The 72,089-nt window shown below is 35.7% G+C and overlaps 2 protein-coding genes across 2 annotated transcripts; one reads left to right on the forward strand and one right to left on the reverse strand.

Moving 5' to 3' along the window:
• Positions 1-10,462: 10,462 nt before the first annotated feature.
• Positions 10,463-21,580, reverse strand: ca7 (carbonic anhydrase VII). The gene is made up of 7 exons (XM_051113804.1): positions 21,411-21,580; positions 18,481-18,678; positions 16,246-16,364; positions 16,029-16,124; positions 13,185-13,247; positions 12,356-12,511; positions 10,463-11,543 (listed from the first exon to the last, which is right to left on the reverse strand). The coding sequence occupies exons 1-7, from the start codon at positions 21,445-21,447 to the stop codon at positions 11,421-11,423; spliced, it is 792 nt and encodes a 263-aa protein (XP_050969761.1). The 5' UTR covers positions 21,448-21,580; the 3' UTR covers positions 10,463-11,420.
• Positions 21,581-25,237: 3,657 nt separating this feature from the next.
• Positions 25,238-37,394, forward strand: nae1 (nedd8 activating enzyme E1 subunit 1). The gene is made up of 20 exons (XM_051116082.1): positions 25,238-25,342; positions 25,709-25,812; positions 25,912-25,972; positions 26,086-26,116; positions 26,201-26,272; positions 27,447-27,526; positions 27,980-28,089; positions 28,262-28,371; positions 28,493-28,555; positions 28,660-28,723; positions 28,827-28,918; positions 29,007-29,066; positions 29,464-29,597; positions 31,781-31,856; positions 31,947-31,986; positions 32,508-32,594; positions 32,760-32,852; positions 33,134-33,248; positions 33,424-33,473; positions 37,113-37,394. The coding sequence occupies exons 1-20, from the start codon at positions 25,293-25,295 to the stop codon at positions 37,220-37,222; spliced, it is 1,602 nt and encodes a 533-aa protein (XP_050972039.1). The 5' UTR covers positions 25,238-25,292; the 3' UTR covers positions 37,223-37,394.
• The last annotated feature ends 34,695 nt before the right edge of the window (positions 37,395-72,089 follow it).

Genomic DNA, 72,089 nt, shown 5'->3' on the forward strand with positions numbered 1-72,089 from the left:
CCATATAGTAGACTTAAATGGTGCCCGCGAGTGTGAACTTCCAAAATGCAGTTTAAATGCAGCATCAAAGGGCCTTAAACAATCCCAGCCAAGGAAGAAGGGTCTTATCTAACAAGCATTTTCTAAAAAATTTATATACCAATTTATATACTTTTTAACCTCAAATGCTCATCTTGTCTAGCTCTCTGTGAACTCTGTGTATTCTGGTTTAATACAGTTGGGTATGTCAAAAAAACTCCCATCTCATTTTCTCCTCGAACTTTGATCATTTGATCATCTTTGCACATTCACTTTGTAAACACTGGGTCGGTACTTCTGCAGCGATGTAGGGCAATTTTGAAGTTGGAGGAGAAAATGAGAAGGGAGTTTTTCGACATACCTTAACTGTATTGAACTGGAATACACAGAGTTCACGCAGAGCTAGACAAGACGATGTTCAAAAGTATATAAATCGTTTCACTAGATAAGACCCTTCTTTCTTGGCTGGGATCATTTAGAGCCCTTTAGAAGCTGCATTTAAACTGCATTTTGGAAGTTCAAACTCACGGGCACCATTAAAGTCCACTATATGGAGATAATTCCTGAAATGTTTTCCTCAAAAAACATAATTTCTTTACGACTGAAGAAAGAAAGACATGAACATCTTGGATGACAAGGGGGTGAGTAAATTATCTGTAAAAAAAAAAATTCTGTAAGTGAACTTCTCCTTTAATCACCCAAACCACTTTATCTAAATTTCTGTACCTAATAGGATAGTTCATTTAAAAATAAAAATTCTGTGATCGTTTACTCAGCCACACATTGTTCCAAACCTGTATAAGTTTCTCCTGTACACAAAATAAGTTATTCGGAAGATGTGTTGGTAACCAAACAGTTGCTGGTAGCTATTGACTTCCATAGTTTGGAGAAGAAAAAATACTATGGAAGTCAATGGCTACCAGAAACTTTTTTGTAGTTCTAACTGAATCCTTGTCTGATGTCCAGTGGGTTGTGTGCGATATTAGCAGGTAAAGTATGCATGGATCTACATTTTGAATTGCCACCAGACCATTTGGGTATTTTTGGGATACTCATTTCAAGATACTACAATTTGGAACACACTAATTCTAATTCTAAACATGATTTAGGACAGACCTCTTACAGTTTACATTTGCTTTTTGTTGTTGTTTTAACTTTTAAAAGTTTTAAAGGGATAGTTTACACAAAAATTAAAATTCTGTCATTAATTACTCACTTTCATGTCGTCCCAAACCTGTAAGACCTTTGTTCATCTTCAGAACACAAATTAAGATATTTTTGATGAAATCTGAAAGCTTTCTCACCCTGTATAGACAACAACACAACATCTCATTCAGTGTCCAGAAAGATAATAAGGACATTGATAAAATAGTCTATGTGACATCAGTGGTTCAAATTTAATGTTATGAAGCTACGAGAATATTTTTTGTGTGCAAAGAAAACCAAAGTAACGACTTTATTCAACAATTTCTTCTCTTCCGTTGTGGTATTTGTGAAAGCATGTCGAAGACTTACACAGAAGAGAAGAGATTGTTGAATAAAGTCAGTATTTTTGAATCATAAAGAACATAAAGAAAAAAAACATAAAGAAAAGCAAATATCTTCAACGAATACATGAGGTGAGGAGCCCACACAGAGATGGAAGGGAACGGTTTTAAAATTTCCAGCATCAGACCCAACGCAGGTGACACTCCTCAATGATGTGGTGACGTCACTCACAACCTCTGACCTACACAAAAGAAAAAAACTATGAAGAAACCAAACCACAAATGTAACCCACTATGGGTTTATAACAAGGGGAAAAAAAGAAAGACAAACCAAAAAAACAAACAAAATGTCTTCCTTATTTTTTTACAGAAGAGAAGCAGTAAATGATGACATTATTTTCATTTTGGGGTGAACTATCTCTTTGTATCTTACTTAGATTGACTGATTGACTATTACAGCTGAATAAAGCATTTGGCCCTCTAAATAGCTGTAAATTTAAAAAAAAAAAAAAAAAAAAAAAAACTGCTATATAATTAAATGTCAGTGTATGGTTGTCTGATGGTGTATTCTTAGCCTGTGAAATAAACAGGATCAGGAGCGTGAGGCCGCATCTACAACACCATATCTCTTATTGAACGACTAACAAGGAGCAGTAGCGTTGGTTTGCGATTGTATCTAGAGTCTGCTTTGCTTTCCCTCAGGGGATATTGGTTATTTCTCAGATTGATATTATTGATATCCATGCTACCAAAAATATCAGCTTGCTGCTATTTTTATGACATCCAGATGTAGTTTACATTACATGCCACATTGATTGCAGCCACACATTTTGTGCTTGCTCAGGTAACCTCGATCTGTACACAATGGCACAGACGCTATTCTGGGAATTCTATTTCTGCAAATATGTTAAATATATACTAGACATCCAGCCTCATTCATTGTTAATGAAGCTGCAAACAGAAACATTTCCATGAATCAGACTGCTCAAATGACAGATAACAGACAACTGAGATATGGCTCCACCTGGGATCACTTAGCAACCAAAAGCGTGACATCATCACTTCATGTAAAGACTGAGATACTATGATGTCATCAAGAAATGAATGACCTTGGAGAAAGGAAGTGTGAAGTTATAAATAGGGACTGTATAATATTCAGGTTTGTTGTTATTTTTATTAGTGCAAATATATAATAGAATATAGTTCATTAATATAACATGTTTTGACAGTTTAAAATAATTTATTGTCTAGGGTGCCTAGAGAAATTAAGTACACTGAAGGCTGCTTATAGCGCTTGGCTAAAACCTCTTCACTTTGTATATGCTGCCATCTGCTGGGTAATGAAAAATGTTGTGTACACTATAAAAATGATTTTGAAATGAATTGAAAACTGTAATGTTTAACATGAAAATTCTATTTTAGTCTATCTACTTAAAATTAATGATCATTTCAATGTGTTACTTGTTTTTTTTGTTTGTTTTTTTTTTTTTTTTTGCATTTGTGAAATTTAATAGCAAGTCTGACAAAAGACTGAATCCTGCACTGAAAAAAAAAAAAAAAAAAAAAAAAAAAAATAATAATAACATTTTGACTGAAATTTCTAGTACATTTGACAAATAATTACAAAAAACATCAAGTAACCCACTCCAATAATCTTTGTTTTATTTATAACTTCAAAAATGATTCATTACAGTACTGATATCCTTCAGGAAAATAAGTATTAAGCAAAATGTAAGTGTTTTTACACCTTTAAGGTAAAATAATTATTAAAAAGCGCAGAACACAAGTAATGTAGTCTTTAGTACAGTTGTAGTTTTGCGTGGTTTATATGTAGTTTTTTTTTAAATAATATTATATTATTTCAATGAATCTATGTTGCAAAACATAACTAAAAGTAAACTTAATTACATACAGTGCAAGTAAAAATAAATTAGAACAATGCCTGCTGGAAGCTGACCCGATTTAAACTCTCCTCGACGCCCACACTGTCCAAGGCGCGCCTCGCCGCTCCTCGCCGGAGCTCGCCAACGACTGGCATTGAAAATTAATGACTTCCGGCCACTTTGACTCTCTCGCCGTCGGCGGTGTGAACGCACGGTAACATCGTGTCTACATCGGATGCGAGACTTGCATGCAAACAAGCGCTGAAAGCAAAATGGATGAACAGCTAGTAGCCTACTGTGTGTCACAATTTCCGGAGCTACAGAATACAAGGTTTTTAGAAACAGTTTTCCTCTTCTAGCCTCCTCCACTACTTAGTTGAAATAAAGCTCTGTTGTTATCGAAAATGCGATATTATGAATACACAATGAAAACCGTTATAACAGTTTGTAATGTGGTGAACGGCAAAGTAAATATGCAGCTGCAAAATAAGCATGTATTGTACGGTCCATGCGGAGTTGTTTTATCTTAAGACAACGCATGGTAGGAACAATCTCAGACAGATTTACATTCAAAACAGTAGTTTTAAAAACTACTTTGCTCTGGCCAGCGTAAATCCCGTTGTATCTGAAGGGCTACGCTGAACCCCGTGGCCAGCGCAGCTGATGCCGCCTTCGGTGTGAAAGCCGCTATAAGCGACCTTGCGTCATTTGAACTTTGTGTGAGGACGTAACAGATAGAACGAGGCTTCAGTTTACTATCGGGGATTTGTCGTGTCGCATCCATTGTACACAGCATCACTGATGGGTTCCATCCACCTTATCCACAAGTTTCCTACGCCCCATGAGGCCTTGTGTCAAAAGTGGGAGCGTCTTCCGGTTCGTAGTAAACAAGCGGGACGTGACACTCAGTCATTCAACAGTTGACAGTAATGTTGGGCAAATAAAGCCAGGTGAAACACTGACATTTTCTGACTATTTTGGGAAAAGATTCAAAGCTTAGAGTGTGTGGAAAACAGCGGGATCTGGTGGTTAGTAAAAAATAAAGCAGCCAAAAGCCTCCCAGCAGGCACTGGACGTCTATATAACGGTTGACGTTGGACATGATGTCGGACAGACGTTGCATTTTGGTTGAGAATGAAAATCGTGTTGACGTCAGTATTTGATGTCAATTTGACGCTGACTTAATGTTGGATTTTGGTTACACAACCTAAAAACAACAAAATATCAACGTCAGCTGACATTGGTATTGGACATCAATTTAACGTTGACATTAAACGTTGAATTTACATTGAATTTTGGTCAGCCGATGTCGCAACCGAAATTTAACCAAATATCAGCGTCTTATGACGTTGTGTGCCTGCTGGGCTGTGAAAGAAACACCGTCGGACGAAACATTTACCACAGATCGACTCATGTTACCTGCACAAATATAAGTCTGTAAGTGTGTGTTTGCAACTTTACAAAGTAAACAAAGATCTGAAAAAAACAATGAAGAAATGTGTGAATAACACTGCTGCTGCCTCACCGGAAGTTGTTCCAATGTTTTGTTTTGGGTTTACAGTAGTGCCCCTTGGAAGGTGGATTCTCCCTAAAAGTCTTCAACGCGGAAGAAAGCCTACACTGTGAAAAATAAAAAACACAATTTGTTGAGTCAGCTTAAAATAATTTGTTACCCTGCTGCCTTAAAATTTTAAGTTTAGTCAACTAAAATAAGTTTAGTCAACTTGAAATGTTAAGTTATACTAAGTAACAACTTAGATATTTGAGTTTGCTAAACCGATGGGTAAGTAACCCAGCTGACTTAAAATTTTAAGTTGATTCAACTCAAATATCTAAGTTGTCACTTAGTATAATTTAACATTTCAAGTTGAATAAACTTTTTTTTGAGTTGACTGAACTTAAAATTTTAAGGCAGCCAGGTTACAAATTATTTTAAGTTGACTCAACAAATTGTTTTTTACAGTGTATGCGGGAGACTTCCGGTTCAACAAGAAAAATAACAGCGTGCAGTAAACAGTAAAAATGTTTGCACTACAAACCACTGTATTTATAATTAAGATAATACATTAAAATAATAAGGTAAGATACACCAATTTGTAATGTAATTAAGCAACACAACAAGCTGTTTTGTACAGCTAAAAATAGCTGGATGTGGATGAGACTGGAAGCCAGACCCATAAAATTTAGAAATGGCCGCATGCTCTTTCTGCTAATTCTGAATATGCTGTATATGTGACATTATTTTAGCATCATTTATAACATCACAACCACTTTTCCATTTCCCTCTTTGTTTAAAAAGTTCTGGTACAGTTACAGAAACTTGTTACATAAGTGAAATATTGTTTCCTAAAACTCATGTCACGTGGCATTTACAACTCTACGTGTCTAAAGAGTTGTGTCTGGAACTGAGTGTCCATAAGCATACATGTGCCAGCTGAGTGACTGCCCTTAAATGCAGTCGAATTGCTTTCTCCAGGTATTACCTGGACCAGACCTCCTTGACACACTGTCTTTAAAAAACATCTCATTCAAGGAAAGACCTTGAGCAAATGTCAAGACCAACTAATTGCAGCATAAGACAGCATGTTCCAGACTTTATTATTGCTCATGTGTGCTATGCGTATCACGGAAGCACACGGCTGGGCAAACAGTGAGCACCCCTCAGTCCTCCTTATTATCCTTTCTTTCCCTGTGTAATGAGCCTTAGCCTGATTACCTGATGGAACAAGTCTGTGCTATTGAATATTCCACACTAAGACACTTAGACTGCTCGCTGCAGGAAAATAGTGACTCACAGATCGACAAGGTTAAACATTCTCCAGCCTCTGTCAATTCTAAAGGCTGCAAACAGGCTGATTCGTGAGATGAAAAACTGCATTGTTGCAGAAAAGCGTGTTAAGCACACGTGCTAGAGTTTTGTTTTTTTTTTTTTTTCCTAAAAGTTTGAGTGCTTATCGGGTAGTATTGTATAAATGTATGTAGTTTAAAGACAACTGAGAATGTACTGATATAAGATCACTTTCAGGTGCATCATGACTTCATGACAACTGAATGATTAAGCCAAATTAACTTTGAGGACAGAATAGTTGCTCTGCAAGTTTACTGTATGTGATGTTATGCTTGAAAAATGTTGTCATGCATGAAAAACAAATTATGAATTTTTAAACAAAAGTGTAACTTGCCAGCTGTTTGACTTGGCACCTTGGAAAACTCAAATAATGTCACCTCCTCTTCCTACAATGACAATTCACACACACAAAATGTGATAGTTTTAGTTAAATGAAATGTTATCAATCAAGAGTAGATAGGAAAATTAATGTTTATTTTTTCATTACAAAGTGTGTGATAATACAACCTTTTTTATGATTTTTTATGAATTTATGTGACTGACTACATAGTCATGTAATATATGTTTGTGTGTGTGCAAAACAGAACACATTAAATATTTTAAATAGAAAACATTTATAATTAATGCTGATTTATTATATATCTTTATTTCATTTGCAGTGGCGCAACTGTAGAGTTTGGAATATTATTGCCACAGATAAATCACGCTTGAAGAGGTAGGCTAATGAATTCTTAATGTTGAATTCATCAAATTCATGATTTGTCTTCAGAGTACTAGCACATGTGAATATAAAGAAACAACAGCCTGCCATTACAGATTATTTTACAGCTGCAGTACATGCAACTTTGTATGTGGTTTAATTTAAGGTCCACATGTCTCCATGTATTGGTGCAGTAGGATGAAAATTCAAATTACCCAGCTATTTCAACCCAAAGATTTTTGTTACATATTAGATTAGTTAATCTATAAACTACAAATGGAAGTTATTGTTGATGCATTTATCACCATTTGAGGGCGCCAGAGAGGTTCAGTACCCCCTTTTAAATTAAATTCCTAATACAAGACAACTGTCTGATTAAAAGAAATGAATGGATATTAAGTAGGAATAATATTATTGTGTTGTAAGATTTATTTATTTATTTATTTATTAACAGTGATCATGAAATACTTGGGATTTACTGTGTGCTTCATGCAAGGTTAGGTACTGTGTAAATCAGGGGTGCCTAAACTCCAAACACCGACACCGGCCCTCCAGGGTTGAATTTGGACACCTCTAGTGTAAATGAATACAAAAAAAAAAAAAGATTAATACAAACATGCAGAATGTCTAAATTGATTTTTGAAGCAAGCACCAGGACTAAAATGTCAAGAAGGGTGACAGTATGTGTTGGCAGGTTTGTGGTAATGCAGAAATATGGAGCATATGAGGGAAAAATCACTCTTGTGGAGAAAGAATCAAAATACTTGTAACTTTATCTGACTGCTTCCAGTGAAGGCATCTGCTTTGCTGCAATGGAAAAAAAAAAAAAAAAAACACTTCGACACTTAAATTACACTTGTATATCACCGCATTACAAAACATAAAGGTTATGATTTTATGATCACTGATGATTTTATGATCACACTTAATCATAACTTTTATTAATCATTAACAAACATTATATAAAGCTTAACAGATTATTAGTTAATATATATTCACATAGCTAGAAATATGAGATAACATGCTTGTTAATGTTTACCCCATGCAGGATTCCCACGGGTCTTTGAAAGTTTGTGAATCTTAAAAAAATTTCAAGGCCCTAGAAAGTTTTTAAAAATAAACATAGATACAGGTCCCTGAAAGTGCTTGAATTGTTTTTGTGCAAGAAGTTTTCTGGAAAAAATTTCATATTATTCCCTCCGGTTCACTAATGGGTTATTTTGCCAACATTTCGTGGCCTATTCATACTAGCTTGCTTTATTTATGTTAATTTACGCGCATTTACATGTTACATTAACTTAGCGTTACATGAGCCTAAGCTCTTTTCAATAAAATCCATCCAAAAGTTAATAGATCATTTTAGGATACAGCATAGGATGTACCAAATATTCTTCAGTTTTATGCAAAACAGAAATACAAATAGAATATCAGATCTGTCATATAGCCAAAAAAAAAAAAAAAAAGCTTTTGTTTTTTGTGTAGTTGTGTTTGACACATGAAAACTATAGGTAACATGATGGGTAACAAGGTAACATGATGTAATATTGCTCTTACTTGAAATGTGTCTTTGAATTTCAGGTTATTTGACCTGGAAAGTCCTTGAATTTGAAGTTAACCAAGGTGTGGGAACCCTGTACATGTAATGTACTTAATAAACATTATCTAATGCTTAAAAAAACGTTATTTCATGTAAATTGAAATGATTACAAATGTCATTAAACTTTAAAATCATATGATCATGCACTTAAAAAAAAAAAAAAAATTCTGCAAATGATTTTGACAGATGGTTTACAATGATTAAAAGCTTTTTAATAAATCATTAACAAACATTATATCAGGGGTGGCGAACGTCGGCCCTGGAGAGCCGCAGCCCTGCATAGTTGTTTTAATTAGGGTTGGAGCTAAACTGCAGAACTGCGGCTCTCCAGGACCAGAGTTCTCCACCCCTGCATTACATAATGCTTAACTGATCATTAGTTTATGCTTGCAAATGTCATTAAACTTTCAGTTCATGCAGTCATGCACTTTTCAAAAATCTTCTAATGACTTTAACAGAAATTATACAATGATTAGCCTACAAGTTTCTTTTGTTAATGTACTTTTGAATGCCTGACTAGCATACCTACACTGTAAAAAACAATTTGTTGATTCAACTTTGAATTGAATTTGTTACCCAGCTGCCTTAAAATTTTAAGTTAATAATAATAAGTTGTACTAAGTGACAACTTAGATATTTGAGTTGATTCAACTTAAAAGTTTTAAGGTAGCTGAGTAACAAGACCAGCTTTTAAGTTTAACAAACTAAATTGTTTGTTTAGTCAATTCTATATATCTAAGGTTTCACATATTTTCAATTTGACAAAATTTTAAGTTCAGTCAACTTAAATAAGTTTAAAGTCTTGCAGGATAACAAATTATTTTAAGTTGACTCAACAAATTGTTTTGTTGTTGTTGTTGTTATTGTTTACAGTGTAATGCTCTTTTTGTTACATTTACAAATGTTGTGTAAACTAATCATTAGTACTTTTATGAGCAGTCATCTCAAAATGGCAAAATTTGCCCGAATGACCTGAATTCAGCCTTATACATTTTTAGTCATTTATTAATTATCAGTTCCTCTAGTTGAGACTATTTGACATTAGTAAATGTTTACTAATCATTTAGTATCTTTATGGGCATTGGACTTTTATCTGTTATAACAAGGTTTGTGTAAAGGGTGGTTTTATTGCCTCAACACTTATTTTAGTATGTTAGAGAGTATCATTAAACAATATATTTCTTGAAACATACATCAATAGTAAAAAATAAATCAAAAATAAATTTTCCCCAAAAATACCTTATCATAACTATATAGTCTAGCCAGATTGAACAGTGTTCCCTTGAAGTACTCCAACTGCTCCCTATACACTGTTGATCCCTTAACCAATGCTTAAACTTACCCCTACTATTAAACCTGTCCCTAACCTACCCATATCACATTCCAATAGCAGCAAAAGTGTTGTGCATTAATAAAAACTTTAAGTAATTGTACAACATCTGTTAAAATCATTTGTAGATTTTCAAGGAATTGATACGATTCATTTTATACAAATTAAAAGTTTAAGGATTTTTGTAAGCATTTTAATTTACATTAAATAATTCCCTGTTAACTGTTAGATACTGTTTAATAGGTTTATTGGTAAACATTAACAAGCACATTATCATGCTTTTAGCTATGTGAAAATAAGATCTGATAAGCATTATATAATGTTTGTTAATGATTAAATAATGAATACTATTATGAAGTTTTACTTCTGATGTTTGTTTGAAATATGTGCTATAAAGAAAATGTGAATTTTAAGTACACTATGTCCAAATGCTGCACTGTTTTTTAAGCAAGAAATAAAAATCAAGCATGTCCATTCATATGAACATTTAATTTGTGTCAGAAATATTGCTGTTTAAAGTACTTCTTTTTAGAAGTTGCTGGCATTTTAATGCACAAATATAGTGACAAATAATATCAAATAACAATGTCAGTAACAAGGACACATAGATTATTAAAATAATTTTATTTTATACATATTTAACATAAAAACTGCCAGCCACACAGAAAAAAAAATCCTTGCCATTTCAGCTGGATGTTGTCCAGGAGTCCAGTCTTAATACAGCACTGACCTGTTAGACATCTTCCGTAACTCTCCTACAGCCATGCCAGAGATTCCATTAGGAATTACATTAATAATAGGAACTTTTTTTTTTTATGTGCGCAGTGTAATCCATCAGTCATTTCAACCTTCAGAGATCACCCTCCTATTACTGTAAAAGCAGTTATAAGGCTTCACTGACAGCACAGGAACATTCACTACAGTGACCGCAACGCAGTGTTGATAAAAGTTTCTGAAAAGACTTCCCTCATGGAGTCACAATAATAATAATCAGGTAACCAGAAATGCTATCTACTTAAATTAGTGAGATTTCCATTTATTCATGCAACTTTTAGTGTTAATGGAGTGCCATCCTAACACCACCTAGTCTATGTTTCTGATCCTTGTTATATACACCTTAAATAACCCTACAATGTCCTATATCAAAAGCTAGCAAAAGCCAGGTGGCGACTAGTGGGTTAATTTTCAGGATCCTGGATTACTGACCCTTTCCTATAGCAGTGAGAAAGCAGACGACAGTGAGCTTATCAAACGCCACTAGCTTGGATTCTTTGGAAGCACAAATATCTCAGCCACCTGCAACAAGGATCTGTTTGCACAAGCCTGATCAAGGTAGATGAGAAGGGATCTAAAAATGTACAGCCTCGGATTCAAAGAGCTCAGTGTCAAAGTCAAACTGTGTCGGCCAAAACCTTTAAGCAACAGACAGAGAGTGACACTATTCTGAACAAACCCCACACCATTATTATTCACAATTCAAGCTCAGAGGTGATTCTAGAGCAGTCTTGAAATATACTTGATCACAATTAGTGGTCTAGGCAGTCCAAGGCAACCCAGCTACTTAAAAGAGGCCCGGACTTTCCTGCCTTTCAGCGGCTGTGGTGGTCGGTAGTTGTTCTCCATGCGCTTTCGTTCATCTTCCTCCTCTCCGTTAAACAGCAGCGTCCGAAACTTTCCCATCTAAGTCCAAAAAGCAAGAAAAACAGATGTAAGACAGAACCTGGCAGTGTGACAAGCTGCACTGCAAAAGAAATCAACTTTGGTACCAAGTCTTATGTAACAGGCTTGGTTCTCCATGCTGTGAATCTCCTGAGCTTTTTCCACTTATAGCTCATCAATCATTTTAATAAGCTGTACAAGATCAAAGTCTTGTGGCCTCATGCCAGACACACTAGGCCGGTGTCACAACTACGCCGCCAACATGCCAAACTGCTCCTACTTTAATTCAATTTCCTAGTGCAAAGTCTGAGGGACTAGACAAGAGCTGGAGACCAAATCCACAGTGGTCTTTTAGATGCACATAGACTTATGTATCTGAAATGCAAATCTAGAAATATGACACTTGAAAGCAAAGGAAAAAAGTCAAAAGTTTGGCATCAGTAAGAATTTAAAAAAAAAAAAAGCTACATTTTTCAAAAAATGCCGTAAAAAAAAACAAGTAATATTAAATAAACACACAAATATATAATTACTTATTTATGCAAAATAAGTTACAGAAACCTGACATGCAATCGTGTCAGCAGGTGAGATCATTTCTGACCAGATTCACTGTCACCACTGGCATCCTGGGATGCTGTGGATTGTCCCTAATTTACATCACTACCAATGATTTTGATTCAGCGGGAGTGCTTCCCACATCCATCTCCCTCCACAACCATTCATTTTTCATAAACCGACATCTGTCAGTAGACCAGATGATGATCATGACAAACACTAGCAATACAGTTCATAAATAAGGTTAATAAATTTAGCAAATCACAAAAGTAACCCACCTGCTTCTCAGACACATAAATGGGTTCTTTCAGCACAATCCATGTGACGCTCTCATGCAGTGGAGGGGTGGTGAGAGAGCCTGGGTACGTCCAGTACTCCAGACTGTTCGGCAGGAGGCACTTTGGGTTAAAGCCCTTAAAATCAACAGCATTTCCCTATATTTCAAAAAAAAAAAAAAAAAAAAAAAAAAAAAGCAGCATAAAGTTATTGTACTGTAATGCAGAGCTTAAGGCAATAAAGATGCTACAAACATGGCTGTAACCATAATATACCGAAGACGACACATGCACAATATTTTGATTAGTGGATGACTAATAAGGGTTTTGCAATGGACAATTAATTTAGTCTATAACTAAACTTTTTTGAGTTGACAATTAATTTAGTTTATATAATACTGGATCCAACTAACATGTCAAGCAAATAGGAAAAATTAAGAAAATTACTAAAATTAAAGAAGCGTATGTAAGGTTAAAAAAAACCCGAATAATTCAGTAAAGTCAAATACTCTACAAAACCACTAATCTGTGGTAGTGTCGCAGACATTCTGGGTAAAAAAACAAACAAACAAAAAAAACAAATTAAGTGTTCATTTGAATCCTAAAAACCTGATTAACATATTTCAAGACAAATATTTCCAAATCAAATCACATGCAAAGAGGCATCTGGGTGTTTCCAAATTCAATCAGATGCAAAAAAGGGGATTAAAGAGACATCCGTTTGTCAAGCTACCTCAACACATCCATTGATTTAATGCATTCATTCATGCATTCTCTCAAAAATACTTGTATTTTCCCCCCTTTCATAAATTTACTACATAAACACACACACCTTGAACTTAACCATATACAAGGCATCTGTTATCTGATGAAGAGCTCTGTGATCATCACCTATCTGAAACAAAAAACAGAAAAAAATGATATATATATATATATAAAATATGAGGTCAACAGTTTACATCTGCAAAATGTAAATTATTTTAGCAAAATAAGAGGGATCATGCATGTTATTGTTTATTTAGTACTGACCTGAATAAGATATTTCACATAAAATCTTTACATATAGTCCAGAAGAGAAAATAATAGTTGAATTTATAAAAATGACCCTGTTCAAAAGTTTACATATACTTGATTCTTAATACTGTGTTGTTACCTGAATGATCCACAGATGTGTTTTTTTTTAGTGATTGTTGTTTATGAGTCCCTTGTTTGTCCTGAACCCACAGATTCTTTGGTTTTCAACATTTTTGTGTATTTGAACCCTTTCCAACAATGACTGTATAATTTTGAGATCCATCTTTTCACACTGAGGACAACTGAGGGACTCATATGCAACCATTACAGAAGGTTCAAACATTCACTGATGCTCCAGAAGGAAAACTTATTCATTAAGAGCCAGTGGTGTAAACAACTGAACAGAATGAAGATACATTTTTGTACATTTGTACATGTACATTTTTCTTATTTTGCCTAAATATATATATATATATTTTTTTTCCCCCATTTAGTACTGCCTTCCAGAAGCTACAGGAGATACTTACATGTTTCCCAGAAGGCAAAATAAGTTAAATTTACCCTGTTTACACCCCTGGCTCTTAATGCATTATTTTTCCTTCTGGAGCATTAGTGAGCGTTTGAACCTTCTGTAACAGTTGCATGTGAGTCTGTTTAACTGTTCAGGACAAGCAAGGGACTCATGAACAACTATACAACTAAACAAAAAAAAAAAAAAAAATGCAGCTGTGGATCATTCAGGTGACAACACAGTATTAAGAATCAAGCATACAGTATGTAAACTTTTGAACCCGGTCAATTTTATAAATTCAACTATTATTTTCTCTTGTGGACTACAGTATATGTAAACATTTTTTTAATGTGAAATATCTTATTCAGCTCAGCACTAAAAAAAAAAAAAATAACATGCCTTTTATTTTGGTAAAATAATTAACTTTCTGCAGACCTCAACTGTATACATACATACAGTCATGTAAAAAAAAAGTTAGGACAGCCTATTGAATTCTATGGTTTTCCGTATCAGGACATCATTAAAAAAAAAAAAAAAAAAACTGGTCCTTGGCTGGTCTTAAAATTTCAAAAATAAAACCTCAGATGAACAACAACACATGACAAATTGCACTGTGTCATTATTTACTGAACAAAAATAAAGCCAAAATGGAAAAGCCATGTGTGACCAAGTTAGGACACCCTTACTGTTAACACTGGAATTAAGAGGGTAAATAACAGTCAGGCACTGCTAATCAAATACCTTTGATTAACCGATCATCAGCAAGTCTGAGCGCCTCTATAAAAGCATACGCTTTGGTAGTTTGCTGGTCTGGAGCCTTCAGGTGTGTGTTAACACAATGCCAAGGAGGTAAGACATCAGCAATCATCTTAGAGAAGCAATTGTTGCTGCCATCTTTCTGAGAAGAGTAATACAGCCATGTCCAAACAATTTGAAGTTTATTCACAAGTGGAAGACATGTGTAAAGCTCAGAGAAATGGCAGGCAACCCAAGAACTACACCTCAGACTCTACAGGCCTCAGTTAACATGTTAAATGATAAAGTTCATGACAATACCATTAGAAAAATAAGGGACAAAAATGGCATGTTTGGAAGGCTTGGCTGAAGAAAGCCTCTTCTATCTAAAAAAAAAAAAAAAAAGAAGAAAAAAAAAAACATTGCAGCACAGTTTAGGTCTGCAAAGTTGCATCTGAACAAAACACAAGTCTTCTACAATAATGTCCTTTGAACAGACGAGAGCAAAGTGGAGATGTCTGGCCATAATGCACAGCGCCAAGTTTGGTGAAAACCTAAAGAGCATATCAGCACAAACACCTCATACCAAAAGACAAGCATGCTGGAAGAGGGCTAATAATTTGGGCTTGTTTTGTAGCCACAGGACCTGGGCACCTCACAGCCATTGAGTTAGCCATGAACTCCTCTGTATATCAAAGTATTCTAGAGTCTCCAAGTCCAGAGCTCATCCTGACTCAAATGCTGTGGTGAGAGCTGTGCATAAGTAAATGCCCACAAACCTCAATAAACTGGAGCAACGATAAACAGAAGAGTGGTCCAAATTCCTCTACATTTAGTGGATCTACAGGCAGAAGAATTATAGGGTATCCTAACTTTGTGACACATGGCTTTTCCATCTTGGCTTTATTTTTGTTAAATAAATAATGACACAGTGTGATATGTCAAGTTCTGATGTTTATCTGAGGATTTATTTTCCAAATTTTAAGACCTGCCAAGGACAAGATATTTTTTTTATTATGTCCTGATACAGAAAACAATGGAATTCAATAGGGTGTCCTAACTTTTTTCAAATGACTGTATATATATTTTTATCCTACTATTATATTGAATATTATTATTTTCTTATCTTCTAAATTGAATAATGTAAGTGATTCTAAAAATCACATGATCTTGAACTAGGAATAGTTCACTAAAAAAAGAAACATTTGCTGAAAATGTATTCACCCTCAGGCCATTCTAAACGAATCAGTTTCTTAGTCAGTACAGAGCAAGTGATGCAATGCTAATTTTTTTTTTTTTTTTCGAATCTCTTCCAATGAAGAAACAATTCACATTTTGGCCTGATGGTGAGTAAATTTTCAGAAAATTTTATTTTGGATAAAGTACTCTTTTAAATGAGTTCACACTGAGACTAACGTCCAGAAAGATGCCAAGCACAGCCAGGCCATCAGGTGCTGCTGCTGCCTCACTAAAGGACTTGTACTTTACGGCATTCCAATGAACCAGATGAAGCTGGAGAGAGACAAGAGTTCAGGCCAGAATAATGTGATAATGAAGACTGTGTAAACAAACATAATACACTGTATAGGCTACACAGAACAGACAGAGAGTCCCTGTTCTTCTGCCCACTCACCTCAGAAGCGTAGGTTTTCCCACCAACCGTATGCTCAGAGCCACTGCAACCCTTGCATCCCCAGTGGAAGTGAAACTGTTTAAGTCGGTACATGTTTTCCAGAGGACCTCCCCGGATCACTGCCAAAAAGAAAGACCAGTTTAAGGGGTCATTCACACTGAATATATTTTTCCATTTAAGGTCTAGAGAAGCAAGGTTCAGAGCACAAAGTAAAAATAAATAAATAAATAATTGTATGATATGATAATACTGGAGCCAAGAGTCTGTCTCCAACCTCTCCTCATTCTGTACCGCACATTTTCTTGCTTACTGCCTAGATTTATTTTCACAAACAGGGATGTTTCATAAGGGAAACTTTTAAAACTCCCAACATTTTTACAATGACAACTTAGAATTCATCTGCTTCCCAGATGCTATTTCCTATTACACAAAATATATTGTTTTTCAACATAATAACATGTCTGCAGTGTGTGTACACAACCACCCTACTATGGTAAAAATCCATCCACTGTATTATTTTTTTACCTAAAAATCAGAAACAGTGTCTCAAAATGAGCCATTCAGGAATATACTCCAAAGTGACATCACATTGGAACAAGTCCCGCTCATGGCTTGCAATGGATCTGCCCTATTAGCTTAGCTCCTCCCCCGAGTGAGCTGTACTCAGTCCAAATGAGTTACATTTTACGTTTTCTGGGTTGGTAGATACACCGGAACCCGATTATTCAACTTAAACACAGAAATAGTACAATTTTCATTATATGTCTCTGTTAATACATGCATCTAGTACACAAATGTGATTTCTTTCTATGCTTAGAATTTTCTATTTTGGCTATTTGACATAATCTGGTGTCTGTTTGACAGTTTAAGCACAACAAGATGCAAAAAAGAACTTCTGTCCATCTGACAGCAAGCTTTTTGTGTGTGCTTCAGATGTGTGCCCTTTACCCTATATCAGAAATTAAAATATGATATGGCTTTAAACGCATGCAAATAATAAACTTCCATGATGAAAAACTGCAATGTCAAGTGAGAGTGACAACAGCTCAGTTGCATTAGCTCATTAAAGATACATGCACAAAAACAGGGGGCGTAATAGGTCTGCTTTAAGAGGGCTCAGAAACCACAAATTCTCTTCCCTTTTGATGACTGCAGAATGAACAGTTACTATTTTTGAAGTGAGCAATTTCACAGAACAGTCATTACATTCCAGAGCTCAGGTGGTAAGGTAAGATGAGAACTGAAATGACAGGGTCATTTGAGCAGATAAAGCAGATTTTTTCCATTCCTTCTTATTGCTGTTATTTTAAAGGAGAAGTCCACTTCCAAAACAACAATTTACAAATAATTTACTCACCCCCTTGTCATCCAAGATGTTCATGTCTTTCTATCTTCAGTCGTAAAGAAATTATGGTTTTTGAGGAAAGATTTAGTTTTTTTTCAGGATTTTTCTTCACATAATGGACTTCAATTGTGCCCCCAATTTTGAACTTCCAAAATGTAGTTTAAATGCAGCTTCAAAGGGCTCTAAACGATCCCAGCCGAGGAAGAAGGGTCTTATCTAGCGAAACGATCAGTCATTTTTTAAAAAAAATAAAAATTTGTGTACTTTTAAGCACAAAAGCTCGTGTAGCACAGGTTCTGGCATGCACGTTCACGACGTACTATTGAATCGAAAGGTCACGCGGAATGTAGGTGGAACCACAGACCCAGTGTTTACAAAGCGAACGTGCAAAGACTAAGTAAGTGCAAGTAAGTCAAACACTGTTTACAAACAAAAACGTATAACATGTCGGACGATTCTGAAGTTGTAGGAGAAAATAAGGAGGAGTTTTTCGCCTTATCCTACGTTTTTTAGCCAGAGTACACAGATGTGATTCGTAGTAGTGATGGGGAGTTCGGATCATTTTACCGACTCAGACCTTTGAGTCTCGTTCAGCAAAATGAACGAATCTTTTTGAGTCACTTCGTTAATTTTAGCAAAATCAGGGTCACGTGACAACCCCAAAAGATGAACAAATGACTCGAAAAACCCGAGTCACATTAAAGAGTAAAGATTTGTTCAAAATGAAGAACGAAGAGCGAGTTGTTTTGGAAGTGGACTTCTCCTTTATTACTATTTATATACCATTACAGTTTTTGCCTGCTCAAAGTTGCTTCTTCAAACATCAGGGAATTAATAACCAACCATAATAGTAGCATTTTAAAGTAGTAATAACGTTACGTCTGTGATACCTGATCTATCATCTGAGTCAATGAACTCCACTACCACAGAATGGCCATTGTTTGATATGTTGACAGAGGTGCAGTTGTTGTAGGACAGCGAGATGGGAGACAGCCTGGCATCAAATACAGCTTCTGCAGGGACTATATCAATAGGTGATTGGCGGTTACCGTCGGCAATGGGATAGTCTTTATACCATTCCAATGGACCTAGAAAAATATTCAACAACCAACCAGACATTAATGAACATAATCACAGCCAATCTATTTTAAGTTCATTATAAGGATACAACCATGTAACGTACTGTAAAGCAACTCATGCATCTACTTACATTAGATATTGTTTTGTGTGTGTTTGTGTACGTCACTCCCTTATCTTATTATGAAATGAATGGCTTTTCAGTTTGATTAGCTAACTTTTAACTTGTTTGTTACATTTTATACATTCTGTACATTAGTGTTTATAAATTGCAGTGGATCATATTAAGCCTGATTAAATTATTTTAATATATGTTGAGAATTTAATTATGCCTTAAGAAAGGTAACACACGGTTGACACTTTTATAGCTTAATTTAACATTACAAGTCTTGCGTGAAATTGAAAATGTAAACAAAAGAGAAGTAATAAAACAAAAGCGTGTTAACCCCTTGAAAAGATTATGTTATTGTGGCAATTTTTGGATTTATGGAATATGTAACTTTGAAAGGAGGTAAATGTATAGCCTGTGCACACAACTTTATGTATCATTAATAAAATCTAAAAACAGTATCAACTATTTTGTTGTTGTTTTTGAAGGAGGGGTGGTTAATGTACACTATTTATACATATTAACCCTACAATTCAGTCTCAGCTATTTACTGTTAAACATTTTTATGCATTTGAGTTACACACATTTTGTAGTGTGAGTGTGCCCTAACAACATTTCTATGTCTTCCAATGTTCGTCTCTGTGAACTGTAGCAGGATGCCAGTCTTCACATCACATACAGCCTGGTAACAATAAGCAGCAACTATCCCTTTAAAAGATAACTGGGCTAATCTCGCATTAACAGTCGACTGGGCAACCAGATATGCTGCACTAAATCTAATGACAGATGACTGGACATATTACTGAATGATTGAGAACTACCACAAAAACTGACCCGATTATATAATATATAACTGATTATATATGATAATGAGTGGTGATAACGAAGCTTGTTACCGATTTGTCTGAGCAATTTGGATTCATCACTCATCAAACGGATCTTGATATTTAAATCAGGTTTCTTCATTTGGTGTGAAGTGCAGAACTGCAGAGCCACACGTCACAGCATGACAGGCCAGCAGTCTTACACCAGATGTTAGGGTGAAGATCACAGCATCATTATGGTTAGGTTTAGTGCTGGTATGGTGGAGCATATCATTGTAGTGAAGTCAGGGTTAGTAGTTGGGGCGGGTATCATATAGTCAGCTCCACCCTAACTTCTGGTCTCAAACTGCTGGCCTGGATCTGCTGTCCTGAAACTATATGGCACTGTAGTTCTGTCATCTGACAAACTGATGTCATCAGGAATGCCATTCCTAAGAGGAAATAATTTTTTCAGATTTTTGATTAAATAATAGTAAATATAATGAAGACAAACACATTGTTTTGGTGCATTAACATGCACAGGTTAATTATTCACCACAAGATATGTGACCCTGGACCACAAAACCAGTCTTATGTTGCACGGGTATATTGTAGCAATAGCCAAAAATACATGGGATGGGTCAAATTTATCAATTTTTCTCTTATGCCAAAAGTAAAGATCATGTTCCATGAAGATATTTAGTAAATTTCCCACCGTAAATATATCAAAACTTAATTTTTGATTAGTAATATGCATTGCTATGAACTTAATTTGGACAACTTTGAAGGTGATTTTCTCAGTATTTTTATTTTTTTGCACCCTCAGATTACAGATTTTCAAACAGTTGTATCTTAGCCAAATATGGTCATTTCCTAACAAACCATACATCAATGGAAAGCTTATTTATTCAGATTTCGGGTGATGTATGAATCTCAATTTTGAGAAATTTACACTTATGACAGGTTTTGTGGTCCAGGGGTCACATATAATGTGTACCAACAAATAGATCGATTTTTGCTTTCATGCTGACATTGTTGGATGGATTTTAAAATAAGTGTTTGCTAAAATGCATAAATGTAAATTGACTTTGGCTGGCTGTCAATGTTTTTATTTTAAATAAGCTTGGGGGAAAAAAAGGTCTGAAAAGTGATTCCAACAGTATCTTCCCTTGATGTTACTGTCTTTGCTCTTATTTCTCATTTAAACGTCTACAAAAAAAAAAAAAAAAAAAAAAAAAAAAAAAAAATGTGCATGGCTTCTCAGTAATAAAACTTATGCATTCATATTTATTCACAGCGGAGTAGCGACTTTTGTGATCTGATAACCCTGCAAATGCACTTCTCACAAGGCCACACGTTCAACATTTATTTAAATATTTGATTTAATATTAATCATAATAATAATAATAATAATAATAATAATAATAATAATAATAATAATAATAATAACAACAACAATAATAACAACAACAACAACAACAACAACAACAACAACAACAACAACAACAACAATTTGTTAAAATTATTAAAGTAGTGATTTGTAGTTTAAATGATAGTCTGTCCTGCAGGTAAATATTAGGTCAACATTTTACCCGGATAATTGGTAGACTAGTAAAAGTCGTGCAAACCATAATTGACGTAATATTAATCTTGAAAAGATTTTCCAGCATTTCAGAAATAAAAGCTATTGTTACTAGCGGAAAACGCAGCAGTTGCCGCTGGGCAGTGGTCAAACTCGATTTACAAAACGACTTTTGGGAATTGAAGATGCCTTCTTGTAAACTCAGAGATTTGGCTTCGGATGGCAATTAAATGACCGCAATTAACTTACCGTTGTCCTCCCCATATCCCCAGTCATGGCCAGTCATAGCTCCCTCTTCTTTGAACAACGGATTAGATGGTGGAAAGAGTGCAGAAACGTGCCGTCTGCGAGTGTGCTGAATGGTGCAGTGGAGAGCTGTGTGTGGATCGAGTCTAATAACAGAGGTAACAGGTGAATGAAGAGCGCTGTGATTGATTGACAGATGAGCTTATCCGTTCAGGCCCCGCCTCCTCTAAAGCCGATTGCACTGCCCGCGCCGTGTGTTGAGGAATTCCGTCTTGATTTGTTAAATATTTGAATACTTTGAATTAGTAGCATATAATTGAACTGCCGACTGCTAATGAATCATTTCATCTGAGATTTGAATTGGAAAACATCGAGGGCGAATACTATTTAAAAGTGAGCATCACTGTGCCCTACTTATAGCCTACTTGAGCACTCGAAAGGGAGCACATAATTACCACCGTCATGTGATTGTGGACATTTAGCAATGACACTTCATTTTGAGTCTGAATGTTACCTTGATGATATTCAGAATGCAGAATAATACTTAGCTATAAAACTTTTGCTTCAAATAACATAGACTTTGTATGTTTAATTAAAAGTATTTCACATTGTGTAGGCTACTTAGTGTGGTGTTTGGTAAAAACAAGCAAACAAGACAGTATATTATAATTGTATAATTATTATATTTGTTGGGTTTAAATAACCACTGCAGGAACACAACTAACTGTTGTGTAAAACAAATACAGTAAAATACAGTGTCTCACTTGGTGTTTCACTAAACCTTTGGGCAAACTGAGCTTTCATTAGGTCGATATCATAAAACTTCAAATACCTAATAAGTATTTTTCTTGACAAATACTTAAGTTTTATAGAGTTTTTAATAACTTATTGATGCTGAAAAAGGAATAAAATGAGAGAAAGAGCAGTCATATTTAGGATTGTCTTTCTGTCATAATTGTAAAACAAAATCTCTGATGAATAGACATTATGGATAGTAATTTGTGAGAATTTGCATTGAAATTAACATTTGACTATTATAAATGATTATTATAACTAAACTTCAAATGATTAATCATGATTAATCACATCCAAAATAAAAGTTTGTGTTTAACATGTGTTTGTGCTGTGTATGTTTATATCTATAAATGTACACACATGCATGTATAGCCTATATTTAAGAAATACATGTAATATATATTTATACATAATATAAATCTTATAGAAATATGAATACATATATATGTGTAAATATTTCTTAAATATGTGACCATGGATCACAAAACCAGTCATAAGGGTCATTTTTTCAAAACTGAGATTTATGCATCATATGAAAGCTGAAATAAATATAAGCTTTCCATTGATGTGTGGTTTGTTAGGATAGGACAATATTTGGCCGAGATACAACTATTTAAAAATCTGTAATCTGAGGGTGCACAAAAATCAAAATATTGAGAAAACTGCCTTTAAAGTTCTTCAAATAATGTTCTTAACAATGTATATGACTAACCAAAAATTACATTTTCATACATTTACAGTAGGAATTTTACAAAATATCTTCATGGAACATGATCTTTACTTAATTTCCTAATGATTTTTGCCATAAAAGAAAAATCAATCATTTTGACCCATACAATGTATTTTTGGCTATTGCTATATACCCCAGCGACTTAAGACTGGTTTTGTGATCCAGGGTCACATATATACATGTACGTTTGTGTATTTATATATGCATATAAATATACACAGCACACGCACATATGTTATGTGAACACAAATTTTTATTTTGGATGCGATTAATCGCGATTCATTAATTTGACAGCCCTTCTAGTTATATTTTTAAAACATTAATTAAGAACAAAATGTGTTGTTTATAGGTTTTCTGGTACATAAGCACTAGGTTCACATAAATTAAAAGCAATTGCCCTAACAGACAATTACCTCACAAATTACTCTACCTGTGAATTATTAACATTATGTGGTTCAGGGTGAATGCCTACCCATTCTAACGTCTGATCACCTTCTACTTGAACCTGTTGCATTGTTTAAAAATGAAGGTGCCTGGCACCAAACCTGTACAATGTGGGGCAAATGATCCTGGAAGAATGGGTCAAAAGTAACAAATAAACAGTGTGTATAATTCTAATATTTCTGTGTATCCCTACATACATTCTTCATAGGGTTGCGGGAAAGCTGGAGTCTATCCCAAATATTTATATTTGTAATATACAGTATGTAAATTACAATATCAATACCAATACCCTTTTATTATATTATTATTTACTATATATCTATGTGTGTGTGTGTTTGTGTGTACTGGTATTCACTACATTATGGGGGCCAAATGACCTGACAAATATAGTAATACCAGTAAATTTTGACTTTGTGAGGATTTTGTGGTCCCCATGATAAAACAAGTCTATAAATCATATAGAATAAAGTGTTTTGAAATATAAAAATGCAGAAAGTTTTCTGGGAAGGGTAGGTTTAGGGTAAAGGGATAGAAAATAAAGTGGTAAAGGGATAGAAAATAAAGTTTGTGTAGAAAAACCATTATGTCTTATTGAATGTCCCCATAAAGATAGAAATACCAGTGTGTGTGTGAGAGAGAGAGAGCGCTTTTAAAGTTATATGTACAACTACAACTATTGACACCTAATTGGCATGAAACTGATGATTACATCAAGATATTTTTTCCACATTCAAATAACAGATTCTAGAGAGAGAGATGAGGACATATGTCCAAAAACGTAAGTTAACTGCATGTGAAAACAGCTGTGACAGCAATAAAAAATTTAACGCCAGCAAAAAGTGCACTATGATGAGACATTTACGCTTTGCTCTAACAGCATGCTAGTGTGACTTCAAAACAACGACTTGAAAATGATGCAATAAAAATAATGTGTTTGAGTCAGAGCTACTGTCTGGGGCGCTTACCTCAACTCTTATAACTGTAATTTTCGAAATTAATAACACCACTGAAAAGTTCACTTCACATGCCACGTCAGAGATGAAGTACAGTTGTAGAGTTGTCAAAACAAGAATAACACTCCAATGCAACAAGAAATATCATAAATAGGAAGTAGCAGAACATTCACTGAAGTTGGAGATGTTGTATACTGTACTACTGTTGCAACATATGTTTGGGATTTGTAAGGATGTGTAAGGATTTATTTGTGACAGCACTATTATATTTGATGTATTTGGCAGATGCTTTTATCCAAAGCGACTTGCATTGCACTGAAGGTCAACAATTTATTTGTTCATGCATTTACTGGGAACTATAGAGAAAAAATAAAAACATAGGAAGCTGTTAAAATAAAGTTCAGACAGTTCATTTATTCACTTCTTTTCTATTTGTGGTTCTCGGGGTGAAAAGTTCCTTGACTGACATTAGATGACAGCTCGAGATTCTCAGCAAGAGCAGCAGTAGTCAAAGGACAAACAGGACAGTATTTTTGTTGTTGTTGTTGTTGTTGTTGTATTGTGGTAATTAGTGTAAACTGACTTATTTTTTGACACATATAGACCACTCTCTAAACCAGACATTCATCAGTGATTGGAATGAAGACAAATCTAAGCCTCATTTTAAACACACTGATACTTTGAATAAGCATCTGCGCTCCTTTTAGTAATGAATCCGTAGTGATGAACAAATACAATTCTTGTGAAAAAAGAAGAAAAGGAAAAACTTGCGTTAGAAGTTATCAAGATGGACAAATATTAAAAAAGCTACCATGTCACTGAAGCGGCGCAATGGCTCCACCTCTTGGTCAAACAGAAGAAAAGCTAATTCTTCGTGTATCGAATCTGCGAATGTCAATCTCTAAATAGTGAAACAGCAGCGTGCCGGTAGGATCAAGCCGTCACAGATAGAGACAGAGGACCATGACAGACCACAAAACGAGCAAAGAGCAGAAGTATGATCGACAGCTCAGGTACATATCGGTCGGCTTTTAAACAACAGAATAATGCAGTGTACATGCACAGTGTTTCTCCTTTAGCATTAGTTTTTTTTTAAGCTTTCCTAATGCATTAACGCTGACATAAACAGAGGCCCATCGGTCATAGCAAGAGCTTTAACCATTTCAGAGTTACATTAGATTGATCATCATCCTTTAATTCAATACACTACAGCAACATAATCAGTATAAACTCCTATCTAGCTTGTTAACAACCCAGCTGATCAGAAACTATTGATGTATTAATCTGCTTGAATGTTGTCTGCCTGTCTGTCTTAGATTATGTTATTATAGCTGTACTTATACACTGGTCATTTACTGGTTGTTACATGTTTGTATCAGGTTGTGGGGAGATCATGGACAAGAAGCACTTGAAAATGCCCATGTGTGTCTCATCAACGCCACCTCAACCGGCACTGAAATACTCAAAAACCTTGTGCTGCCAGGTATCAGTATTTCTCACTGTGCCCCTCAAATCATAACAGTGAGATGTGAAATCGTATATATTATTGTGTTAACATGATACTCCCTGCTCTGCTTTTTAGGTATTGGAGCCTTTACCATAGTTGATGGGCACAAAGTATCAGGAGAGGATGTTGGAAACAAGTAAAGTCATTGGCCTGCCAATCATTGTCTTGTTTTCGTAATAATCTTAAAGAGATTTTTGGTTTAAGAAATATGCATAAATATAACTGGTCATGCTTTGATCTTTTCTGCAGCTTTTTTCTTACCAGCAGCAGTATTGGGAAGGTAAGCACAGAGTTGTGTGTCACAACAGCTGTCTCTGAACCTGAAGTGACGAATATGCTGAATGATGTTGTGCTTATTTTGCAGAATAGGGCTCAGGCTGCTACTGAACTGCTGCAGGAGCTCAATAGTGATGTTTCTGGAAACTTTGTAGAAGAGGTCAGTGTTAATGTAATCAGAACATATTGTTGTTTTATTTTTAGTATACACATGGCTGTACAAAACCAGTCAAGGTTTTGGACACGTTTGCTCAAAACTATGAAACTGATGAATAGGAATTATGCAGTGACTGTTTAGCCTTTTGCTAAGATTATGACTTAAAATTAAAATGTAATATTAAAGAAAAAGTCATACACTACCTTTTAAAAAGGTAAGATGTTTAATTAATTCTTTAATTAAAGTATTTACAGTATTAAAAACAGTATTACAGTATATGTGACCCCCGGACCAAAAAACCAGTCAACATCTGAAAGCTGAAATAAGCTTTCCACTGATGCATGGTTTGTTAGAATAGGACAATATTTGGCCGAGATACAACTATTTGAAAATCTGGAATCTGAGGGTGCAAAAAAATCAAAATATTGAAAAAATCGCCATTAAAGTTGTCCAAATGAAGTTTCTAGCAATGCATTTTACTAATCACAAATGAAGTTTTGATATATTTATGGTAGGAAATTTACAAAATATCTTCATGGAACATAATCTTTACTTAATATCCTAATGATTTCTGGCATAAAAAAAAAAAAAAACGGTAATTTTGACCCACACAATGTATTGTTGGCTATTTCTACAAATGTACCCGTGCTACTTATGACTGGTTTTGTGATCCAGGGTGACATATAAAGTATTACAGTATTAAGTCACTTAATTGCAAAAATTGTTAAGTGACATTAAAGACAGCGCACCTGTGATAACATTGATCGTAATAGGAAATGTTTCTTGAGCCCCAAATCAGCATATTAGAATAATTTCTGAAAGATCATGTAACAATGAAGACTGAAGTTATAGCTACCTAAAGTACAATTATTAAAATTTGAACAATATTTCATGTTTACTGATTTTACTGTATTTTTGATCAAATAAATGCTGCCTTAGTTGTCATAAGAAACTTCTCTCAAATGCATTAAAACTCAAACGTTTGAACGGTAATGTGCGTAAGTGCAATATTTATTAGCATATCTAATAACAAGCATTTAATAATAAGCCTTTATGTCTAAAGGTATTTAGGATCATAAGCCACATACATTTAGTCAAATGCATTCATACTTTTATAGGGTAGTATGTCCTTTCATCTACGTTTATCTGTTTTTTTGTTTTATTTTTTGACATTCAGACTCCTGATAAGCTTTTGGACAACGACCCAGAGTTTTTTCACAGATTCAGTCTGGTAATTGGCGTCCAGCTTCCAGAAAGGTATTACTGCTATAATACAAATCTGAATATATTGTTCCTTTATTATTTTCATGGGTTTCTTTTAAATGCATTACCAAACAGACATGATAAAGGGATAGTTCACCCAAAAATGAAAATACTGTCATTAATTACTCACCCTTATGTTGCTCCAAACCTGTAAGACCTTAGTTCATCTTCGGAACACAAATTAAGATATTTTTGATGAAATCCGAGAACGCAGCTGACACGTTCAAGGCCCAGAAAGGTAGTAAGGACATCGTTAAAATAGTCCATGTGACATCAGTGGTTCAACTGTTAATTTTATGAAGCTATGAGAATGCTTTTTGTGCAATAGGTGCTTTTTTGTGCTTGGGTGAACTATCCCCATAAATAAAAGAGACAGGCTACTATTTGATGGGTTTTACATGCTGGTTCCTCAGATCAGCTTATGTCATGGTGTCTTTATTTTGACAGCACATGTTTGAGGCTGGGCTGTGTGTTATGGGAGGCCGGTGTGCCGTTCCTTGTATGTCGAACATATGGACTCATTGGTTACATGAGGCTGATTGTAAAAGAGCACACAGGTAGTACTAATGATTTCCTGAAGCAAAGAATTTTTATTTATTAGATTTTTTTTTTTTTTGTTGTTGTTGTTGTTTTTTTTTTTTTTTTACAGCGGGACGGTTGACTTGTAATCCAATAAGTTTTCTGGTATGTCATTTTGCACAACATTTATGTCTGTGTCTTTACCAACAGTGGTTGAATCTCATCCAGATAATGCTTTAGAGGACCTGAGACTAGACCAGCCATTCACAGAGCTCAAACACCACGTTGAGTCTTATGACCTAGACAACATGGAGAAGAAGGTCAGACAAAATGTTGATCACCAGTGCCATTTTTATTGTATGTGACTGACTTGCGTGTATTTAGTGTTGACGTTTAAATCATTGCATTTTAAAACTTTGTATGTATTTTGTTTTATTTTAGGATCACAGCCATACGCCATGGATCATTGTAGTTGCCAAATACTTGGAAAAGTGGTATAGTGAGGTAATTTTTGACATATTCTTATGAGCTTTTTAAATATGAGACCTCCTAAATGTCCTAATTTACCTGTTACTAGACCTTCTCAATGTATATCTTGTCTGATCCAGCACAACTCTCAGTTACCGAAGAATTATAAGGAGAAGGAAGCTTTCAGACAACTCATCAGAGAAGGTAACGTAATTCATCAGGGGTTTGCCATGTTGTTCCTTATGATCATTTTTGGCAGCTCATGTGTCTTTCGTTGTGGGCTTTCCTTAATTTTGTATTTTTTCAGGAATCTTTAAGAATGAGAATGGAACACCTGAAGATGAAGAGAATTTTGAGGAGGCAATCAAGAATGTGAACACAGCTCTGAACCCCACCAAGGTAGAGCTCCTCACATTTGAAAAGCTGTAGTTATAGTTTGTGTTTCTTGCATATGAGTTGTATTGAATTTTGTCACACTGTAACGTAGGTCTCCAGTGCAACGGAGGACATTTTTAATGCTGAGCAGTGTGAAGACATTACCTCACAGGTTAGTAGAAATATGCAAAACTGCTTCTAAGCCATCTTTCCACTGTCTCTAAGATTCACATACAATTGCTGTATTTTGCTCCTACTGGCAATTGGAATTTTCAAAATGGTCATGATTGGCCAGTTGAATCCCTCCATTTATTCACCACTAGGAGCTTTAAATATTTAAACGCATTCAGAGTGTAAATTGTATCTGAAAATTATACACATATATTCAGAACTTCTGTACTATTTTCATCTGGCGAAATGTATGGCTTCCAGTTTGCCATTTGTAAGAGATAATAAAATCTTTTTGCATGATTTTATACAATGACAATTAACCAACATGTGAAATACATTTGATATTTTAAAAAACTCACTTGCCATAGAGAATATATCTTTAATTTGTCTTATTGTAGAGCCCGTCCTTCTGGGTGATGGCACATGGGGTGCGGGACTTTGTTCGGAACGAGGGGAACGGAAAACTACCTGTGCGAGGAACCATCCCAGACATGATTGCCGATTCAGACAAATTCATCAAGTTACAAAATGTGTATGTATTCAGCTTTCAAATCACAAAGAGTCACCCGCATGTCATCAAAGATGTTCATGTCTTTCTTTCTTCAGCCAAACGGAAGTCAAGGTTTTTGATGAAAACATTCCAGGATTTTTCTCCATATAGTGGATTTCAATGGGAGCAAACAGTTAAAGGTCCCAACTGCAGTTTCAATGCAGCTTCAAAGGGCTATACACGATCCCAGCTGAGAAATAAGGGTCTTATCTAGCGAAGCGTTTGGTCATTTTGTGAAAAGAAAAAAATGTACATACTTTTTAACCACAAATGCTCACCTTGCATTAGCTCATTTTTCTGCATTACTCCATGTCCTAACTACACGCGACACAACAAGATTCCAACGACAAGCAATTTGGCTGTCCACACCAGATGCAAAGCGACAGCACGATGTGACAGAATCACTGAAATATCACAGCCATTCAGAAGTGAAGAATTTATAATCTAATTCATAATCTAATTAGATTAATCTACATTAATCTAAATATCACCCCGCAGCCCAAGACTGGTCGCCCACTGAAGCTATGCAGGGCTGAGCCTGGTCAGTATCTGGATGGGAGACCTCCTGGGAAAACTAGGTTGCTGTTGGAAGAGGTGTTAGTGAGGCCAGCAGGGGGTGCTCACCCTGTGGTCTATGTGGGTCCTAATGCCACAGTATAGTAATGGGGGACATGAGACGTTAAACCGAGGTCCTGACTCTCTGTGGTCATTAAAAATCCAATGACACTTCTCGTAAAGAGCAGGGGCATATCCACGGTGTCCTGGCCAAATTCCCTCCTCTGACCCTTGTCAATCATGGCCTCCTAATAATCCCTATTCATTGAATTGGCTCTGTCACTCTCTCTTCTGTCCACCTGTAGCTGGTGTGTGGTGAGCGCACTGGCACCGTTGTCCTTTGGCTGCCGTCGCATCATCCAAGTGGATGCTGCACGTTGGTGGTGGTTGAGGAGCGATCCCCCCCATATGATTGTAAAGCGCTTTGGGTGTATGGCAATACACAATGAAGGCATTATATGAATGCGCTCATTCATTCATTCATAAATATTAAGCCTTTTAACATTATTAAAACTACATACTGAGTCACTGATACCATCTTTGTCATGAAAAACACGTTGGTTTGCATTGAGTTTGCAGTTTTAACGTATATGTTTGCTTAAATTTATTTTCAAGATCTGAGGTAAATTATCTATTATTGATTGCAGTATGGCTATAAATGTCACACAATTTAATATACAAACTCACATTCGACACTTTGAAGATTGAATAAAGCACATAATCAGTACCTGAGATTATCAGTGTCATAGTTTGAATGTTGTTGTCCCAGCCGTGACATTGCAGAAATAGAAACCATTTCTAAAATAGAAATTTTGCATGTCGCTGTTGTGGCTATTTAGGACAAAAACTCCAATTAACATGGAAAGGATACCTTTTATCGTGTGTCGTGTCATGTGTAGTTAGGACATGGTGTTACATAGTCATGTTGAGAAGGTCAGGTATGATGTAGGTGGAAGTACCGACCCAGTGTTGACAAAGGGAACGTGCAAAGAAAGTCAAATACCCTTTATGAAAAAAGGTAAAACGATGCCTGACGGTTTTGAAATTGGAGGAGAGTTACTCTACCTTTTTGAGCCAAAGTACTTTGACGAAGAGTTAACTGCACGTGACATTTCCAAGGTGATTACGTAATGCATGAAATCGTAGACATGTATTATAGAGCTAGTGCAAGACAAGGTTTAAGGTATATGTATACATATATATATATATAAATTTTTTTTTTTTTTTTTTAAGAAAATGACAGATCATTTTGCTAGATAAGACCCTTATTCCTCAGGCTGGGATTGTGTAGAACCTTTTGAAGTTGTAGTGAAACTGCAGTTTGAACCTTCAGCTTGCTGATCCCCATTGAAGTCCACTATATGGAGAAAAATCCTGGAATGTTTTCCTCAAAAACCTTAACTTCTTGTTGACTGAAGAAAAAAAGAAATGAACACCTTGGACTGTATGAGGATGAGTAAATTATCAAGAGATTTTAAGTCTGGAATCATGATCAACAGCTGAGGAACATTACATACTCTGTCTAGAGAGTATGTACTTACAATCTTTTGCTTTTGATTGGTTCCTTTTGACTGTGTTTTGGTAAAATGGCATCTGTTTTTCAATTTTAGCTACAGAGACAAAGCTATGAAGGATGCAACAGTTGTGTCCAAACATGTTGAAGCGCTTCTACAATCAGTGGGAAAGGTATTTCCAAAATCAACATACACTTCTGTAATAACTGCAGTTTATCACTTTTATTTGCACATTAACATTAATGATCTGTTTATTCCAAAGCCTCCAGAAAGCATCTCTGAACAGGAAATCAAACTCTTCTGTGAGTACAACACACACATTCCCATAGTCTGCTCTCAGATCAGAGTATTTTCTGTTTTTGTGATTCCATCAGTATGTTTGCATTCATTCATGGATTCAGAATTTCCATCTACCATTGATTTGATTCATGGATTTCTGTAGCAAGATCTCATTTAATTTTACCAACTGCTATGCTGCGGGTTCTTGGCTTCAAGACATTGTAGTCGTATGATCTGGTCACCTGATTTAAGGAACAGTAATGTGTGAATTATTTGCTTGAGTTTCTCATTTCTCTCCCCAAATTTTCACTCATGTTTGTGTTCTTGTCCAATTGCATGTAGCCATTTTAAAATTTCTTTTCACTTCTAATTTCTATCCACCTTTTTCTTTAATGCGGAAGAGTGAGCGGAAGGTTGAGCCATTCATGGTTCTAGCAGTTACTTAAAAATTCTCATCTTTGGGAATTTTAACAGATGGCTTTCTAAACAAATGATTAACCTCCTGGTGTCATACCTATGTTGTATTGTGATTTGTGTCCCACAGGTAAAAACGCAGCTTTCCTCAGAGTGGTACGCTGCAGGTCTCTGGCAGAGGAATACAGTGTGGACACTTTCAATAAAGATGAAATCAGTATGTGTTCTGTACATTTCTCTGTCTGCATGTGGTTTATCCCAGTTTATAAATGTTATGGCCACTGTACAGGATTGTTTAGATGGATTTACTAACATTGTTCATGTGTACATCCATGCTTGGGTGTGGTTGTGCGTGTTTAAGCAGTTGTTTCTGTCTCCACAGCATCCTGTATGGACAGCACAGACAGTGAGATGGTTCTGTACCTCATGCTCCGCTCAGTCGATCGCTTCTATCAGCAACACTCCCGTTACCCAGGTCAGAAGAGTTATCAAAATTTTTAACTATAAACTCAAAAACAAATTCACCCAAAAATGAAAATTCTGTCATTAATTATTCACCTTCAAGTTCCAAACCCATAAGGCCTTCATACATCTTTAGAAAACAAATTAAGATATTTCTGATGAAATCCAAGAGCTTTCTGACCCTGCATAGACAGCAACAATTTAAAAAAAATCTTAAAATGGACATCAGACATTTAAACGCTAGTGTATATGAGCTGTCACTCTGATATTATAGTGTATGACTGTTTTTCTCAGGTGTGTACAATTACCAGGTGGAGGAAGACATTAACAAACTCAAGCTGTGTGTAAACAGCCTTCTACAGGAGTACAGTCTGAACGTCAACGTGAAAGATGACTACATCCATGAGTTGTAAGTTTAAGCTCACAGTTAAGCCTGTTTGCTTTGGAGCCGTGCAAGCTAAATATTTATACTAAAAATGGTTTTGTAATATTGATAATAAAGAAGCACACGTTCTCCAGTTCATCTGGTCCCTCTGTTTATACTCAGACGGTAACAGTGTAAATGTTATTTTCATATCTTCCAGCTGCCGTTATGGAGCTGCCGAGCCACACACGGTCGCAGCTTTTCTGGGAGGTGAGTATTTATGTACTTCTTCAGGAGACTGCAAACACACACCTTGCCATGCATTCATAATGTGACATCCTCTACGATACGGATTTTGTACTGTAAAGGCAAATCATATTGTAAACGCAAATATGATTTCTCTCATTTAGACGTCTTTAGTGCATGCATTATTATATGCATTTTCAAAAACTGTACAATTGCACTTAACCACATTAAAATTGGTGAATCGGATCAATGGAACCACATTCGGAGGTGGTCAGGAATGGCTTCTGACCACATGCAATGGAGATGTAAATGCTAATGCATCCGTGTACAGCTGCTTAAGTGATGCGCTACAAATAATCATTATCTGTCAGTCAAATAGTGGGTTAAAAAGTTTCTGTCAGGCTGTATTTCCATCGACCATTGATTTGATTCATGGATTTCTGTAGCAAGATCTCATTTAATTTTACCAACTGCTATGCTGCGGGTTATTGGCTTCAAGACATTGTGGTCATATGATCTGGTCACCTGATTTAATGAACAGTAATGTGTGAATTATTTGCTTGAATTTCTCATTTCTCTCCTCAAATTTTCACTCATGTTTCTGTTCTTTTCCAATTGCATGTAGCCATTTTAAAACTTCTTTTCACTTCTAATTTCTATGCACCTTTTTCTTTAATGCGGAAGGATGAGCGGAAGGTTGAGCCTATGGGTGAGACTTCCTGTTCATTTTCCGCTATAGGAAAATGACGAGAAGAATAACAACATACAGTAAACAGTAAAACTGTTTGCACTACAAAGCAGTGTGCTCATAATTAAGATAATACATTAAAACTAATATGGTAGGACACATCAATTTGCAATATCAAGCAGCAAAACGAGCTGTTTTGTATAGCTAAAAATAGCTGGACGTGGATGAGACCGGAAGCCGGAACCATAAAATGTACAAATGGCTGCGCCTGCTCTTACGGGAAGAAAAAGATGGATATAGCAACTTTAGTAGGGTTAGTAAAAAAAAAAAAATCATGGGTTAAAATTAGGTCAACCAAACATTAGGGTTAATTACTGAGAATGTTTTGTTACCGCAAACTTTAAAGTGATAGTTCACCCAAAATTGAAAATTCTGTCTTTACTCACCATCATGTCGTTCCAAACCTGACGTTCATCTTTAGAACACAAATTAAAATATTTTTGATGAAGTTTGAGAGCTTTCTGACCATGCATAATCAGCAACACAACTGACATGTTCGTCGTTCAGCTGTAATTTTATGAAGCTATGAGAATACTTTCTGTGTACGAAGAAAACAAAATACCAATTTTAATCAACAATCTCTTCTTCTCCGTGTCAGTCTTTAATGTGCGATAACAAGAGTGTTATGACACACGCGTAATGTGCGGTGCTGCTGACGCAGGAGTCGTCGTTCTGACGTAGAACCCGAAAGCACTGTGCCTTGAATGCAAAGACTGACACGGAAGTGTAGAAATTGTTGAACAAAGTTGTTACTTTTTCCTTTGTGCACAAAAAAAGTATTCTTGTAGCTTCATAAAATTACGGTTGAACCACAGATGTCACATGGAACAAGTTGCATTTCTGTCTATGCAGGGTCAAAAAGGATTTCATCAAAAATATAATTTGTGTTCTGAAGATGAATGCAGGTCTTACGGGTTTGGAACGACATGAGGATGAGTAAACAATGACAGAATTTTCATTCTTGGGTGAACTATCCCTATAAATGTATTATGTAAGTGTTTCCGCTGCCATCTTTATCCAGTAGCATAAGAGTCTTACTGCATATCCAAAAACTGGGGCTGCCTCCTAATAGTCGACTAACTGTTAGTTACGAGAAGAGGCTTGGTCAACAAAAATTGTATTAGTCGCTTAGTCGCACAAAAAAAAATCCTCAGGAAGTGGCAAAGTCAGGCAGTCCGTAACATACAGATCATTAACGGCTGGTCTGTGTGGTAATACAGTACATCGGGCAGGACATCCAAACGCTCACCTATCATTCATCAACCTCAACTGTGGCTTTTCATCTGGAATATGTAAGTAGTAGCAACTTCACATGGTCGCTCAATCTAATGTTAACTTAGAGGAATGTGCACTATTGAAGTGTGGAAGCTGAACAGTAGTGCACTCACTGCATAACAGATGGATGCGGTCACTTCCTCTTAAAGGAGAAGTCCAGTTCCAGAACAACAATTTACAAATAATGTACTCACCCCCTTGTCATCCAAGATGTTCATGTCTTCTTTTTTTCAGTCGTAAAGACAGTATGTTTTTTGAGGAAAACGTTTCAGCATTTTTCCCCATATAATGGACTGATATGGTGCCCCGAGTTTAAACTTCCAAAATGCAGTTTAAATGCGGCTTCAGACGATCCCAATGCGGTTGTAAATGATCCCAGCCGAGAGAGAAGGGTCTTATCTAGCAAAACAATCTGTTATTTTAATAAAAATAATAAAATTTATATACTTTTTAATGCCAAATGCTCGTCTTGTCTTACTCTGGACTGTTTTTGTTCCAGTTCATGACAGTTAGAGTATGTCGAAAAACTCCTATCTCATGTTCTCCCTCAACTTCAAAATCGTCCTGTATCGCTGTTTTACCTTTTTTGTGAAGAGTGTTTGATCTTCTTTGGATGTTCACTTTGCAAAGACTGGGTCGGTACTTCTGCAGTGATGTAGGATGATTTTGAAATAATATTTGAAGTTGAGGGAGAATTTATTTGATATACCCTAACTGTCTTGAGCCAAAATACAGAGTTCAATGACTGTAAGGCAAGATGAGCGTTTGAGAATAAAATATATAATATTTTTTTATGTAAATAACCGATCATTTCGCTAGATAAGACCCTTATTTCTTGGCTGGGATCATTTCAAGCTGCATTTAAACTGCATTTTGGAAGTTCAAAATCGGGGCACCATATCAGTTCATTATGTGGAGAAAAATGCTGAAATGTTTTCCTCAAAAAACATAATTTCTTTACGACTGAAGAAAGAGACATGAACATCGTGGATGACAAGGGGGTGAGTAAATGATTTGTAAATTGTTGTTCTGGAAGTGGACTTCTTTAAAATACTAAAATTTTTGTTCATACAGATAAAAAAAATTTGCGTGCACTCCGAATGACAACGAAACATTACGCTTTTGTAAAATAATGAAAGCAAACAGAATGCACTTTCTGACGTCTTGGTCTCTGTAAACTTGAGCACAAATCTTCAAAAAACCATGTATGCTAGTCTTAACAGAAATATACAGAGAGTGAAATGTTTACTTTTAAATGAACCATTCATCTCTTAAGCCGAAAACAAAGAAAGCACTAGTTTATCAATAAATGATTAAAATGTTAAAAAATCTTGCTGTTTTTCCCTGCAACATTCATAATCATTACATCTGTCGTTGTGCTGTGGCAAGCTCGTTTGCATGTGTTTGAGCGCTTATTAGGCTATGTAGAAAATTAAAGGCCCATTATTATGATTTATATGGTTTAATAATAAACGTGCGACTAGTAGTTGACTAATGCATAAAATAAACGACTACTAGTCGGCCAGAAAAATCTGGGCGAGAGCAGCCCAGTCGAGGGTAGCCCTACCAAAATCCATCCAGATGTGAACAACATGGTTATTTCAGTTATAAAGGAGCCCATTGTCTGTCTTTTGTTGCAGGATCAGCAGCTCAAGAAGCCATCAAAATCATCACGCACCAGTTTGTACCTTTCAACAACACGTTCCTCTATAATGCCATGTCACAGACCTCTGCTACTTTTCAGCTTTAGAGCAATCGTCCCTTCCAATCGTGTTTCCTCATTCCTGTATCAAAGTGTTTTCCTCAAACTGGCTCTCAAGTTTGTTTATACTTACACTGATCAATGGTGTTGCTTTTTGACAAGACCAGAACTGATGCTGCATACTGAATAAACAGTGTATCTCCAAAGTATGTGATTTGTGTGCTGTTTTCACAACAGTTTGAATGTACATGGTCTGTACTGTCAGTTTTGATCAATTTAATGCATTCTTGCTTAATAAAAGCAAGCATTTCTTTTTTCATCTTTCTTACTCCCAAGTGTATCACATTATATATATTAAGCGGCTTAACAGTTTTCAACATTGTTAATAATTAAAAGCACCAAATCAGCATATTAGAAGGAGTTCTAAAAGATCATGCGACACTGAAGATCGGAGCAATGGCTTTTTTATTACGTTTTTTTATTACATTTTTATTTTATTTTAAAAATCATTTAAAAATAAAGAAACAAACAACAAAAAGTCTAAACCAGCAGTTTAGCTGTCAGACAGTTTTATATTTGTTCAGCCTACATTATCTGATATAAACGTGTGACATTTTCACATGGTGTCTGGAGAACTACTGTTTATACATGTCATATAATTTTTCTAAATATGTCCCAGTTGTATTGCGGTGAGCTGCTGCTGTTTGTTTGAGTAGATTACAGAGTTATTTCCTGTTGTAGGGTGGAGTGTTTTGTTTCTCTGGTCGGGCTAAAAGCAGACGGCTCTCTGTGGTTTGCAGAGAATGGCTAGGTTTTCCTCATAGGGAGTCTAGACAGAGGAAGGATGAAATCAGTGGCACGTAAACGTATATTTTTACTCGTTCCCAAGCCTCCAAGAATCTAAAACTTCCCGAATGACCTACTTCACCCACAAGAATGTTTAGGAAAAGTTATAGAAAACTCCTGTCAGTGTGTTTTAAAGCCCAAATCCAGTGGAGGGCACCCTACTCCTTCTGTTTGACAACGTTCTGACCCACGTTTCTCCTTTTTTGCACATTCCACTGTAGACTGAATAATTCATAACTGGAGGCTCTCCTTAAATTAATCTGTTGAGCTGGACAATGTTAATAAGAAGCCAGGCCACGTTGTTCAGTTACCGTTTCATTGTTTTCACAGAAGCCGAAAATGTTTAAACGTTTTCCTCCTCCTTCTGACTAATATATAGATGTATGTGTTACGAAACTTTCCCTGTGACCCGTGTGGAGGATAGCCTATCTGGGCCGTGTTTGTGAAGGATTGCTGGGCTCAGCCTGCAGCTTTTCTATCCAAATGGAAATTCCCCCAAGGTGATTTACTCCTTCTGGACTGAGAGTGACATTGAAAGCTTGACTATGACTTATGACTTATACAACTACTAGCAGATTGAAACCATCTCATGGATGTCTTGTTTGGAAATGCTGCTTATCTGTTTAATATCCATGTTGTTTAGCTTATGTCGTGGCATTGAATTTTATGGCAATATCTGCTCAGTTTGTGACCTTGGTTTTGTCATCAGCTAAATTCGATTTTATGTTCTCATACTCACCAGTATAATTATAGTATTATTTATTATTAACTGTTTATTAATATCTTTTACAGAATATCTTTTAAGTTTTACTAATTTTACTAACTTTATACACTACCAGTCAAATGTTTTTGAACAGTAAGATTTTATGTTTTTTAAAGAAGTCTCTTCTGCTCATCAAGCCTGCAAGAACAGCAAAAACAGTACAATTTTTTTTACTTTTTTTATTTTTACAAAGCTGCATTTTTATCATCATTACTCCAGTCACACAATCCTTCAGAAATCATTCCAACATTCTGATTTGCTGCTCAGAAAACATTTACTATTATTATTCTGTTGAAAGTAGATTTTTTTCAGGTTTCTTTGATGAATAGAAAGTACAGAACAGCATTTATCTGAAATAGAAATCTTTTGTAAAATTATAAATGTCTTTATCATTACTTTTGATCAGTTTAAAGCATCCATTAATATAATTTCTTTTCCAAAGAAAAAAGAAAAATTATACTGACAAGCTTTTGAATGTTATAGTGTATAATGTCATTTCAGATAAAAGCTGATCTTTGGATATTTCTATTCATCAAAGAATCCTAAAAAAATGTACTCAACTGTTTTAAATATTGATTATAATAATAATAATCATCATCATTTCCTGAACAGCAAATCAGCATATTAGAATGATTTCTGAAGGATCATGTGACACTGAAGACTGTAATGATTAGTGATAATGAAAATTTAGATTTGATCACAGGATTAAATTACAATATATTTTAAATATTATATTATTATATTTTAAAATATATTCAAATAGAAAGCAGTCATTTTAAATAGTAAAAATATTTTACAATTTTACTGTTTTTTTTCTTTACTTTGGATCAAATAAATGCAGGCTTGGTGAGCAGAAGAGACTTCATTAAAAACATCAAACATTTTACTGTTCAAAAACTTTTGACTGGTAGTGTATGTCTTTACTACAGGTAGGTACAAAGTACACATTGCATTCATTTTATATCGCAAAATTCACTTAAGGTCAACAGCGTAAGTATATAACTACATATGTAATCAATTCCTGTGATTTAAATGCAGGATTTTTAAAAATAAATGTGAAGTACATTGGAAAAAATACACAATAAGTGCAATTGTATCACATTATTTAAATGTTAGTCAATTGTGCACTTAATATAAAGCTCCAATTGTACGTGCTTTTGTCATTTTTATTCGTTTTTGGCCATTTTTATATTTAAACAGCTATAGCTTTAATTTATTTTAATTTTAACACATTTTATTTTTAAACCTTTTTCTTTGTTTTAATTTTTTCAGTTTTTTTCAGTTTTTTTTTTTTTTTTTTTTTTTTTTTTGTTTTTCTTTTTTCTCCTTTTTTTCACTTTTTTTCATTTTGTTCAATTTTTTTGTTCTATTTTTTTTTTTTTTCCCCAAAAAAAAATTTTTACATTTACATTTTAGCAAACAGTAAAACAAAATTGATTTATTCTACCAGTGTGATTTAAGCTCTGCATGCAGGATGCACTTTGAAATTCCCACATTTAGTATCACAGGGTAACCTTGTTTCTAATGTAACATCTTTTTGAAATTCCTGCTATAGTATGATTTAACATGCTTCTCCTGATGTCTTTAATGTGGAAAGGAGAAGGTTTGGAGTTCAGTATGTCATGCAGCTGCATCAACATGGTCAGAGAACCATGTGGAGCAAACCAAATGTAGTTTTAATTAGATTAATCCGTTATGTTTGCAATAGATAGTTAACTAATATTTTTCCTTCGCTGTTTATATTACTTCATAGGCTGCCAATCACATTTTATGTGCAATTCTAATATTAACAACACTACAACTATGGTATAATAAGTTATGGTGGCTTTACGGCATGACAGGGGTTACATGCTGTGCGTAGTGCTGTGTCCTATTCATCGGCAACGATTACATGGTTGACATAATGTTCTTTCGGAAATCTGCAGCAAAGCACTTTAAGCCTTCACATGAAGCTGTATCGAACCTGGATATCCATGTCTAGAATCCATTCCCTTTGGCAGAACTGCTGAACAGGGCAGCTCTTCTTCATTAATATGGATGACTGAGGCCAGAAGCATCCAGAGGCGACACACAGTCTCTCATAAACACGCCTGCTCTAGAGATAAAGAGACAGTGATGGAGCAATACTATCACCACATTCATTCACATACATACCGCATTCTTTATCTGTCTGCAATGTGAGCGGGAAAGTCCGGTACTCACACAAATAGAGGAATATAAAGCTGACAATGTGAGAACAAATTGAATAGTAATCAATTTAGTGCTTGTGCACTAAAATTTAGAAACCTCAGAGTCTGAGACTTCTGATATTGTATGTATATTGTTTTGTGATCATAAATATAATAACGTAGATTTTTTACTTACAATTACTTGTACTATTTAAAAGCTTGGGATCAATACAATTTTTTTTTTAGTTTTTGTTTATTTTTCAATAAGTCTCTTGTGTATAATATAGATTTTCACTGTCAAACAAAATGGTCATTAGTATTACTTTAGTATTATTAAGATACTGTTATAGTTTATTTAAATCTTTTTTAGATCTTTTTTTAAATTCCAGTTTTAATTTTAAAGTTTAGTGTTTTTAATACAGTTTTTATTCATTTTCATTTAAGTTTTAGTTTTAGTTATTTTAGTACAACAAAATTAAATGAAACATGCTCCCTTTGCCACTAGCTGAAATGAAATGTGTGTTTATACATATGAGCAATATCACATGAGTAGCAGTGTGATATATATCGACACGTATATCGACACGGCTGTGCCAATATGCAGCCGTATTGCAAGGCTATAAGTGTGATATTGTGTTTACACAACAGTTTGATGGCACGAGGTGTAACTACATAAAAAAACAATAATGAAGTGTCTTTAAAAACCCTCTTCTGTGCTTCCTTCCTTCCACCATGGATTCAAATCTCAAGCTGACAGTTAAACGGCTGAGCCCAAACCTCCGTTACTAATTCTAAAATGTTACCTTAGAACTAGTAACGAAGGAACCTTGCGTTGCTTCATGTTGCTTTCCATTACAGATTTGCAAAACTTCGGCGATATTTTATAAATGTCGATAAAAAAGTATGAAGGCGTTTCCATTAACCAATGTTATGCAACTAAAACGTCATTTTCATGTTTTTTTTCATGGCAACAAATTTTGGTGGGATTTTGGCTATATTTAGTTGAAGGAGGCATATGCGTGTATCTTTACAGAAGCAGCGTGGCGAAGGACTTCTGAAATGTGCACGGCGCGGCTGGTATAAACACAACCACTCACTAGAGTGGCCGCGATCAGCTCCGGTTGCCGTGTAGGAGCCGTAATGCGCCACAGACGTGTGCAGTGTAAAATGTCTAAACATTAATAGCAAGGAAAGCCTCTTATACTCAAGAGCGACCAAATATGAAGGGTTTCTTGGAGGTTATAATACACTGAAGAATGATCATTTGACATTTTACATATGCCATGTGACCTGTAAATGCAAAAAAAAAAAAAAAGTTTTCATTGCAGTTTTGTGAAATATTCATTTTTCGAATTGCCAGAAAAACTACCTCATGCGAGCGTAAAAACCTTTTTGTGATATATGGGAGTTTTTGCGAAATTGATGCATTTCCAGTAGGCATGTTTTCAATTCGCAATTTCAATTTGCGGAATTTGAAGGGTAATGGAAACGCAGCTATTGAAAGCTTATTATATAATTGTATTTAAAGCTCACTGTATTATGAGGGACAAATGGACTAAGCAAGTATGATTACTTGCATCAGATACAGCAATCATTCTTCAGCTCAATCTCGTATTCACAATAAAACATTAGTTTTAATGTCCACTGAGGAAAGCGATATATTTGTCGTTCTATCGTTTCATCTTCATGGTGATTTCCAATGACAGCGCTGCTCAGTGCATTTGCTGGCCTTGTTTTACAAGGTCTTGTTGAAATAACTTCCTTGTTCACAACCCTGTTTCAGTCTCTTTTAACATAAAAGTCTTTACTGCTGACTCACTCATAAGTCTGTTGCCATCTAATGGCAGAATAAAGTAACTAAAATCACCATCATGAACACTTTCCCCAATACTATTACTAAATACTACTATTATATATATATAATATTATTTATTGATTAATAGTAATATTTAATAAACAACAACAACAGTCATAAAAGTTGTTAAAAAAAGTTGTTAGCACTCTAATATACAGCATTAAAGTTATATAAAATATAACATGATGGCATTTTGCCCTCAGCCAACACTATTGGGGAAAAATGCTTTTTTACTAATGATTTCTTTTAGTTTTAATTAACTATAACAACCCTTATGGTCATTTATACTTTTTACTTTTAAAAACCTTAATCAATTTAATAGACAGTATTTTACAGTAAAAAATATTTGCTGTATATATACAGTTAACCAATTGTTTTCACTGTAGCATTTGAACATTCTGTTACTTTTATTTACGGTTTGCAGGAACATGATCTAGTATAGATTTAGATAAAACGCCATGTACAACGCTATGTGCGTATGACCTCTATGCATATATTCAGTAACCTGAATGTTTAAACAAACACTCATATCATATGCATACACATGCATTGTGTCTTGGTTCCATTCACACATTATCAGGATGTGAGCGAAGGCCGTTGAGTGGTGCATTATCTGCACACACAGGAGGAGACAGTGAACAAAAGATGTTTGTGTGGAACAGTCCTGTAATGTAAAAATCAATGGGCCAATCTTGAGCACTGACACAGCACAAGTGCTACTTTTCTAGCCATTTTCTGTGCACTGATTTTCCCATGCTGTTTAGTGAACGCTCAAAATAAATCAACACATCTGTCCATATGCTGTACCTATATTTACATAAATCAGAGCTATGTCTATAAACACAGACAAAGGGTAAAGCAAGGGAGAAAGGTGGGGGTAAGGGGCTGGAAAAAGGCGGGGAGGTTACTGAAATCTGCTGATTATTATTTTGGATATTTGCTTGGCCGTCTGCCAGCGCTGCGCTATGTCTCTCCATCTCTCCTGGGGTCTGGTGGAGCTGGGATGAATTAATACAGCACCGTCTGAGCAAAACATTCCCTGAACATGCTGAGGGCCTTAAAAATACTATGGTACTATAATACAGTGATAAATCCATGACACTTTGATAGATTCCATACTCTTAAACCAGAGTATTTAAGCAGTACTTCAAAGCTGTCAAGATATGCAAAAAACATACGCTACAAATCAAAGCATGGTAATATCATGACACGTTTTTGTGCTTCAGTAGTATTATGGCAGAATGAGAGTCTTTGAACAGTCAATTAGCATTCTGTACAGTCACTAAGTCAGTGTGCAAATTGGATTTTAAAGACTGTGTGCTGTAGGAAGCATGAAGCAGCCTATAGTGTCTTAACAATTCGCTTTCACAGCACACTGGCAATTAATCAGGCTGGTAAAAGGGCTGTATTTAAGGACAGAGTGAGGCTCCACAGTGCCTGTGATGAGGTCTTCAGGCTCCCCCGTGACAGACAGGCTAGTTTATGGTGTGTTTATGTAACACAGCTGCGGTTACAGACACCCAGGCCGCCTTTCTCAAGTCTTCACTCAGGGTCAGAGGTTGGGAGGCCCAATTTAGATCGATTCCTAGAGATGAGACCGGACCAGAGGATTACAGTAAGCGTTAACTTGCTGGTATGCAGACAGATACAACAGCTGTACTGTTATTAGAAGGACAATATCTAGTAGTGAAAGTGACACACGCTGTTGGTTTGCTACAGGAGGATTTATTAAGCTTGTCTTCACAATGGGACAGAATTAGTGCTATCGTGCATAGACTGTCCTTGAAGTTGGAGACTTCTGATTAAGACTTTTGTTGGACATATGAGCATCCTGAATGTCCTTTATACATTTACCTCTGTTTATTTGTGTTTAATTAGCATACATTTTAAAGACTCATGTACATTCTGTCCTTCTGTCTTATAAGTGGTATAAGTATTTAGCACATTTTTGTGCATAAGTTTTGTGTAACTTTGTAACTACGTACAAATCTTTGGGGATGGTAAGATTTTTTTAAATGTTTTTTTTTTTTTAAAGTCTCTTATGCTCACGTATTTGTTTAAAATTATACTCGCAATACATATACTCGCAATTGTGAGAAAAAGTCACAGTTGTAAGATGTAAACTCACAAAAGTTTAGGCTATATCTTGCAATTCTGAGAACATCAGTCTTTTTTCTCTTCAAACCTGAACTTTATAACTCGCAATTATGAGAAAAATTTAGAATCGCAAGATACAAACTCACATTTGCAAGTTTTTAACTTGCAAATCTGACTTTATTTCCCACAAAAAAAAAAAAAACAAACAAACTAAGATTAGGAAAATAAAGTCAAAATAGTCAAAATTACAAAAATAAAGTTGAAGATTTTAAGAATAAAATAAAAATATTTTGAGAATTAAATCAACATTACAAGAATAAAGTCAAAATATTCCGACTTTATTCTCAAACTATTTTGCCTTTATTCTCATAATTTTGACTTTATTCTCAAACTATTTTGTCTTTATTCTCAAAGTATTTCAACTTTATTCTAATAATTTTCAATTTATTCTTAAAATATTTTAACCCTAATTCTCAAAATATTTTGACTTTATTCTCTTAATTTTCAGTTTATTTTTGAAATATTTCAGCTTTATTCTCTAAATATTTTGACTTTATTCTTGAAATATTTTGACTTTGTTCTCTAAATATTTCAGCTTTATTCTCAAAATATCTTGATTATTCTCAAAATATTTTTATTTTATTCGTGAAATATTTCGACTTTATTCTTGAAATATCTCAACTTTATTCTCAAAAGATTTTTATTTTATTCTCATAATTTCAACTTTATTCTTAAAATATTTGAATTTATTCTTGTAATTTGGACTTTATTCTTGACATATTTTGACTTTATTCTGGTCATTTTTACTTTTTTCTGCAGATTAAAGTCGTAATATTTTGAGAAAAAAGTAAAAATTACAAAAATAAATTCATAGCAAAACAACAATAAAGTAAAAATTATGAGAATAAAGTCGAATTATTTCCACTTTATTCTCGTAATTTTGACTTTATTCTCATGATATTTTGACTTTATTCTTTATTCTCAAAATTTTGACTTTTTTCTTAAAATATTATTACTTTAATCTCATAATTGTAGATTTGTTTTATTTTTTAAAGTGACACTAAAATGCCGTCGTACAATTGCACTATCATGCAATTCTGAGAAAAAAATAAAAAAAGATAATTATAAACTTTCAATTCCAACTTTATTTCTCAGAACTGCAAGTTTATATCTCGCAATTCTGTTTTTGTAACTCAGAAAAAAAGTGAGAATTGTGAGAGAAAAACTCGCATAAACCTTTTCTTAGTTTTTATTTAGTGGCAGAAATGAGCTTCCATAGTATACAGTGAAGTGCACAGAAATTCAATTTGTGATCCTAACCCAGTTTTCCTCTTTATAGCTTTTCCATGCTCTCCTATATGCTCTCTCTCTATTATATACATTAGGAGCCTCTCCTCAGTCAGTACCCTGTCTGGCCCCAGGTGCTTCCTCTTATCTCCCCCTCTATGGGACTCTGCTCTAGTATGTCTTGTTACTCTGTTCACACAAACACACATTCATAAGGACCATCTCACACCGAGACCAAACATGTAACACACCCATAACTGGCCACCAGAACCCTGTGTTCATTTTATCTGCATGTTTCTGTAAACAATGGCTCTCGAGAAGCCATACACTGTAATCCCTCCAAAGCAAACTCCAGCTAGACTATGACAGATTTCAGAGTGTGGAGAAATCCTCAGCATCACGAAGACTCTCGTTCCTCAGAGATGCCCGTCTGGCAATATTGATCTTTTTAGTTTAGAGCTTTAAAAGTGCAACCACCATAGCTGTATAAAGTACCATTTACAATAATCCAGAATAAGAATTACGAATAAACATTTGTACAACTGTTATAATATGCAAAAAAAAAAGTAATTTGCATAGTAAATATTCTATATAATATATATATATATATATATATATATATAATTATTCTTTCTGCCTAATATTGTTGACCCTTGTATTTGCTTTTTTTGTGTGTGTGCAGTTTACAGTGAGTGGTAATGTAAACACAGAGAGAGGGACAAAATATGTACGTTTACATGCACTTCAAAATTTTAGTCAGATTTAGGATTTGATCTGCATTTAACTGCATTTATCTAGCATTGTGAAATAGTATTACCATTACCATTTCAAATATCAGTTTTAATGTATTTAGTCTATGTTGGCTGGTTTTGTGATTCTTCCTGTGATAACAAAGCGGAATTTTCAGTAGCCGTGTAAGCATGTGCGTCATGTATACATGCAAAATATGCAGACATGCTCAGAACATGCATTCTCTAACTGCCAGTCTTACCTTAAATTTTTTTTTTTTTTTTTTTTTTTTTTTTTTGCATTCCCTTCTTCTACTATCATTGTTATCTCTTTAAAGTCAAAGGGACACACACCTGTGCTTAGTCACACACATCCTGTTACTCAAACATGCTGTTTGAATTAATCATTCATAATTCACGTGCTGATAGTGAAGCTGTCTTTACTTCATCCTTGAGGCCGAGAGCAGTGTGGAGTGTGGGAGAGTGTGTGTGTATCGAGAGGGGTGGGTGTAAGCTATCCAAAGCACAAACCCAGTGACCCATACTGCAGGACGCACCTCCCCACTGGGTGGAAACTTTCTGGAGGCCATGCTGGGAAAGCAAGAGCCAGAGATGGAAAAGGCTTGAAGAGCGAGGGGCTACGTAGAGGAGAGCCGGCCCCTGATATTACAAATTCACATGCTTTGTCTCATTCTCTACCCTTCAAAAGTGGGGCCTCTTATCCTAACTTCAATAGTCTACAGCCTGGGTCATTGTCAGCTGCCAAATTTGATTAAAAAATCTCACCGATCCCAGCTATGCATGGAATTCCTTTTAATAACCAATGGCACATCCTTGAGGAAACACTGGGTTTAACAGTGTGGTTCATCACAGCATCCTCTCTCTCCCTCTCTCTCTCTGAAACTGTCAGGCTCTTCAGTGAGGTGTTGATGAACGTGGAACGACGCAGAGAATTCCACAGATAAGTGGTGCGGCCTGCACTTTTGGGGGTCACAGAAAGCACAGAGCACAGCAAGTTGTTGCTATTTCTTCTTTTGCAGCTTTGAGAAATCATAGCAGTGGTTAAATACCAGAATACAGATAAAGGTAGAAAAGTAAAAGGGTGGATATAAACTAAAAAAAAAGTATTAATTTGAACATATGAGCTTATTAATGTCAGGTTATGACTAAGTCTGTAGTCTGAGCCTGTAGCTTACAGAAACCCCCAGGTTTCATGGCACCCTCATAGACTGAATAAGCTTGTGCTCTTCCTGCATTCATGCCATTCCTTCTACTGATTACACTGCCATGGCTGATTTCTTTTTATTAGTTTTTCTGTTACTACAAGGAAGGACAGATATCATACCTAGATCCATATCTAGTGAGAGAAGAAGGCATGTATCTGTAAAAATGTGTTTGGTGCTTTCCTGGTCGAAACTAATAACTATGATAATGTTGTGTTGTGTTTAGTTGCCAGGGCATTGCTATACATGTTATTAACTGGTTTAAGCATGTGGTTGTTAGGGTGTTCTGGGTGATTGCTAAACGGTTGCCAATTGCCTGTATGAATTCAGTCTCTTTGTCTCAGGTTCCTACTTCAGTATAACTGAAAAGGCTTCAGATTGCAACAAAAATGGACAAAATTTAGTGGTCGCAATTTTTGCAACACTGAAAATAATTAAAAATCTAGTCACTTTACGGTTTGTCCATGTAACTGGTTGTGTCATTGTGATGTGAGCTGAAGTGTTTCCTTGAAGCTCCAACAAACACAGTGCGAGCCCTGATGTCCAATTTGTGATTTTTTTTTTTTGCTATGAACCATTGCTGTGACTATACGTATACTTCCCTATACAGTAAGAGAAAATCAGTATTTGAAAAGAGCAGAATGTCTGAAGTATGTGAAAAGTACTCAGAGTCTACTACTGCCAAGATTGTGAAGCATCTGATGGACACTTTACTATCCCATGAGGCCACGAGAAAAGAGTTGTGAATGACAGCAAAGTACTTATTTGTAACAAGAACCGACTCAGAGAGTATGTGATTTTAGATACAGCCTAGTTCTTTTAAATGAGTTAGTCAACAAGATTTGTAAAGTATACTACAACCAGAGGTTCTGAGCCCCGGCACATAGGCTTACTGGTAACTCATCAGAGGACATTCCTAGTACATACAGAGTTCTGGCATGAAACTCTAGATGCGCAGTCTGATAGGTAGCTCAATCTGACCTGGCGACATCATTGTCACATAGCAGCTACTCTCCTATATCGGTAACCAATGAGCTTACTGCTTAATATTTAAATACCTGGCTTTTGTTTGCTGTAGCAGTTTGCAGCACACTTCAGAAACCCTCCACCTTCCCCAGCTCCACCTGTATAGATCTGCAATGGGGTGATTCATGAATGCTTTATGGGGGTTATTTATATATGTGCAGCAGCAGTATTTCTTATATGCTCACAGTAGCATGTTATGTATGTTTTGGCAGTAGCAAGTCTCTGTACTTGCTCCGCAGCAGCGTAGACCAAATACATAACAATAACATTGTCATGTACATTACCATACCAATTTTTTTAACATTATACGCTATAGTTTTAAACACTTTACTGATTCTTACTAATTTAAGCAATGATGTGATGCGGGTGTGTTTATATGTACCTCTGAAAGGAACCCAGTGTCTTCAGAAACGTTTTGATTGCATTTCAATTTTATCTGATAAAGTAGCATTAATGAGCACAGTGTGTTTTTATTTACAGCCATAACTGCTATATTTCTGATGTCCCAAAAGCGCCTCCTACTGACAGAGAATCAAATTGGATTGTCAAAAAGCATGTCTGCTTTTTCCCCCATCCACCCATATAACCCTGTTTTAAATTAATAGAATTTATACTTCTGACTCGTCTCTTTAAAGGCTGAAATTTGAGGTTTATCATTTTAGATATATTTTTTGTTTTTGTGAAAACCTGTATCTCAACTGAATGTAAGTCATGTTTATACAGTCATTTTACAGTTTAATGTGTTACCATATACATTGCCCTACGCTGTTCATATGGTCTTAAAAAGTCTTACATTTGATTTTAAAAATCCTGCAGACAGATGTAGTTTTGCGCACTTGCAGCATCTAGAATGATTTTGATTAGCATTCAGTGTTCATAACAGAGAACTCTCGCAACTTGTTATATTTTTGTTAATTGATATAAGATTTTGTAGGCTTTGCATACACATGTGCACCCCTCAAAGGCCTAAAACCACAAAGCCCACAAAACCTAGTAGTTTTAATCAGAGGCTCTGTTTACACCTAGTATTAAATGCGTTTTCAAACCAGTCGCAAATGGACAACACTAAATATAGGTATAAACAGGGTCTAAAATGTTTTAAGCTTGTCCACTTTTAACCACTTCAAGGTAATTAGTACAGAAGTGGTCGAAAGTGCACAAAAGAGACTAATTAAAACACCAGGTGCAAAACAGGAATGTATTTCTCTCATCTACTTGTGATTTGATTGACCAAAATGTATCTTAAAGGGATAGTTCACCCAAAAATGAAAATTCTCTTCCGTCTCTTCTGTGTCAGTCTCCGCCACACATTTACAAGAGAACTGCAATGCATGTGTGTGGTGCTGCTGACGCAGGAGCCGGCGTTCTGGCATTGAACCTGGCACTGAAGCATTGTTTACAAGCAGAGGAAGACAAACGCTGTACATAAAACATCTTCATAAACATGTCTGAAGATTTCGACAGAGAGGATGACTTGCAATTTTTGGCCCAGCCTTACTTATTGGAATCAGAATATACAGGTGCATCACAATAAAAGTTCATTTATTTCAGTAATTCAGCTCAAATTGTGAAACTCATGTATTAAGTAAATTCAGTGCACACAGATTGAAGTAGATTAAGTCTTTGGTTCTTTTAATTGTGATGATTTTGGCTCACATTTAACAAAAAAACACCAATTCACTATCTCAACAAATTAGAATATGGTGACATGCCAATGAGCTAATCAACTCAAAACACCTGCAAAGGTTTCCTGAGACTTCAAAATGGTCTCTCAGTTTGGTTCACTAGGCTACACAATTATGGGGAAGACTGCTGATCTGACAGTTGTCACAAACATTCATTGCCAAAGAAGTTGGTTGTTCACAGAGTGCTGTATCCAAGCATGTTAACAGAAAGTTGGAAGGAAAAAGTGTGGAAGAAAAAGATGCACAACCAACCGAGAGAACCGCAGCCTTGAGAGGCTTGTCAAGCAAAATCAAAAACTTAAACTGCTTCAGTCTGTGTGCATTGAATTTATTTAATACACAAGTTTCACAATTTGAGTTGAATTACTGAAATAAATGAACTTTTCCATGACATTCTAATTTATTGAGATGCACCTGTACAGACGATGAACTAAGAGAGATGGACGTTTTTATGTCAGAACGCCGACTCCTGTGTCGTGATACTCTTGTGAATGTGCATGGAAGACTGACACGGAAGAGAAGAAATTGTTGAATAAAGTTATTTTTGTTTTCTTTGTGCACAAAAAGTATTCTCATAGCTTCATTAAATTACGATTGAACCACTGGTGTCACATGGACTATTTTATTGATGTCCTTACTACCTTTCTGGGCCTTGAACATGATAATACATCGCTGTCCAAGCAGGGTTAGAAAGCTCTTGGATTTCATCAGAAATAAATTTGTGTTTCGAAAATGAACAAAATGAATCATTTTTGAGTATGTCCAATACAAAATGAACTGGTAAATGTTACTGTTGTGTGTATTTTAAGTCTGAGAAACAACACGTAATTAAAGATACATATTTACAGCAAAGTTTTGTTGTAATAAATGGTTTTCTCAAAACATGTCAGTTGTCAGCTGTCCGTGTGAAATTTAGAAAGCACTAACTACTAATAATTATAGGCTGAAATGAGCCTGCTGTGAAAAGCAGGGAGTGCCAGACAGACTAGTTTCCATAAGATCTGCAGTCGCTGAAGCACATCAGCATTTATGCAACATTTAAAAGATTAATTCAGGCTGTTGTATGCATGCGTGTGATGCTGTGTGCATATGTGTGTGTAGATTTGTCAGGATGTCTGGCTGTGCTGCTTTGCATGTGTCAGCAAGCTTGTATACACTCTGCCAGCATAATGCTACAGAGGCTTACAATGCAGCAGTCAGCAAGAGAAGAGAGGGGGAGGGAACAGAGAGGGGGTGGGGGAAGAGACAGGTCAGAACCTTGATTTTTTGTTAAGAGGGTGTAGAGATCTTTGTGTAGTGAACGTCTACAACCACAGGAGGGAGCCACTTCAGATGCACCACACAGGTTTGAAAGACAACACACAGCCATGCTAAGCTAAACTGCCTGAGCATAACAAAAGCTGTTCAGAATGAAATACAGTTACTGCTTATTAAATGCTATGCACTATACAGTTTTACATGCAACAATTTCAAACATTAGAATGCTAAACTGTATGATATATTGTTGTCACATGGCCTTATGACTCTGCATGTGAGTGCTAATTAGTTATCATCTTGGTAATATAAATGGTTATTTTGCATCTTTTATTCAGTTTTGTGATCAATTTGTATTCAAATTATTCTTGTAGCATTATAAAATTACAGTTGAACCACTGATGTCACATGGACTATTTTAATGATGTCGTTACAATCTTTCTGGGCCTTGAATGTGTCAGTTGCATTGCTGTCTATGCAGGGTCAGAAAGCTCATGGATTTCATCAAAAATATCTTAATTTGTATTCCAAAGATGAACAAAGGTCTTACGGGTTTGGAACGACATGAGGGTGAGTAATTAATGACAGAATTTTCATTTTTGGGTGAACTCTGTCCTGTTAAGTCATCCTGTGTCCCCCTTGAAAGCTTACTGAGGCCCCTAGTTGAGACCCTCTGGTTTATAGGCCTTAGACAGATCTTATTGAAATTTCACCTAGACATTTGTATTTAGCTGTTACATATATTTAATAAATTTACTTTCATTTTATGGGTCAGGGTGAAAGAACGCTTCATTTTCCAGATTATATTACTTGATGAATTTCCTTGATGTGTAAGTAATTACTCTTTATGACCCTTGTTTTCTTTCTTACTTTCTTTCTCATAAGTGTTATAGTGCACATTTTAAGAAAATGTGTTGCATACCCGCATTACAGTCCATTATTTTCCTTACAACGCTAAAGAAAGACAATAGTCTTTATGAGTAAATCTGTTTATTTTTGGTTTGTTGTTAATGAGTCCCTTCCTTGAATCCTTCAGGTCCCACAAATTCTTTTTTTTTTTTTTTTTTTTGTTTTTTTTTTTTTTTTTTTTAGCATTTTTTGTATTTCAACTCTTTTCAACAATGACTGTATGACTTTGAGATCCATCTTTTCACAATGAGGACAACTGAGGGACTCATATGCACCTATTACTACAAGGTTCAAATGCTCACTGATGCTCCAGAAGAAAACACAATGCATTAAGAGCCGGGGGGTGAAAACTTTTTAAATTTGAAGATCAGGGTAAATTTAACTTATTTTGTCTTCTAGGAAATATGTAAGTATCTTCTGTTGCTTCTGAAGGGCAGTACTAAATTTAAAAAAAATATGATATTTAGGCAAAATAAGATCTTCATTCTGTTCAAAAGTTTTCACCCCCTTTAATGCATCGTTTTTCCTTCTGGAGCATCAGTGAGTGTTTGAACCTTTTGTAATAGTTGCATATGAGTCCCTCAGTTGTTCTCAGTGTGAAAAGATGGATCACAAAATCATACAGTCATTGTTGGAAAGGGTTCAAATACACAGGTATTCATGAGCAGCTATCAATATACAAAAAAAAAAAAAAACACAGCTGGGGTTCATTCAGGTAAAAACACAGTATTAAGAATCAAGTGTATGTAAACTTTTAAACAGGGACATTTTTATCAATTCAGCTGTTATTTTCTCTTGTGGACTATATGTAAATGTCTTTTATGTGAAATATATTTGTTCAGGTCAGTACTAAATAAAAATAACCTCTAATTTTGGTAAAAATAAGTTGTATGTAAACTTTTGAATTCAGCTGTATTGACAGTAATGTTTTAAACGCTGTTCTCGTAGTTGAATTATCTCAGGGTTTGTTCACTTTGATGGCCAGGACTAACTGCATATTGCATGCACTCTGTTGTGTGCTTTTCTCACTGCCAAAAACAGTCTAGCACACTCACAGGAAGGGGTCAGTCTGCAGTCAGCTTTGTAATCCTAGACAATCGGGTGGATAAAACAACAGATTTTTTTTGTTTGTTATTGAGGAGATGTTATTGTTGATGTTATCGCTCACCTGCCTTTTTGAAAAAAATCTCACTCAACACAGACAACTTTCATCTAAAAAGCTCCCAGCACAGGAAAAATCATTTCACTGAAGAAAATGGTGTTGTACAGAGTAATGCTATGAGCTGGAGATGACCTGCTTTCACTGACAGCTTTTGGTTTTTAAATAAAGGAGCTCAGAAATTGGGTAGAGGGCTCTTTCAGACGAGACGTCGACTTCATTCCCACCAGGCAGGCAGAGAGACAGGCAGACAAGGACCTCTGTTTCACCCCGCTGCATCAGTGCTGTGTTTGGCATGCTGCAGGGTCGCAAAACGGGGATCAGACAGAGTTACGCAAGTGTTTGGGTGGCTGGATATTACTGTGTGTGTGTGCATGCAGAAATGTCTGTGTGTCTTGAAGGCAGAAGCACTCTCCCTAGTGTGGTCGATCTGTCCTTGTTAGTGTTTGTGTGAGCGACAGCCAAAACACTCCACACCAAAATGTCCGTCGTCATCAGCGTATAGCCTCTTTTTTTTTAAATGGTGGCAGACTGCGGCAAATCCAAAAGCTAAATCCACGTCATCCCCATTTCAACCTTCTCTCTATTACTTCCAACACCAAAAAAAATATATCTTCTATCTTCTCACAAAAATATATCCTTTCTTTTATTTAATTATAACCTGTAATTTAATCCAAATATCTTTATTGGCTTTTAGAAAGGTATAAAGTGGACTTTGGCATAAATCATATCCTGGTTTATAATGGATTTGCGAAAGCTTAGATTTGAAAACATATGCTAATAATATTACTTTTTGTCCCTGGCAGCCTCACAAAAAGACAAAGCAGGATTACATGTTTAGAGACCACGAAACTACATTTTTTAGCTTCACATTTCATTACCTCCTTCTCTACAAAAACTTGCTGGTCAAAAAATGTTCCACAATCCCCGAGGCTGGAGTTGTTTTCTCGGTTCCAAGAACTGCCCCATATTGAATGACATGTCAAATCTCACCAAGACTTTTGCTCTTATATTAATGCATTCGGCAGACACTTTTTGTCCACTTGTAATTCTCCAAATCACCACAGTAAATCACATTATCATCTAGTGATTTCCATATAGTATGTTTTAGTACTATCTGCATTAGGGAGTCTGTGTTGTATTACATTGGGAAGTTACTTGTATCCTTTCATTTCCTTTTTTTTGCTTTTGTTTCCTAATTTTCTTTGTTTAACTGCTCTTGGTCTAGATATGTTTTCTCCCTCTGGGAAGTGTCTTTCTCTTTTTCTTGTGCTTGCAGATGTGGTGTATTATGTTTGCATACTTCCTTTATTCCTATAGTTGTCTAATTACAGAACTGCTGAAAAGCACTACCACAGGCTGTGTATGCATTTGAGGATATGCATGTGATAACACACCTAAGTCTTATTGCTTTATTGTCAGTACTACTGAACTTATGACAGGAACTGAGCTGCATCAGAACGTGTATTTTATCATGGTGTGTGAGGGAAGTTGATTGTAAAGTCCAATCTATGAATCCATGTACACTACCAAAGGTTTGAAATCAGTATTTTGTTTTTAATTCATTCATTTATTTTATGTTTTTAAAAGCTCCAAAGCTGCTTTAAAAGGTAGTTTAATTTAACACAGCAGCATTATTGTCAAATATTATTACAATATTATTATGCTAAAGGTCTTGAACTGCCTTTTTTATTATGTTGTACTGATCTCTGAGGTTCACCTATGATGTTACCCTAAAAAAAAAAACACATTTAGAAGTAATAGGCTATATTCTGTCCTGTTTTGACCCACCTCATCAGAACGCTCTGTCTAAAAAGGTATGGTGGATTGTAGACTTGGAAGTAAACACCCACTGCTGTGATTGGCTGACACTTGTGTACATCCTTCTTAGATGGACGAGGCTGTAAATTAGGATAAAACGCACAACACCATCTTTTAGTTGCCAAGTTCTCACTGACGCATTCTGGATCTTCATTAAAAATAATGTTCATCCACTCTTTCCTAATGTTGGGATCAGAAGGAAGGCAATGCAAAGACTGTTTTTCCACGACTTGGCACTGTGCAGCGTCTTGTTGTCTTCGGAGCCATCTTTATCTGCGTAGACCTGTTTTTACTGCGTAGAAAACTGCGTAGTACTATTTTTTTATATCTAAAAAATCTAAATGTATTTTAATATATTTTAAAATACATTTTAAACGTGTTTGTGACCTCACACGTCCGGGTTTTGCTGAGTTAGATGTGTTCCTGGGTCAACATATTTTGCTGACCCTGGAACAACATTTTAATCCAAAAATGTAATCTTAACCACATCCCTACACCTAAACCTAATCTTACCCATGAGTAATCCCTAAAATCAGAGGAAATGATAGATAAATGACACTGATGTACAAGCACCAAACACTGATTGTAAGCCTAAACATCACAAAAACTATAAATTGTTTTTTCAGATCTGATTGGTTAATCACAATGTTGTTCCAGGGTCAACAAAGATGTTGATCCAGGAACATGTGGTACTTGGTAAAATCAGGTTCTGCAAATGTCCTCCTAGCTCAGGACTTTGTTATCCTTAAGATAATGCTGGCAGTCGAACAGTCCATAAAGATCTGTTTTACAGTGCCTTTCGAAAGTATTCATACCCCTTCATTTTTTTTTTTTTTTTTTTTTTTTTTCACATTTTATGTTGCTGCCTTATGTTAAACTGCTTTAAATTACTTTTTTTTTCACATAAATTTACACTCCATGCACCATTATGGCAAAGCAAAAACAGATTTGTCAATTCATAAATTTATTTAAAAAAAAAAAAAAACTGAAATAAGTACATTGCGTATGTATTTATACCCTTAACTCAGTACTTAGTGAAATCACTTTTACTTTTTGGTTATGATGGGACAAGATGTGCATATCTGCATTTGGCAATTATCTGCTTTTCATCTCCTCACCTTTTCACCTCTCAAGCTCTGTCAGCTTGGATGGGGGCTGGCAGACATTTTTAGGTTTCTCCAGAAATGTTTGATTGGGTTCAAGCCAAGGCTCTGGCTGGGCTACTCAAGGACATTCACAGAGTTGTCTATAAGTCACTCTTGCTGTGTGCTTAGGGTCATTATCATGTTGGAAGATGAACCTTCTGCCCAGTCTAATGTTCTGAATGCTCTGGACTGAGTTTTCATTAAGGCTATCTCAATATTTTGGTGCTACTCTGACGAGTCCCTCAGTCCATGCCACTGAAAAACAGTCCCACAGCATGAGGCTGCTACCAGCACAATTTCCTTTTGGGATGGAACTCTCCAGGTGATGAGCAGTGCCTGGTTTCCTTCAAACATGATGCTTGAAATGGAGGTTCATCAGACCAGAGAATCTTGTTTCTCACAGGCTAAGAGTCCTTTAGGTTTTTATGTTCTTACGTTTTTTTTTTTTGTTGTTGTTTGTTTTGTTTTGTTTGTTTTTTTGTTTTTTTGTTTTTTCTAATTCCAAGTGGGTTTTCATGTGTCTTCACTGAGGAGAGGATTGAGTCTTGCCACAACACCATAAAGCTCAGATCGGTGGAGTGGAGTGTTACAGTGATGTTTGTCCTTCTGTAAGTTTCTGTCATCTGCGTATATGATCATGGAGCTCAACCAGAGTGACCATCAGCTTCTTGGTCACCACTCTAGCTAAGGCCTTTCTCCATAAGTTGCTCAGTTTGGCCAAGAGGCCAGCTCTAGGAAGAGTCCTGGTTGTTTCAAATGTCTTTTATTAAGGGTAGAGACTACATGCTTCTGCATGTGAACCTTCAATTCATTAGATTTTTGTTCTGTACTCTTCCCCAGGTCTGTGGCTTGATGCAATCCTGTTTCTGAGCTCTACAGGCAGTTTTTATTATTATTATTATTATTATTATTATTTTCCTCAGAGCTTGGTTTTTGCTCTGAAATGCATTTTCAGCTATTAGACCTTTTATTAAGACGTGTGTGCCTTTCCAGATCATACCCGTTCAATTTAATTTACCACAGGTTAACTTCACTCAAAGTGTAGTAACATCTACAAGCAACATGAATGCTCCTCTGCTAAATTTCAACTGTCCCAGATAAGGGTATGAATACTTATGCAATGGAATGATTTAAGTTCTTTCTTTTTAATAAATTTGCAAAGATGTTAAAACCTGTTTTTTTTTCTCTGCCATTATGGTGTATGGAGTGTAGATTGATGTGGGAAAAAGTAATTAAAAGCAGTTTACATAAGGCAGCAATATAACAAAATGTTAAAAAAATGAATACTTTTGCAAGGCATTGTATATCACTGTGATAATGCTTTGAGACTCCATACTAGCATGACTCCTGCAGAAAGAACAAGATTATCTCCCTTTCAGCGGTTTCAGATGATACTCTGTGCAATCAGTAATATTTTATGTCTGAAGAGTGTGTTTTGCAGAGGAATTCTTTACATTAACTAGGTCAAACTAACCTGTACCAACAATGTACCTTTGTTTAAACACCTTAATAATGGATTTGTTTCTTACAAGCACACAGCTTCTCGCTTCACAAGACAATGATTGATGGAATGGAGTTGTGTGGATTACTTGTAGATTATTGTGATGTTTTAATCAGCTGTTTGGACTCTCATTCTGACGGTAGTCTCAGCCTCAGACGTCAGGCCCACAGACTGTTGGATGAACATCTGATGCATATGGTACACAAAAGTGGAAACACTTTAGGAGTTTTGAAGTTGGCATAGGATTAGTTGAATTCTAGAAGAAAGTCATTGTGTTTACAACCGATAAGTGCTTATCAAGATCAACCAAACACTGGATTTTCAAGAGTATGTGAAATATTTCAAGTTCACAGTGCAAAATCTTTAAAATCTGTCCAAGAGTTTTACACACTGCTCTGTTATTGTGGGAATATTTTCATGGTCCTAAACATGACGCAGCACAAAACTAATGTGATTGGTTGCTTTACCTGTCAATCATACGGCCTACTGGGCAGGCCTTGGCCATTTAAAGCAGCCAAAGTTCCCAGACCTTCTGCCATCAGTCTGATTGTCTGGCTACGCGAGACTATTCTGACAGCACCCATTTGATATAGAGGATCAGTGGTCAGCAAGTAATGTACTTCAGAATTTCTACAAATCTGTTCAGATGAAGCTACAAACTACATTTCTATTTTGGGTGAACTATTCCTTTAAGAGGGTCAAAGTGACCTGCAACAGCTCAGGAGGGGTTGACAGGAGACATGGACTGCTGGGTTCCAGTGGTTCTGATGGTCTCTTCAGAAACACATCCTACTCATTGGTTATGGTATCAGGCCAGACCAAAGATTTCAAACATCCAGCAGCAAACCACACACATTAACCCCACTTCCTCTAGTCTCTCCTCTCATAGTCTGTGTAATGATGTGGAGATAAGCAATATTAGCTAAATGCTTTTATGTGTCGCCTCAAGCATTTGCAATTACCCATTAAATGGTGCACTCAAGATGTCTTGATATGTTCTCTAATCACTCTTTTTGTTTTCTCTCTAGTTCTTAAGCTCTTTTCTGTGAAGCCGCTGCAGGACTGAGTTTGCAGGAGTCTTAACAGACATGGATTTTCCTGATTCTGATCTATCCTGTGCTTGCTCTTTGCACCTGGGGGCACTGCTGTGTGGACATATGGCTGGGTGGCTGAAGAGGAGGTGAGAAGTGTGTGAGGTTCAGAAAGGAAGGGGGAGTGACAGAGAGAACGGATTTAATTATGGCCAACCACCAGACTGGTAATCAGTGATCTCCCTCATAGTGGGCCTTTTTGTTTGAAGCTGCACTGCAGGATCTCCCTCCCTCATGTGCCACTTGCCTTCCTCTCCATTTATTCTCTACTCTCTCGCTCTCTATCCCCCATTTCTTCTCTAAACCTCTCCTTCCTCAATGACACTTTCTTTTCCTCTCTTTAAGTCTCGGTTGAAACAATGAGACATATTCTCCAGAATCAAATTAAGTAGTCCTTGTTGAAATGATGTATATTTTTATGATTATTTTTCTGTTTTCTTTTCTTTCTTTGCAGACCTCCTACTACCACCCCCTGCTCTTTGTCTCATATGGCACTTTTGAAACTCACCAGTAAGCTAGTTTATTTTAGCATCAACTTATCTTTTCTAGCACAATCTAAAAGTAGCAGGAGGAAAAAGTAACAGAGTAGCACGGAAGACTGCAGCTACCGTGTGCTTTGTGGAAAAACAAGGCCCTGTTTTTTCTCTTGAGACACATTTGCGAGTGTCTGTTTATGTGGAGCGTCACTGCAAAGAGCGCTGTTAGTCTGAAAGACTGTAATTATCTAATGGACTGCGGCGAAGATAACCAAAGGATGTTACAACTCGCTATGAATTTTGCTTGTGTGTGAATACTAACCCTGGGTTAGTAAAGGCTTGTCACACTCATTTAAAGCTTTTCAGATTCAAATGCCTGCTGACGTTACAAACACAAACTCGCTTTGAGGGAGTGAGACCTTCAGATGCAGCATTATATGGATGGATATACACAATATTAGGGCTATTTTCAGGTACGTACAACCAGATTGGAAAGTAGGGAAATAAGGAAATTATTTTAGAAAGTAATTTTCAGAGTAATGCAGAAAAATTGAGATGTTGAGAAGTTCATATAGCCACTTAAAACCAATTAGTCCTCCATTGTTTTTCACCAATATTAGCCATTTAAGCTCTGTATTTTCCATTATTGTGATATATTGCTTATGCAGGGCTGTAAGGAGCACTGAAGAATCCCATTGATGTGTGTAAAGAAAATGCTGAGAAAGTGGAATCCAGTGCCCTTTATTCATTTATTTTCTCCCTTTGCTATTCCATTTATCTTTTTTGTTCCAGCCCGTAAAGCATGTTGTTTTGTATCCATGCAGCACCTGATTTTTTGTTATTAAAGTTGAGCTGTTTACTAGCAATTAAATTACCTTTAAAGAGATAGTTCACCCAAAAATGTTAATTCTGAACGCAACTACGACATTCAAGGCCCAGAAAGGAAGTAAGGACATCAATAAAATAGTCCATGTGACAACAGTGGTTCAACTGTAATGTTATGAAGCTGCGAAAATACTTTTTGAGCACAGAGAAAACAAAAATAATGACTTATTCAACAATTTCTTCAGTTTTAAAATGTGGTAGTTGCATTGCTGTCTATGCAGGGTCAGAAAGCTCTTGGGTTTCATCAAAAGTATCTTAAAGGAGAAGCCCACTTCCAGAACAACAATTCACGAATAATTTACTCACCCCCTTTGTCATCCAAGATGTTCATGTCTTTCTGTCTTCATTCGTAAAGAAATTATGGTTTTTAAGAAAAGCATTTCAGGATTTTTCTTCATATAATGGACTTGATTGGTGCCCCAATTTTGAACTTCCAAAATGTAGTTTAAATGCAGCTTCAAAGGGCTCTAAACGATCCCAGCCGAGGGAGAAGGGTCTTATTTAGAGAAACGATCTGGCATTTTTTTCGTAAAATAAAAATTTGTATACTTTTTAAGCACAAAAGCTTGTGTAGCACAGGTTCTGGGATGCACGTTCACGTACTATTGAATCACGTCAAAAGGTCACGCCGAACGTAGGCAGAACTACAGACCCGGTGTTTACAAAGGGAATGCGCAAAGACTAAGAAAGTGCAATTAAGTCAAACGCTGTTTACAAACAAAAAGGTACAACGTGTCGGACGATTCTGAAGTTGTAGGCGAAAATAAGATGGAGTTTTTCGCCATATTTCATTTTTTTTAGCCGAAGTACACAGACAACGAACTTACACTTGATTCGTAGTAGTGATGGGAAGTTCGGATCATTTTACCGACTCTGACCTTTGAGTCTCATTCAGCAAAATGAACTAATCTTTTTTTTGAGTCATTTCATTCATTTTAGCAAAATATAATTAAAATGTTATGTGTTACTTCCCTAACACATCTACTGCTTACACAAACGTTGACCACACTACAAACAAGACAAAACTTTAATGCTATAAGAAACAGAAAATATTAATTCATTGTTTAGTCTTTAGTCTTTAGTCTATGATTCCCTCACCTCACCTCTTATCTGACATGTTTTCGGGTTTGAGTCGTTCGTTCATCATGTAACAGCCCCACAAGATGAACGAATGACTCGAAAAACCAAAGGCTCGAAACAGGTGAAATAATTCCAGTACAGAACCTAAAAGGATGTTACGCATGAACAAATCACCGAGATGACTCGTTCTTCCTGAGTCACATTAAAGATTCATTCAAAATGAACTAATCATTCAAAAACGACCCATTACTAATTCATAGCATCGTGGACGCGCATCCCAGAACCTGTGCTACATTTGATTTTGTGCTTAAAAAATATACAAATTTTAATTTTTTCGAAAAAAATGGCCGATCGCTTCGCTAGAGAAGACCCTTCTTCCTCAGCTGGGATCGTTTAAAGCCCTTTAAAGCTGCATTTAAACTACATTTTGGAAGTTCAAAATCGGGGCACCAATCAAGTCCATTATATGAAGAAAAATCCTGAAATGCTTTCCTCAAAAAACATAATTTCTTTATGACTGAAGACAGAAAGACATGAGCATCTTGGATGACAAGGGGGTGAGTAAATTATTTGTAAATTGTTGTTCTGGAAGTGGACTTCTCCTTTAATTTGTGCTCTGAAGATGAATGAGGGTCTTATGGGTTTGGAAAGAAAAAAAAAATAAAGGAGCAGTCAGAGGTTGGTACTTGTAACTGTAACTGTAAAAAAGTTTACAATTTCATTTCTACGGTTCATTTTTGTCAGTTTGTCTATAAGTTGTCTATGCTGAATTGCTTGAGTGCAGGGTTTGCAGTGGTGTGGCCATCAGCTTTCTGTTTTACTTAGACTGTGTTAGATATGGTGAAACCGTAGGGCTGCTGAACTGTAACATCCCCGCTTTATCAGTGTCAGTTTGTGTCTGTGTTTGACTGTGTATAACATGTTAGCATGTTAGCTCAAAAAAGCTACCCTTGGCTTGTCCTAAAGGCCTATTTCTTTTCCCCACATGTGCAAACACACACAAACTCAGCACACTGTACCTGCATCAATGGCCTTTAGCATGTGTGTCCAGTGACAGGCTGTGACAGACCATAATAAAGCGCCTCCAACAACCAAAAAGCCCTGCAGAACTGCATCTCACACACACACATACACACACCATACAAACAAACATGAACTCTTATCTACAGCAACACACCCTGACACATATTTCTTTCTCAGAAACACACACACTGCTGTTATTTTGCCCTGTCTCCTCGACTCCCCTCCTCTTTCTTCCCTCTGTCCCTGCTAACGGTCATCTAATTGATAAATAATTCAGTGCGACAGATTCTCTGGCAGCCCTGTCTTAAGTAAGCAAAGCCTCTGATTTAGCAGTGTCACCCAAAAGCCAAGGTCATCTTTTATAGATTAAAAGCACTGCTGGACAGAGTCATGTTTTTGCTTTCTCATGGCTTAACTCAAACTGCTATTGCTTCATGTACAACAAAATGAGACTGGTGAGTTTACTCACAGATAACATAAAGACTAACAATTGTAATTTTCCACTGACTTTTATTGTATGGTCAAAATCATTCTTCATAATATTGTCCCATAGAAAAGGGAAGGTCAAATAAAGGAAAGTAAATAATAGCCCCTTTTCACACAGTCTTTACTGGTAAATTACCGGTAAATTACCTTTAAGAGATCATGTGTGAACAGGACCTTTTCAAAAATACCAGCAAATTTGTTCCAGCAATTTACCGGTATGAGAAGTAACATTACCTGTAAATTACCAGTAATGTGCTCTGTGTGAATGCAAAACAAGGTTACCAGCATAAGCATGTATGAGTTCAGAATGTGCTGATGTAAGATCTGGGGCCAGTTAAAGCATTCTGACGTATTTACTCTGCGCTGTGAAGTTTGGTTTGAAGTCATCTATTATGATAATAAATGTTTGACACAAAACTGAAATCATCAACAAAAAGACTGACCACTTATACCTATCCATGTTTACAAACACAATGCTGGGAAACAAAATTTCCAGTTTGAACCTGATGTGTGAATGGTGTTTTACTGGCAAAAACACGAAAAGGCAGTGTCTGTGTCAACAGTGCGTTTTGGTACTTATTGGTGATGTTATTCTGGTTAATTTACAGGAATTTATTGGTACTTCTGTGTGAAAGGGGCTAATGACATATTTGTCATTTTTGAGTGAACTATCCCTTTAATTTGATACCATCACTCTGCCACACAGAAATGTAATATGTGATATATGCCCTATGTCAAGAATGATATTGCCATGTACTGAGGTTACATCTGAGTAGATAAAGATGTTTTAGAAGAAGTTAATATATATATATATATATATATATATATATAAAATCCCCATAGTATTGTATATATGTTAATAAAATCTTTTTATATGGTATTGTATGTACCACCTATATATGTCAGCAATATATTGTATTTATATATGCAACTTTATTAAAATAACATATATACAAAAAAGTCTGTTTTTGTAAAACATTTTAAAAATACATGTGTATATATTTACCTTTGTTATATCAAGTATATACACTGACCAAAATTATAAATGCAACACTTTTGTTTTTGCCCCCATTTTTTATGAGCTGAGCTCAAAGATCTAAGACTTTTTCTATGTTTCTATCTGTTTCTTGATATGCCACACCTGTGAGGTGGATGGATTATCTCGACAAAGGAGAAGTGCTCACTAACACAGATTTAGACAGATTTGTGAACAATATTTGAGAGAAATTATAATGGATATACATGACATACAGTATGTATACATTTCTGTACAAAACTGTATTAAACATTCATAAACATACATTTTTGTACGAGCTAGCTATATATGTACATTTCATATATTTGACATATGGAAATTTTCTATATGTACATTACATTTGTGTATGGGTTACCTTAAACGAGACAACATATTTTCTTTTTTTTATTATTATTATTATTCTCTCTTTTTACTCTTGCTGCCTCGGGTTCACGTTGAAATTAATTATTTATGTGATTAGCCTACAATGTCATAATTAAAATTAAAATTACAATTAAAATTTATTTAAGCCCAAACTTTCCAAGTTAGTGCTGTGGCATTTTAAAAGTCATGGAGAAAGTGAATCTGATGAAATTTAGTTTCATATGTAAGTGGTGACTGTACAGTGTTTGTGTACTTTTGATGAGGAATAATGATAAAGCCTGCCAAACAATACTGCTTGGCTGGTTTACAAGCCAACATGATTGTTCAACATTTCCCAGCAGCACAAGAATGATAAAATACACAGATATTGCAAAATTACCCACCAGTTGTGCTTCATTTGCTTTTTATTGTGTTGGGTAAGTGCTGAAAACCCTTCTTTCTTTGTCAGTAATTGAAAAAAATAATAATAATAATACATATTTTTAAACCAAAATCTTTCACCATTTCTGAACTTGAACTTTTCAGGAGGACCTAAAGGCAGCAAAAAGAGTCTTCTCAAAATAGATTGTCTTGTGATAAATTAAAAAAGTCTGGACACATAATAATCTACTCATTGACAATTCATAGTGTCTGACAACATGGTTCTGAGTAACCTGCATGTGAATGCGGTTGTTTTGTTATACTTTTAGAAGAAGTACTTCTGATGAGTGAGCATTGCTACTTCCCTCTGATTACATAATGCCTGTACTGTAGGTTTCGAATACATTGTAACCAGCAGACTTTTTTTCTACATGGAAGGACAGGAATGTGAGATTTCAGTGGCTTTCTGTTTGTACCCTGCCTGCACTGGTGTTTTACTCAAGGTGACTGAGCTCAACATAGTTTTAATATTTAATCTTAAACACACACACATGCTGCTTACATGCTCCGTGCAACTGTTCACCAGGCTAAGCGAATGAACATTGGGAGTCATCTAATCATGTCAAAGTGCTGATTTTAGCTATGACTTGGCAAAATACAATTTGAGCCAAGGTGTTGCTAGATGCTTTTTATGGGTCATAAGCTAATACCACTGTGCCACAGTGAAATATTACTGATAAATCCCGGTCTGAAGGTAGATTACCATAAACCGACCTGAGAATAATTTTCCACAGTCATGTCCTGTATGTCTGATATCAGCTGATCACAACTTGCAAATGAAAAAATCCCAAATGAATCACTCTTCTGATACAATCTTTCAGATTGTTTTGTAGAAAGGTCTGGAATTATTCATGATTCATTCAGACAGTTCACTCACACGCTGAATCGCTCGCTGCAGTTTCTTACACAGTAATGGGATACTAAGACAAAAAACAAAAAGGTGAATATTTACCTACAGAGTACTGTGGGAAACAAAACTTGCAAATTATTTGTCAAAGCTGCTCCTGTGTGCAGCTTGTGAACCACTCTGTACTGCAGTGAAATCATTTTACATCCAAATATCCAGAACTACAGAGCCCTGAACATGAAATGTGAAGGACAAAATAGATATTGTGGCCACAATTTAGGTATTAAGTCCTGCATTTTATTAATGTTATTAATGTTTTATTACCATTTTATTTGTTACATTGTAGCCATGTTGTACTGATGGACTCCTCCATCACATTTCTGAGGTTCTCCAAAGTCGTCATAGTTGGGTAAACAATCATATGTCAGATTTGCCGTTACTCCCTCAATCGTTGTATTGGAAACACTCACACAGCAACGTTAACTAGTTTTCTGAAATTTCATGCAAAGGTAATTTAACACAAAGGATTTATAATAACTTTAAAACTTTAAAGCTACAGCCACCAAACTCAATCAGCTGGTTTTAGCTGATTTAACCATGTTAAGCATGCTATCATGTTAGTAACTTGCTAATCGTGTTAGCAACATGTTATTTTACTAACAACATCCTAGCAACATGCTAATCATGCTAACAGCATGCTAATAATGCTAACAACATGTTAATAATATGTTAATTATGCTAGAAACATGCTAAGAACACGCTAGTAATTTGCTAATCATAATAGCAACATGATAGTAACTTGTTAATCATGATAACAAAATGCTAGTAACTTGCTAATCATGCTAACAGCATGCTGGTAACTGGCTAATCATGCTAACAACATGCTAGTAACTTGCTAATCATGCTAACAACATGCTAGTAACTGGTTAATCATGCTAACATGCTAGTAACTGGTTAATCATGCTAACATGCTAGTAACTGGCTAATCATGCTGACAACATGCTAGTGACATGCTAATCATGCTAGAAACATGCTAGTAGCATGCTATTAACTTGCTGATCATGCTAACAACATGCTAGTAACATGCTAATTATGCTAACAACGTGCTATTAACAAGCTAGTAACATGCTAATCATGTTAGAAACATGCCTGTAACCTGTCAATCATGCTAGAAAAATGCTAGCAATATTCTAATCATGCTAGAAACATGCTTGTAACCTGTCAGTCATGCTAGAAAAATGCTAGCAATATTCTAATCATGCTAGAAACATGTTAGTAACTTGCTAATGTGCTAGAATCATGCTGTTAACTTGCGTATCATGTTAACAACATGTTAGTAACATGGTAACAACATGCTAATCATGCAAACAACATTGTAATCAGCATATAAAAATGCAAACAGGCTATAAACATGCTAGTAACTTGCTAATCATGCTAACAACATGTTAGTAACTTGCTAATCATGCTAGAATCATACTATTAACATATCATGCTAACTACAAGTAACAAAATTGTAATCAGAGTATAAAAAATGCAAGCAACAATGTTAAAACATGCTAACAACATGTTAAATCATGTAAGCAATGTGTTAAATCATGAAAGCAACATCAACTTTCATACTTCTACAACTGCTTCAAACATTCAGGCTAGGCTTTCTCAAGCCAACTCAAAGCTTTCAGAAAGTTTTCTAGTTTACTGTGTATTATGCTGCTGCTGCACAGAACTTATATAAACATGCACTTTCTTTCCCAGCTGTTTACCTTCACAGATATAACCTACTGATTTTGTAACTTATGTGCGTTTTTAACGTAATTGTGTGGGCTTGTCAGTTTAAGCGCAATAAGACGTGGTTTACTAAACTTACTTTAGTACTCACACGCCGTGTGACAGCCGCTTTCTGTGCGCATATTTCGGATGTGTGCGCTCAGAAACCCTGTAACTTGAGTTTAAACTAATATGGTTTAAAACGCATGATTTCAGCACAATAAACGTGACAATCAAATTTAAACAAATGTTTTTTGGCAGATTATCTGAAGCATGAGCTGTAAAGGCACAGTCCTGTTCTGGAAAAGGGGGCGGGGAACAGCAGCTCAGTTGCATTTAAAGAGACATGCACAAAAACAGCGTGTTTCTGCCACCACTCAAAATATGCATTTTCAGAATGATATAATGAATTATCTGTGGGGTATTTTAAGATAAAACTTTACAGACACATTCTCAGGACACCTGAGACTTATATATTGTTAAAAGGAGCATAATAGGTCTTAAAATAGGAGCATAAAATTGTGGCTGTAATTTAACTAAAATATGGGAATTCTTAAATGCTGACCACAATATCTTTTTTTTTCTTTGAGGACAGTTTTTTGATGAGACTACCTGTTCCCCAGTTCTAATAAAAGGCTAGAAACACTCCTGGTTCAAGTAAACATGTCTGTATGCATATCTCCACCTAAAGTGTGCCATTTAACCTTATATAGCAACTAACTGTGACGCCTGCAAAGAGAACTGTAACATCAAACACAATCAGTTGGATGGCTGTGCTGTTCAGGGGGAAAATGAGCTCTGCTTAGCACGCGGCTTCTGGTTCCTCCTTCCTGTTTAATGGTCTAGAATGATTAAGTGTCAGAGTATAAAATTCTCTCTCTCCTAATGGCTGAGGGGAGAAGGAAGAGAGGAAGGGGGTTGGGCGGCACGACAAAGACACTCTTCCCCCATGGAGGCCCCATGCTGGGGCTGTCACCAGCTCACACACATGCAGAACCCCCACTCTTGCACTGTCTTGCCTCTCCTCACCTCTCAAAACGTGCATTTGGCTGGGTCTGTTACAAAAGTGTGCTGCAGAGCTTGAATAGACAGCAGGCCAGGCCGGGGGACTGTGCAATCTATATAGGCCGGGGGGGAGGGAAAGAGCGCAATAGAGGGGAAAGGGTAAGGAGGCAGACCCAGCCCTCTCGGTGGCCATTAAGCTAACTCGTGGATCAATACTGGTTGTAAGTATGACTGAGCTCAGGCTGAAAGCCTTCTGCAGACCCGCATATAATGGCAGCCTTATAGAGCAGCTGCACAGATGGGCAGAGCATTGCCAGGCCATGAATCACAAAGGGAGTGAGAGAATAAGAGAGGAGTAGTAAAAACAATGGGAATCCCCCTTGGAGTTTTTCAGCATTTTTTTTAACACTCGCCTTTCAAGAATTGAAATCAGTAGTAAAAAGAAGTCAGTTCACTTGGGTAAGACAATCAGTCATTTTCTTCAGCATACACTGCTGCAATAGTGGTGTGACACGGACCGCAGTCAACCGTTGACTTTCTGTAAGGATCAACAAGCTTTCTTGTAGTCATGAGATATGGATTTAATAAGAAACCACACTTTTTTTTTGTCCACTGACTTTTGTTCGCATTTTTTTCTTCCCTTTCACAATTTTATCACAGTTCACTGCAAAAAAAAAATGTTTTTCTTACTTAGATTTTTTGTCTTGTTTCCAGTCAAAAAAAAAAACAAAAAAAATTCAAATCAAGAAGTATTTTCTAGACAAGCAAAAATTATTGTCTTGTTTTCAGAAAGAAAAAAAAGTCAAAATTAAGTGAGTTTTTGCTTGAAACAAGCAAAGTAATTTGCCAATGGGGTAAGCAAAATTATATTATTTTAAACAGAAAACAATATTATTTTGCTTACCCTATTGGCAGATTATTTTGCTTTTTTTAAGCAAAAACTCACTTAATTTTGACCTGTTTTTCTGAAAACAAGACAATAATTTTTGCTTGTCTAGAAAATACTTCTTGATTTGAGAATTTTTAGGTATTTTGGATGGAAACAAGATAAAAAATCATCAAATCATCTTTATGGGCATTTCCACCAGAATAACATTGCAAAAATCAAACAATTGGGAGACGTAAAATAAAAATAAATAAATAAATATGAAACACTTTTGCAAGATGATAACCACATCAAATCAAATCAAATATCACACAAAGACATTTTTGGCAGCGCATTTTGGCACACTTAGTAAAAATGCTAAAATGCCCATTTTGTCTGTTTTGTGTTTTCCAGTAAAATAGTTTTTAACCCAAAAGTTGTCTTTAAAATCACAATATAACAGAAGTAGCGACAGATCGTTTCTTCTGTATAGACCAATTCGGTGTTTGGAATGGAATAAAAGAACTTTAAAAAAAAAGGTAAATTTGAGTTTAGATTAAAAAATTATGACTTTATTTTAGTTTATATCCCTGACTATTGTTGAGTTAACATATATATATATATATATATATATATATATATTATATTTGTAGGAAAAAAAGTCTGAATTTTGAGATAAAATAGGTAAATGTTACCTAAAATGTTATTGTAAAATTGTATTTCACGCTGTAACTGTAGTGCTAATATAATAAACTGCATATGTGCATATTATATAAACCTATTGTATACTTTCAAAGTAGGGTAATCATAGCAGTTTTCATCTATAGTCTGTTCATTTAAACATCTGCGTTTAGCTTCAAATGGCGTATTTGACGACAGTATTCTATAAAAATTATTTGCATTCTGATTCTGACATCCAAAGGCACAAAAATATATTTTTTTCTCTTATACCATGGATTTTACCCATTTCCCTCCACTTGTTACCAGTGTTTTTCTGCCACCACAATGCGTGTAGCTGCAAGTGACATAACTGTGGCATCAACTCTAAATTGGTCTATTTTGACGTTTATCAGAATTAAATGGATTATTAAAAAGAAAAAAAAAGTAGGGTGGGAAACAGGTTTCTGCCCATTGGTTGGCAGATCTGAATGTGAGTTGCAGCTGATTGTAAGAAAATGATAGACTAAATGATTGGAGAAGTCCTACATATGTCACCTTGGTGATTAAAAATGACAAAATAAATAAATAACGCACAGATAAATCATTCAAAATAAGACACATTTTAAAAATAGTGAATTTCCATTATATGCCAACTTCAAATAATGTTGAAAAAACATAAAACCTTTAGTACACGTGCCAGATTATATCTATACCATTATTTGGAATTTTTTAATACAAAGAAGGGGATTTTATATTGAGAGGAGCAAAAGTGAAAGATCAAATGTCCTCATGTGTAGAAAGGGACAGGAAAGCACGTTGACTTTTGTGCCAAGGCACCAGTATAGAACACATAGTGCTGGTGTATCCAGGCACTGCAGCTGCGGCTGCACAACTATGCACTGTGTAGAGAGCCTTTAAATCAAGATGCAAGCAGGGCCTCTCATCTGTTGTGCATGAAAGCTAAGGAAAAGAGAGGAAGAATATGGGAGGAAGGGAGCGAGCGAGCGACAGACAGAGAGAGAGAGAGATGAAGGAAGGAAGGAACCTTGCTCCCCAAGCACAGTAAGATGGAACGAGGAAACTGGATACCTTGTATAGAAAATTCCTCACACTAGACCTCTGCCCTAAATCTGCAAACCAGAGATTTCTTTTTGATGACAAACTGTAAGACCTTAAAGTGCAATTTTCATTTTGTAACAAAAAAATTCACGCAAATTTTAAAAGTTTTAAAAAATTTTAAAAGTCAGTGTTTTTGTGCATAAAACTGACATTCTTCAAAGAGCAAAAGTCATACAGGTTTGCAACAAGAGGGTGAATAAATAATGAATGTACAAATAAATTATTTTTGGGGGTTCTACCCCTTTAAATGTATACTGCCGCTGTTTAATAGTAGTTTAAATAGCACTTTTCAGAAAGTGGTACAAAATGCATTCTGTTCATTCAGACT

The sequence above is a fragment of the Labeo rohita genome, chromosome 7, assembly GCF_022985175.1.
Source record: "Labeo rohita strain BAU-BD-2019 chromosome 7, IGBB_LRoh.1.0, whole genome shotgun sequence".
NCBI lineage: Eukaryota > Metazoa > Chordata > Actinopteri > Cypriniformes > Cyprinidae > Labeo > Labeo rohita.

Coding starts and splice junctions, on each gene's coding strand:
- ca7 (XM_051113804.1), bottom strand. CDS start 21,447: ATGACTGGCCATGACTGGGGATATGGGGAGGACAACG. Junction 18,679..21,410: donor GGGATATGGGGAGGACAACG/GTAAGTTAATTG, acceptor ATATTTTTCTAG/GTCCATTGGAATGGTATAAA. Junction 16,365..18,480: donor TGACTCAGATGATAGATCAG/GTATCACAGACG, acceptor TCTTTTTGGCAG/TGATCCGGGGAGGTCCTCTG.
- nae1 (XM_051116082.1), top strand. CDS start 25,293: ATGACAGACCACAAAACGAGCAAAGAGCAGAAGTATGATCGACAGCTC. Junction 26,117..26,200: donor CCAGCAGCAGTATTGGGAAG/GTAAGCACAGAG, acceptor CTTATTTTGCAG/AATAGGGCTCAGGCTGCTAC. Junction 32,595..32,759: donor TTTCAATAAAGATGAAATCA/GTATGTGTTCTG, acceptor CTGTCTCCACAG/CATCCTGTATGGACAGCACA.